Consider the following 58059-nt stretch of genomic DNA (forward strand, 5'->3'; position numbering starts at 1 on the left):
CCTATTAAGCTTCTCTCTAGCTACTCTAGCAATGGCTTCCTTATTGTGGGATATCAGCACAATGTATCTGGGAATTAGCTTGAGAGAAACCTCAAAGGTACTCCAAAGTGCTATTCCCTAAAACGTTTTTTGGAGTGTGTGTGTCTGTGTGTGTGTGTGTGTGTGTGTGTGTGTGTGTGTGTGTGTGTGTGTGCACGCACGTGTGTGTCGTCGCTCTTTCAGATGACACAAGTGGCCCTCATCACCCAAATGTGTTCGGCGATGCCTGACAGAAGGACGGCTCCGGACAAGACGATGTTCGGACGACAGGATACACCAAGGAAGACGTATATGGCCATAAATCTCCTGGATTCCAAGAACAAGTCGGGAGGCTCTGCTCCAGAAATCCGCTAAAACCGGACCCCGATATTTGGGTGTTAGGGTTAGTCTAATGTCTAAAGTACCCGGTCCTCTTATTCCTATGTGGCATCCACTCAATTCTTATATTTGACTTTTGACATGACTCAGATCATTACTTTTTTGTATTTTTTTTTTTTATCAGGGACCTGTAACAATTACAAATTTCCGCCACTTCTGTGTGGCGTTTGGTTGCTGTTCCATGTTGTTCCCGACTGTCCGCCCATCCTAAAGTGGGACCCTAAAGTGAAAGCGAAAGTTTTTTTGTCTCCATATGATTTGTGAATGCAAGAGTAAACGGTTGTTGACTCTCTACGTGGCTCTGGCCACCGTCCTGGGGTGAACCTCGCCTCGTGCACACCGACACCTGCGATACACAACCCTGAGCGCAGAGAAAGCTGGTTTGATGGATGAATACCTTCCTGCTTTGGACACCACACATTGGACGGACACCTTCAGGAGCACAACATGGACACGCTCCAGGATGAACAATGTTCTGGAGGGAGAAGTCGCCAAAGAAAGATAGTGAGCTAGTCGTCCTTCCGTCTACAAGGTTGCCAGTCCACCTCTATATTGATATCAGACATGGTATTATTGTTTATAAAAATCATCTCTCAGCCTCGCCTGGGTATAAACAGCGAGAAGGGGATCTGAAATGTCAGGCGCTCTCAGCCGCCTCCTCCACTGACATTTCGGATACTCGTATCTCTCGGCCGACTCTTCAAATTACACTTCGGATACTTACATCACTTAGCCAACTCTGACATTTAGCTTTCTTGAACCGGCTACATGACACCGGACCCGCGCTGCCCTCCTCTCTTGTTCTTAAACCGACCCCCTCCGTCCCTCTTAAAAACCTACTTGTCGCGGGGCGGCTCGGGGAACAAAACTCGGCACGACGGTTTTAGCGCTCCGCAGGTATGCCGGCTCGCCGTGAGGAGGGCGATACGTAGGGCGAGCGGCGGTCGGGGGCGGCACCGGGGTACCACAACTACCCGGGGATCCAACCTCGCCGAGCCGACGCGCTGGACAAAAGCAGATCCTTGAGGCCGAAGTGCTTTATTCCTCCACTTGTTGAGACGACATTACTTCACACAACAAATCAGGCGTCAAGTGTTAAAAATATAAATGTACCAATGTGTGTGCATACGGGCCTGCTGGAGCTAGCTCTATCTATATATAGATATATATAGATATATAGATATATATAGATAGATAGATATATAGATATATAGATATATAGATATATGGCTGTCTGGATCAACCACAAGAGGGCAACAATAACAATAACAAGCTATTTCAATTGGAATTGAATTGTGAATCAATCAGTCTAGCTGTCTAGTGCCCTACCTATCTCTCTGTGTGTGTGTGTGTGTGTGTGTGTGTGTGTGTGTGTGTGCACTGTGCTCCACACTCGGTTGACGCGGTGCATCGAAAACAAAGCTGTGACAAACAAAGCTGCCTGAATCGCAACACAAGACTTATAGAACAGAGTTGGGAAAAACAGCACAGAGTCTGCAGTGTCTGACCTCACAAACACACACACACACACACACACACACACACACACACACACACATACACACACACACACACACACACACACACACGTGTAAAATATATAATAGCCCGCATTGGTAAGAGCCTCACAGTTGTGTTTTTGTTGGTCAGCAAATGCAGACACACCTTCATCCCTCCAGAGGATGTGATTTCTATGAAAATAGTTAGTTGTTGTGAAAAGGAGCTGCACGCCGGTCCATCAGGTGTGTGATGATGTCATCTATTCTGCATGTTTGCAGAAATGAATATCGGGGCGTCTCAGCGGGAGGAGCGTCGGCCCTGTGATTGGACGGCGTGGGTTTGCGTCCCGCCCGGATGTGCAGGTGGACCCGAACCACACTCTCAACCCTCCGAGGCCCGACGAGCGCCTCTGAATGGCAGCTCTGCCGTCATCAGTGTGTGTGTGTGTGTGTGTGTGTGTGTGTGTGTGTGTGTGTGTGTGTTAAAGCTATCTGTGTACGGCGTGGGGTTAAAGCGCCATACACCGGATTGCATTGGCACGGCCGCGGCGTGCGAGGGGGTCCGGAGCTCCGCGGGGTCACCGGGCAACTCAGGCTGTGCCACTGACAGGGCCTAAGGCGGGCGGCCTCCGTGACCGACCGGTGACCGCTGACCGGTGACCGGTGACCGGTGACCGGTGACCGGTGACCGGTCAGATGATCGCCGGGATGCGGCGCCCACACATGGAGATAATGGACCAATAAATGAACACAATTCCAGCCTTTTGTTTTCACTAAAGCCTCTCGGGTTCGACGCACGCGTGCAGAAAACACTTATCAAATTGAACTGAATCGCCGTTCCTTTCATTTAAATTCACTGAATTTATTCTAAACGTATTTTATTTGATTTGAAATCCTTTAGAATATAATTTCCCAAGCTTGGGATCATTAAAAACCATCTCCTTTGGGCTTTGCATCTCCCGCGCAGCAGCTCCTGCGTCCGGCAGGTAAACAGGAGCCGTGAGGCGCGCACACACACACACACACACACACACACACACACACACACACACACACACACACACACACACACACACACACAGGCAGGCAGAGAGTGAGAAAGGGAGGGAGGTAGAGAGAGAGAGTAGTGGGCCGTCCTTCCTCCCGTGGACCTGTCACACACAATATTTAGCATGAAGTCAGCACCCCACACCCCCTCCCTCCCTCTATACCCTGCGTGGGCACCGAGGCTCGGCCGTCCACAGCCCCCATGTCTGCCGGCGGACGCACACGCACACGGACACGCACGTACACGCCGATGCTCGAGTGACTCTGCGACCGCGGCGGGGAACTTTTTCGTCCATGTCAGCGGCGGCGCGGCGGCCACGACACCCAGCAGCTGCAGCGACGAGCTTTGCCTTTTCCACGGATTTATTTTAGCAGACCGGGATCCGATGTAAGTGCATCCAACCCCACGCACACACACACACACACACGCACACACACACCTCCACCCGCTTTTTTTCCACATGAACTTTCCTGGTGTGCTCCAAGTGCGCAGAGGTCGCGCGTCCAAAGGGTGTCTGTGACGGGCAATCCATCCACACACTAAAGTTAAACGGGCCTCTTCCGAGGCGCGCACCCACGCACGAAACGCCACATCCGTGGAATTCGCCTTTCAGCCGTTTAAGCGGCTCGACACGCGTTTAATACAACCTCGACTGACGTTTGGATTTAAAACTATTCCGTTATTTACGTCCATTTTCATCCTAGATTTCATAGTTTTCCGTCGTCGTGCGGCCGTGTGTGAGCGCGGGCGTGCGTGTGCTCGTGCGTGAGGGACAAGGGGGCCCGGATCCACGCGTTTGTGCGGGGGAAAATATGAGTGGGTTCATCATATTTGTAGATGTGTGTGTGTGTGTGTGTGTGTGTGTGTGTGTGTGTGTGTGTGTGTGTGTGTGATAGGAGGCAGGTGGGACGCGCGGCCCCCCGATGCGCGCGCTCGCCCGCAGGCGCGTGTTCGTGAAATGACAGGATTGTTTGTTTTATTTATTGAAAAAAAATGCTTTTAAAACACTTCCGGTTTCAATGTTGCTTTAGGACTAAATATCGACGACAACAACAAATACAAACAAACAAACAAACAAACAAACCGAGTCTGAGAACGAAATTATGTTAATGTTTAATTTTTAAACCCGGAGTTTGTAATCCGATTTAACCAGTTGCGTTATTTTTTTAGTGTATATGATAAGATTTATATTATATTTGACAACCGAAATTCGATAGAAATGACGTCCGCTACAGACGTCAATACAAATATAGCAAATAAAAACGAAATTAATATTGTTATAATTATTATTACTGTTATTATTGGAATCGTTATTATTATTATGCACCACATTACTATTATTATAATATGGTCATGATTATCATAATAATATTATTTCTGAAAGGATCATAATAAACATAATATTATTCCCGCGATCACGAGGAATATTATTAATAGATTTATTATTATTATCTATATTATTTTACAATAAAAAAAACTGAATTTAACAGTCATCGCGGCGCTGGCAGCGATTCATTGTTTTTCGTGAAAAAGCCGATGCCGATTTTTTTTTTATAGCCACACACACACACACACACACACACACACACACACACACACACACACACACACACACACACACACACACACACACACACACACACAACACACACTTCTCCAATACATATCGTCGGTGGGTTATTTCCACCGGATGGTCGTGCGTGGAGGAAGGCCCGTGCACATTGTTTTCATCCCCTGTGTGTGTGTTTGGCGGCCTGCAGGTTTAATGATAAAAACATCAGATTCGTTCATCTCACACGCACACACACACACACACACACACACACACACACACACACACACAGCTCTGTACTCTGCTCCCTCGCTGGAGAGCAGATACAGCGGATACAACACCTAGTAGTGTCTGCTCCGAGTATCCGAGTATCCGAGTATCCGAGTATTCGCCGTGATGCCTTCAGGCCGCGTTGGCGCGCTCGTCCACGCGCACCGACTCCCATGCAAATGTGCGCGTGTTGGAGGGCGCGAGGGAAGGGGGGGGGGAAATTAGCATCTCCAAACACCGAGCGCGGAATTCCATCTGCCGCCGCGGCCCTTAATAACTCCTCGGCCGGAGAAGTGACACACATCTTAATCAACTCCTAATCCCGGGGAACGGATTCTCCGCACAATTCCCCGCAGGCCGTGAACGCGCGGCCCCGCCAGATGGACCCCAACACACACACACACACACACACACACACACGCACACCTCCGAAAACTCCCCATTAATATGTTTTTATCATCATCCCGGTCCGTGTTTTAATGAGATGCCTCTCATGCAGAGCGCTTTATGCAAACTCTCATCTTTTCTGAGCACCGAGTCCCCCTCCTTCCGCCCCATCCTGCCCCCCAAAGCCCGGGGAAGCAGAGGCGGACACCCAGGCAGGTGCTGCGGGGTGTAGACGGAGCCCAGAACCCCCAGAACCAGCGGCACCATCGGCCAGCAGCAGCTTCACCCCGGCCGCGGGCTTTGCGCTCGGTCGCCCCCCCGTCAGCGCCCCCGCTGCCTTTTTTGTCCACCTTTTTCTTCTATTTTAAAAATTATATTTACCTTTTTTTTTCTTTTTTTTTTTACCCGTTGGAGGTAAATCCACCAGGAAGAAGGAGAAAAAAAAAAAAAAAAAAAAAGCACCGTCGGGGCCGGAAAGGAGCCAGAAATGTCGTTAAAAATGTGCTGGCTTGGTTTACCTTGTTATTTCCGGTGGGAAACAGCAAATACAATTATAAAATGAATATATTCTAAATATATATTTATATTTATATCGATGGAATAAATATCGGGAGGAGGAAAACTAGATGAACGCAACAAATAAACAAACAAAACAAATAAATGTAGGTGGAATGAATAAGAAAACGTCTTTGAAGGGAGAAATGAGCAACATCGACAGATCGTACATCGATAGAAGGTCGGAGAAATTATCTTAAGATCTTATATAAAACAATAAGAATGTAATGATTCTGATTGAGAAATCAAATAAAAGTAGATTATTGTTCCCGCGTGAAATAGCTGAATTTCGTGTCGAGGTAGCGGCGATTTCTTTTAAAGAGACGAAAATAAAAAGTTCTCGTGGGCCGACCGGAAGCGGGCGGGTCGAGCCGAGACGGCGAGGACACTTTGGCTTTTTGGACGGACGACCGACGGCTCCGTCACCCACTGACGGCTTGTTAGCTCGCCATGAGCTTGTTGGCTATATCCAGCGCGCAAGGGAGGGCCGGAGGGGGGGGGGGGGGGGGGCTCGGTTTTGGAAATATTATCATGTGGCGCCCCTGGTGTGTGTGGCGGGGCGGGTGGGGGGGGGGGCGTGTGCACTGACACCTTGTTCTGGACAAAATGACTGGCTCGCATCGGGCCTCGCTGCCAAGCCCGCCGGCCTCTCAGCACCACATTGACACTGCGAGGGGGAGTGAGTGGGGGGGGGACGCCGCCTGTCCATCCATCACACACCCTGGCAGATTTAGAACCGCCCCCCCTTTCGCCCCCCCCCCCCCGTCTCTTCTGACCGAAATACCCCCCCGCCCCCCCTCCGGTGCTGGACCGGCTGAGGCACAGCTGTCGCCGCCGCTGGACCTGCTGGACTCTCTGGACTCTCTGGACTCACAACCTCACGATTGTCTTGCAGAGAAAGAACCCGACACACAAGCAGGAGATATTAGAACTGCAAAAGCAACACAATGTGAGCTTCACATCCTATGAAAGGACTGTGAGGTTGTTGCCACATATATATAAATACATATAAATATATATCAGGACATGAGCGTTTGTTATTTGCTGCGACGCTTGTCGGAGAAACAGGCTCCTTCAAGGAAAACAGAGAAATCCAGGACGCGACCTCATCCCTCCGAGGCCGCCGAGCCGCCGAGCCGCCGAGCCGCCCCGCGCAACAATGGCGGACGGAGGGAAACAATATCGGCGCGGGTTACGAGGCGGGCGAAACCCGGCTTCCTGACCCGAACGTCAACTTTAACCCGCAAATCCGTATCAGAGGCTCATTAATCCGGAGCCACAACACGGAGGCCCGGCGCTTAGCGAGGTAATCTCCCTACTGGGAGACTTGACCTCACGCTCGCTGCGGCGTCTCCTTTCCCAGGGATGCGGCCGTCGCCCCGGGCCGGCGCCGCAATACTGTTTTCCTGTCCTCTAATCCGCGCTCTCATGGACGCCGAACAAAAAGCAGATGCACGTCTGTCTTCAAAGCGAAGGCGAGGGATATTAAAGCGAGCGGCTCGGCTTCGGCCCAGACAAAGGGAGGCGTCCTCCCTCCCTCCCTCGTCCCGACCCGACGTCCGGGACGTTTTTTTAGCCACCGGGTGTTAAACTCCTGGTCTTTGCCGTTCAAGCGAGCGAGGCGACATCACGAGCCACGTCCTCGCAGCTTTACACAACATTTCTAACAGGACAAACTTTTATCATGCCTTATTGCATGATTTGAGACGCCATAAGCAACAATACAGTGTGTGTGTGTGTGTGTGTGTGTGTGTGTGTGTGTGAATATATATATATATATATATATAGCACTACCACAACCCTGAGTGCTTTCGAGACAGTATAGATGATGGAATGATAGATTCTCTTGCTCTCTCCCTATATTTGTATAAACGTAGAAGAAAACTCTTCCTTTTTGGTGTTATTTTCAGCTCGACCTATTTATTATATCTTTTTATCAACCTGAAACTCCATAAACTACTGTATTCAAGAATCGAAGGATTCGAGGAACTTTTCCTGTCATAGCAGAGCTTCTTACAGGATGTGGTACGAAATGTGGAGCCACATCAGCAAATAACAGAGTGAAAAAACAGAAAAACAAGAGCAAAATGTGTACGTGTAAACAAGTGCATATAAATATATATATATGTAGGTGTGTGTGCATGTGTGTGTGTATCCACATATCCATATATTTATATGTACATAGGCTGAGAAAGGCTCTGGTGACCCTGTGACCCTGAATATTGTATGGACGTTATAGATAATCAAGGAATGAATGATAATGATATTTATATGTATGTGTGTGTGTGTGTGTGTGCGCGTGTGTGTGTGTGTGTGTGTGTGTGTGTGCTCTACAGTGTGTGTCGGCTGGGGCGGTTGCGTGCCTCCGCTCAAGTCGCGGCTCCGGCTGCAAAACAGGAAATGGAGGGTTGACATTTAACTTTCAAAATCACTCAACTTTGTGAAATCAGGGATTTCAGTCTTCGGTCAGAGACGTTCGTATCATCACGGCGCGAATTGTTGTTATTCCTGTGTAATAACAAGAGACGGAGGCAGAAGGCGGAGGAGGCCGCACTCCAAACGCACCTCGTAGAGAAAACAAGCGTCCTGACCAAAGGATTAGTGCAGGTTTTTTGTTTCTGTGGTGCGTCTCACTCTGAGGGGTGACGTCCAGCCACAGAAGATCGCTCTGGTTTACCCAAAAACGGCTCCTGTTTTTATTCGGTTAAATACGATCAAAACGCCGACATCCGTCGGATTCGCCGGAAACGACGGGAGGTTCTGTTCATGATGAAGTTCCTACTTGTGGACGTTTGAGCGGAAGGTCTTATCACGTCCAACTAAAATGAGATGGGGGTAAAAGATGGGGTTCAGGCCGGGTCGACTCGCCCTTTTTGACACGTGGATGTTTTTTTTGTGTTGTCGGGCATCGGGGCGGGATTCCCCGGACGCGCACGTGTCGCTTCGAAAGTTCAATCCTGCCGTTTTCGGCAACTTCCTGCGGCGACGAGGAATCCGCGGCGGGTCGAGGCGGGGTCGTTGTTTCCGATGACGCGGCACGTCGGCGTCCTCCTGCTCGACGGCGGAGCCACGTGTAAAAAAAAAAAAAGAAAAGCCCAGCGGATGGGAACTCGCCACGTCTAAGTATAAAAGACGTTGCCACGACGACGGCACCGGGAGCACACGGTGGGGTCCCGACGGCGGCGGCGGCGGGGTTGGAAGGTCGCGGGTTAAATTCTGCCTGCGACTGTTTGGGACACGGATACACTTCGCAAACGCCTGAATAGCGGATTCTCATTGGAGGAATTTAAGAATGAACTAAAAAAGACAAGTTAACGCAGAACGAAAAGTAAAACTGGCCGAAAACCGGCGCCTTTTCCTCCAGGAGGAGCCAAACCCGCCTTTTGCTTTTATTTATATTTTAAAACTTTCTAAGTGACATTTGCCAAAAAAAAAACACGAAAAAGTGACCGGCGTGGTCGTAGATCGCCCCCTCTGCCCCCCCCCCCCCCCAGCCCCCCTCCGCACATATTTCCAGGTGTTAACTGCCCTCAGATAAATAAACCATCAGCTATTTTTGGGGGGGCAGGCGGCGGTCATTGAAGCAGCCGTTCTCACCAGCTTGCGATTTGGACTGGAAACGTGGCCATGTATTTTACAGCGATGACTCTATCCCCCCCCCCTCTCTCTCTCCCCCTCTCTTGCTCGCCGTCTCTCGCTCGGCGCCCAGAAATAGACCCGGGGCCCCCGAGGCCGCTCCTCTTACCTGATTATGTTGGGCTCCCACAAATAAAAAAAAAAGGATAGGGATTACAAGCGCGACCCGGGGGTGGAAAGATGGCAACCGAAGCGCGTGCGATTTTAAACGCATTCGAAGAAAATGTGCGTCGTTACCGCGGAGCCTCACGACCCATCATTCAGATTCCCGATAATCGAGATTTGCGGCGTTATGATGTGAATCCCGGATTCTATCGTTTGGATTATGGCGCTAAAATCACGTCCCTGCGAGATGCATTTACCATGAATAATTAAATATACTATCACGGGGAACAGATTCACTGCACACACACACACACACACACACACACACACACCTGGAAGCCTTCCAATGTGGTCCAGCGAGTGTTGGTGCACGTTGGGCTGCCTTGCTCAAAGGTTCACTAAATGTCGGTAATGAGGTGTCAACTTTTCAGTCCCCACTTGTCAGTGGGTTCCACCGGCGACGTGTTTTATTGATAAACCGCGTCACACGCGTGGTCAAGTTACACGGCTGCCGTGAAACTGTCACATGTGACCGGATGGACGAGAAACATGCGCCCCTAGCGGCGGCACGGTGTACTGCAGCAGGGAGGCGTTTTTTACAAGAAAAGCGGGTTCCAATAATAATAATAATAATAATAATAATAATGATAATAATAATAATAATAATAATAATGATAGTTATAATGATAATGATAATAATAATAATAATAACAATAATAATAATAAGAAGAAGAAGAAGTAGAAGAATGAATATGATGATTTCTACAAGCTGGTTAGATTGTGTAGCAACGCTGGGAATGCTGGCAAGTTTAATTTTCCAGAAAAATAAAAAATAAAATAAAAAAATAAACAGTGAATACACCAAACGATCCGCTGCAAATTGGATGGATTTCAAAATCGAATTAAATGCGTTTGATCTCCGCTCGTTGTATTTTCATTTTTTTTTCAAATTGGCCCCGCTTGCTGTTTTTTTTTTTTACTGCATTAATTAACCGAATAAAAAAGGGACCCATGTGTGTGTGTGTGTTTATAGTTATTTGATTCCCACAGAACAAACAGTGTGTCGCACGTCTGATCCTCCAGCTCTGCTCCAAAGTCATTTTGAAGGGAGAAAAGAGTCGAGGGGAAAGTCTGGGAAGGCCGAGTTTAAGTGTTACACACTCGGTCAGCCTCAGATGCATTTTAGGGTTACTTGATATGAATCTTTGAGAGCGTGCACACGGACGCTGTATGCCGGAGTCAGCTTCACACCCCGGCTGTGTGTGTGTGTTTTGCGTTGCTTTGCGCTGACCTGCGTGTGTCCGTCTGCAGAGCCTGGTTATGGATTTTAACCTCCTGACGGACAGCGAGGCCCGCAGCCCGGCGCTGTCGCTCTCCGACTCCGGGACCCCGCAGCACGACCCGGGATGCAAAGGCCAGGATAACAGCGGTCAGTCCCCCGCCGACACACGCCGTGCACCGACACACCGTGCACGTCCCGCCGCTCCGAACCCTCCTGCCGGGACCGACACTCGGCTTCGACGCTGCAGCTCCGGGTGCAGCGGAGACATTAAAATGCAAATTATTATTATTCATGTCATAATTATTATCGTTATTGTTATTTTTGCATGTATCATCCGCTTAGCACCAGATTGAAATATTCCATAGAGGAGGGCATATTTAAGATATTATTGCTATTATTATTATTATTGTTATTATCAGTGGTGGTGGTAGTTTTAGTATCATAATCAGGATATCACTATTATTATTGTTGTTGTGATTTTTTGCATGTTTCATCCACTTCGCATCAGAATGAAATATTCTACAGAGGAGGGAATGCATTAGTTTTATTGCTATCATTATTATTTGGATCAGGGGGGGTAGTAGTTTTAGGATCATATCAGGATATTATTATTATTATTGCTTTTGTTATTATTATCATCTCTATATTATTATTATAGCTATACTATTATTGTTATTGTTATAATTATTAGTAGTATTATTGTCATTATTATAATTATTAGTAGTATTATTGCCATTATTACTGTTATTATCATTGTTTTTATTATTGTTTTTATTATTATTATAATTACCATCTAAGCGCTCAGTTTTAACTCTTTTCCTCAACTCGTCACTCGTATTTTCCCGTGCGCGTCTGCCGTGAACGAATGCGTGAATAATTACCGTGCGTGTTGCTTCCACTATAAAATATACGCGATGAAACCGCGCATAAATGATTTCTTTTCTAATTGATTCAAATTATAAAGCGTTAATTGTGATTGGTTAAACGAAGCTCGGACACGCGGAAGTAAATCCCAGTCGCTGATTGGTGGAATCTTTAAGCGCATATTGTGGATAAAAATGACCACATCGGGTTTTTGGGAAATAAATGCTTGAATCGTGTAAAAGTACACGGAAAAAAAAGTATAAAGTAGTGCGGTGGGACGCGCGCACTAACCCTTGAGAACACATCTGGAGGGAAATGGGGCGATAAAGTTCAGTCTTATCTAATCTAATCTAAATGCCATTGATTATATTGATAATATTGATTACTCACAGTGTACCTGCACCGCAGGACGTTACCAAAAACACATCCTCCTATAAGGAGACCAAAACTTAAAAAAAAAAAAAAAAAAAAAAGAATTAAAATCTGGATGACTGAAAAAGTAACTGTGAGGAATATGCAGTATTTTTACTTCGAAGTGTGTACTTATCACTCTTGATACGCGTTTCTCCCCAACACAGTATTTATTTCACATGAATACACTATTCACTAGTATATAAACTTACCATAATATACTTTATTATGGATTAACTATTATAAAACACTAATAATACACTATTTATTACTCATCAATGGTGTGTGTGTGCGTGTGGGAGTGTGTGTGTGTGTGTGTGTGTGTGTGTGTGTGTGTGTACATGCAGTTATTGTCCCCCTCATACGTGCACTCTGGCGTGCAAAACACCCATCTCATGCAAGTTTAAAAAATGATTTCATCCTTATTTACTACTTTGAACCGCACTAGCGTGACGTGATGATTTTAATATAACGGTGTCAAATGCGCATGCTAAATTACACAGTAAAAAAACAACAACATCGTTATAATTTTCAGAATTTGGACAGTTTATGTACATTTTTTTTCTCCTGGAAATATACATGTATATATATTATAAACTCTTAAAAGATGAGCACAATTAGAATAGTGGGAAAATGAAGTGACTGTGTGAATAAACCTACTTTTACTGGTATTTTATTTAACGCAGCCATGTTTCCTGGCCTCTGCGGGCCGCGGCCATGGATCACTGCTGCAGGCACTTGAGACGGTTATTACAAGGTTGTCACAAGTGTCTCAGTGTCAGCGGACGTGTTTTCACCTCCCGCTGCCGCAACTTGACGTTCTGCTGGTTTCTATTTTCTGCATCATGTAAAAAAAACATCTAACTCAATAAGTTAATCCACTTTTCTGTGGATTCTACAAATTTGACATCAGGAAAAAGGGAAAAAAATAAATGAAATCATTTTTTTTGACAAAATTATTTGGTTTTTTTTTCCGTGGCTGGTTGACGGCGCCTGGTTGTTTGTGTGCCGATGCCACGGCTGCAATGTTTGGTGACTGGAGGAATTCCAGGCATTCAGGCACCTAATTGTCCCGTATGTGTCCCTTTGGCGTGTGTGTGTGTAATATAATCTAATTGCAAAAGTGTGTGTATGGGTTTGACATCCAGGCCTAACAGACTGTCAAAAGACTAAACCGCTTTGGAGAGAAATGAAGGGTAGAATTATTGGACGGCTCAGCTCTTCTTGGCCGGAAAGCAGAGGGAACTCGCCGAGGCTCCGTTATATTCACAGTTATATTCACTGGTCTTATGGAGTTTATAGAAAAAATCCCTTTTCTTATCATCAAACACGGCCTGCTGGTACAAACAGGAGGAAGAATCGCGGTGTAAGACTTCTATTTTGAAGGTCACAGACTATAACAGAAAGTGTGTGTGTGTGTTTTGGGTGGACCGGGCAGACAGAGCACCTCACAGTACATGTATATACACATATATATATACTGCTCAAAAAAATAAAGGGAACACTTGAACAACACAATGTAACTCCAAGTCAATCCCACTTGTGTGAAATCATAGTGTCCACTCAGGAAGCAACACACATTCATTTGGACTTGTTTTAAGGACATTACATCAAAGTTGGATCAGCCTGGAGTTTGTTTTTACACTTTCATTTGGAGTGTGATTCCTAATCCAGACCTCCATGGGTTGATACAATTGATTTTCATTGATCATTTTGGAGTGATTTTGTTGTCAGCACATTCAACTGTGTAAAGAGCAAAGTATTTCATAAGAATGTTTCATTCATTTAGATCTAGGATGTGTTTTTTAAGTGTTCCCTTTATTTTTTTGAGCAGTGTATATACATGTGTGTGTGTGCGCACGTGTGTGTGTGTGTGTGTGTGAATAGATATATTGCAATATTATGATATTGTGACAATGACTGAAATCAGTAAACGAATACAGTGCATTTTAGCATTTTCACCATTTTTTCATCCTCCATTAATTTGATCGTAATTTGATCCATCAAATCGTTCATTAAATCATAATTGAAATACCCTAAATGTCCCGGATGTGTGAATGGAAGTGTGAAAGGTTGCACGTGATTGGTCCAGCGTGACCCCCGCCTCTCGTGCACCCGACGCCACCCCGCCGGCGCCGTACGGATGACGAAGGAATCGAACCAGACAAACGTTGCCCCGCCTACTTCTACCCTCATCCATCCACTGATCGATGGAATCGGAGGAATCGATAAACGGACGAGCGTCGCGAGAGGAGAGCGTAGGATCGTCCGTTCTCCGCGCCAACATGGCCGCCGTCGCCGTCCCTCGCCACGGCGACGCCCTCCCGTCGTCGGCGGGTCTTTTTTCGTCGGTGGAAAAGTAATTAGCGTAAAAGCCCCCCCGCCCCCTCCGAGGCGGGCGGGCGGGCGGGCGGGCGGGCGGGCGCTCTCTGCGAGCCTGACCTGGAACAGCCCTGTTTTTGTCGGCGCATTATCAGTCAGATTGCTCCCATTGTTGGTCGGCGCGTCGCGCTGCAAAAAAGCCCCTGCCCTTCCCTTTGTGCCGCGTTATGGACTTTGGCCTTAAGTGACGGCTTACCCGGTGTCAGTTTACCGCCAGATAACAGCCTCCGCCTGGCCCTTATTGGTTTTGCCGGCGGCCCCCGCGGAGCCTCTTTTTAAACCCCGCTGATCATTTTGAGCAGCTCCCAGAGAGTTAAACCCTCGCCAAACAGAGCCCAACCTGCCCCAGTCACAAAGGCCTGATCCGGCGGGGGATTAGCCGGCCGGCTAATTTCACTTCTTTCTGTGAGGTCCTCGAATTTTGCGGGAGCCGAATCTGGCAGCGAGGAGCGCCTCGGCAGACATAACATGGATGTGTGGTCCTTTAAACTTCGCGCTCGGGGCCAAATGCAATCACTCAGGGCTCCTGCACATCTTCCAGCGTAATGCGGTGTTTGGACACACACACACACACACACACACACACACACACACACAAGTCATCTCCTCAGCCTGAGGGATGGAGAGATTTCCAAAGATGTTTGATCTGACAATATTATCTGGGACGGGACGGGATGGGATGGGGGCGGAGGGTGTCAGGATGATGAGCTGTTTCTCTGCCGAGAATCACCGGTTGTCACTTAAATCACATATACTAACTGTGTGTGTGTGTGTGTGTGTGTGTGTGTGTGTGTGTGTCAGAAGGGAGTGAAAATTATTTCCGCCCCCGCCCTCTGAATAGGAAGTGACGCAATGGAAATAATTTGAGTTTCCAATTTATGGTGTCACAGACCGTTCATTTGTTCACTCACTCACTCACTCATTCACGCTTCACAGAGACGCAGCCGTTCACTCTGTCATTCACGTGCAACACAGAGGCATTCAGCCATTCATGTGCGTCACAGTGATACATGCAACCACATGCTAACTCCTTTGCACATCATATCCAGACCGCTAACCGCTAACCCTGTCATTCGCAGACATAAACATTAATATGTCACCACAAGGACTGAGCTGATCTGCAAATGCAACTACATTCATTCATTCATTCATTCATTCATTCATTCATTCAACTAAAAATGGAAACATGCTTAACAGAAATATACCAGTGCCTTATTTGTGTGATGTCGAGATGGTTGTTACTGTACATGTTAGTCCAGTGTGGTGAGAGTCCTTTCTTTCTCTGATACTTTTTCATCCGGGTGTTACACTCTGTGACGTCACTGTATTTATCTGGGTGTTTTTCCAGCGTCGGTGTGTCGGCCTCCTCGGCCTCCTCGGCCTCCTCGGCGGCACAAATGACGGGGTGATTTGCAGCGATTATGATAATGTGATCTGCGGCGGATACGCTGATAATTCCGCGCGAGTGTCTAATCTGAAAGGAAAACAGCATGGATTATACAAGATCACCATCTCAGATGGGGGCTGATTAGATGGGTTTTCCGTCGCGTCTCGGCGGACCAAAGTCGGGAACGGGAGGAGGATCCCGATCAATGTGAGGCTGGAGGCTTGGTTAGGAAAGCGGTCCGGTGTTTCACGTCAGGATGAATTATTTCCGGCGTCGCGATGCGTTCGATGTCAGTCAGCGTAAACGGGATAAGACGAAATCGAAACGATTACCGGTGGAAAATATAGCGCTGCGACAGACGCGCGGGGGAAAACGTCGACCCGTCTTTACTCCATTAACCCGTTTTGACCCGTGTCCTCATGCGAGGACGTCCCGAAGACAAATCCCGCTAATGGATGCGCGCCATCCAGAATCGCTCCAAAGTGGATCCGAGCAGCGATCCGGACTTTAAGCCATTTGTTTGTTGGTTCGATCTGATGAACGGTGCGACAAGGACGTGACCACGCTCGCTCAGACGGAGGCCTGGAGAGGCCGGACCTCCAGTCCATCTCAGGGAAAAGGAAATAAAATGCTTTAACAGTTAGTTGATGGTCAAAGAAGATATATATATATGTTTTATGTATACAGGAACAATGAAAGAGTGAATAGTCTGTCAAAATGACGTGCGAGTGAGTGAATCAACGTAGGTTGTTGTGATTCAGAGGCCGACCGGTTGTGTGTGTGTGTGTGTGTGTGTGTGTGTGTGTGTGAGCGTCTGGTTGTATCTCCGAGCGAGCGGCGCTGGGACAGGCTGCGGCGCTCCCGCCACGACCCTGCGTGCTAATAAGCGGTAAAGATAAAGAATAAATGAATGAATGCATGATCCTGGATTACTTCTGAGTACTGCAGAGTTCTCAGGTGTGTGTGTGTGTGTGTGTGTGGAGTCGCTGCTATATTTCCACTACTTTGACACTAAAGATGATGTTTGTGCTCGCGTGTTTGTTTGTGCGGATAATCCCAGTTTAACTCCGACACCCAGGTTTTTTTTTTTGTTTTTTCGGGCAGATTATCAGCGAGGGTCATCAGCTTTTGTGTGACAAATAGTTCTCTTTTTACGATCATCTAATTCCTAACTAGCCTGTCAAGGCTGATTGGACCGCAGTCCATCATTAACCAAAGGCCTTATTCTGACACCTGCGCCGCGCATTCCAGCCCGAGCGACCCGAGCGACCCGTCCGGCGTCCAGAAAACGACTTCTTCATGAGACGAGAGCGACACATGGTTAGTTTATTAGGACGTGATCTCTCACTCATCCCCCGCTTCCTCTTCTCTGAGGTTCTGTCTGGAATTTCATTTCCGCCTCCCTCCCCCTCCCCCTTTGATGAACGTGAGATTAAAACAAGCCGGGTGGACACGCAATCCCCACACACACACACACACACACACACACACACACACACACACACACACACACGTCACGCAGCTTCCTGGCTCCTCCTGTCTGCATGCCAAAGTGTCTTTGGGCAGGACGGTGAAACCCCCAAGATCCCGTGTGTGTCCTCTTTTGCCGTCGCTGTGTTAACGGGTGAATTTTGTATAAAAGCGCTTTGTATAAAAGACTTTACAACGGCGAGCTGTGAAATAAGTGGAGACTGTTTACTTAGAACGGGCGGCGCGGCAGGTTCTCCCTGGAGATCATGGCTGCGTGTCTGTAGATGCCTTGCATGTTTGCGGATGACATTGTGATCTGTACTGAGATCAGACAACAGGTAGAGGAACATCTAGAGAGGTGGAGGTATGCTCTGGAAAGGAGAGGAATGAAAGTTAGTCGCAGAAAGACAGAATATATGTGTGTGAATGAGAGGAACTCGGGTGGAACGGTGAGGCTACAGGGAGTGGAGCCTCACCACTCCCTGTGAATCCTCAAGAAGCTGGAGGATTTCAGGTACTTGGGGTCAACAGTCCAGAGGGTAGGAGAGTGTGGAGAAGAGGTGAAGAGACGGTCCAAGCAGGTTGGAATGGGTGGAGAAAAGTGTCAGGGGTACCAAGAGATAGAAGACTTTCAGCCAGAATAAAAGGAAAGGTGTACAAGACAGTGGTGAGACCAGAGATGATGTTTGGACTAGAAACTGTTCCAATGACCAAAAGAAAGCAGGCAGAACTAGAGGTTGCAGAGATGAAGATGTTGAGGTTCTCTTTGGGAGTGACCAGGATGGAGAGGATCAGGAATGAGTCTATCAGAGGAACGGCACATGTTAGATGTTTTGGAGAGAAGGTCTGAGATGGTTGGGTCATGGACAGAGGAGGGATAGAGAAGATATTGGTAGACGGATGCTGGAATTAAAGCTGCCAGGCAAGAGGTCTGGAGGAAGACCAAAGAGAAGATTTATGGACGTCGTGAGAGAAGATATGAAGGTGGTTGGTGTGAGAGAGGAGGATCCAGAGAATAGGGTGAGATGGAGAAAGTGGACTTGCTGTGGCGACACCTGAAGGGAAAAGCTGAAAGAAGAAGAAGAAGAAGAAGAAGAAGAAGAAGTCTGTAGATGCCTTGCAGATGAGAGGATGGGCGGTTGTGAGTGAGTTTTATATGTTTCTATGTTGGACCTCCAGCTTGAGTACAGCTGTATAGACACTGAATGAACCAGTGAAGGATCCTCACTGATGCCTCCACTGTGAGCTCTGCTGAAATACAGATATTTGAACGTCCAGTAAAATCTACGGTCCTATCAGAGACAAAGCGCTCCTGGTGCGCGGCGTCTGTTCAAATCACAAAATCCCCCGAGTTCTTCCCGAATGACGAACTCCCTCCACGCTGCAGGCCGCAGATACCGGACTCAGCCGGCGCGATTGTGCCTCTCGTCCTGCATAATATATGTTTCCGGTCAGCCGATGTGTTTTTCGCCGATCAGTTTACGCCGTCGCTATTGCTATTCCGTGTCGGTGTCGCCGAAGGATGAATATGTCCGTCTATTTGCTTTGTAAATTCCTCCTCCGCCAAACTCATCCTGGGAAAAATGTATCGATGATTAATTCATGCGGGCGCTTTTCATATTTCTCCTTTTTTATTATTAAATGAAATCTGTGCTTAACAGATAAACACAATGTGCTGAGATGGAAACATGTGGTCAGAGGAGGCTTGTTTTTGCCCCGGGACTTTGTGGCAAATAATCCAGCCTTTTGGAGGAAAAAAAAAAAAAAAAAAAAAAAGATGAAGAAGAGAAAAGAATGTCCGCCACAGCAGCACATTTTCTTTCCTTTTACAATATTTATCCGCACATTATAAACTGTGTATTCAAGTTTTCGGGAAAAAAAGACCGATAAGGGACGCACTTCCCAGCATGAAGCCCAACATTAATATGAGTTCATGAAAACGATATCATAAATGGTCATTGTTGTGAATAAACACGACTATTAAGGTTTAACCCCTGAAATGCATTTAAACCTCCGCGGCTCGTCTTCAACGTAGCATTATTATACTTTTACAAGCCCGTGCTATGGAATTGCATTTCTGAAAGTGGTGGCGGCGCAGCGGTTAGCATCTCCGCCTCGCATCAAGAAGGTCTCTGCTTCAGTTGAGTTCTGCACGTTCTCCTTTGGCCTGCAGGGTTTCACTCTCTGCTTTCCAACCACGGCGGGTCGAGCGCAGACGCTCAGCAGCCCTGCGACTGAACCACTGAATGGTTGTGTGTCTTGATATGTGGCCGCCGGGTGGAACAGCCACGGGTCCGGCGTGAACCCCGACTTTGGGGATAGGCTGCAGCGCCGCCCCCTGCCGCCTGGAGGGCAGGGTGAGCGCTAACGAACCAATCCACCATCAACAAGCCCCAGTTTAATAAACGTGTACCTTACTGTTGAGAACACAGTGGCATTTTCTTGTTAGCACTTTCTATGTAGCCGCTAATAGGGGCTTCCGAGCCCTCACAAGATGCTAATTCCCATTAAGATGTGTATGGCCCCTGTAAAGATGAAAATAATTGGCAGTTTTTACAATCTTGAGAAAAACATCCGAGCATCATTGCTAAAACCTCAGGTGTCAGAGAAACAAGTGTCTCACAAGATCCTCAAAGGGTCACTTTTCTCATTTCCCTCTGGGTGCCGTGATGCTAATCTCCATCAAATATGTTATTTCCCTACTTTGAATCTAACTTTGATTGTGTTGATGCTGTCCTCACCTCCCCCCCGACCCGCCTCCAGACACGGAGAAATCCCACCAGAACCCGCTGGACGAGTCCGGCGCCGACGACGGCTCCCTGAAGAAGAAGCAGCGGCGGCAGAGGACTCACTTCACCAGCCAGCAGCTGCAGGAGCTGGAGGCTACTTTCCAGAGGAACCGCTACCCGGACATGAGCACCAGGGAGGAGATCGCAGTCTGGACCAACCTCACCGAGGCCCGGGTCCGGGTGGGTACAAGCTCCCCATCCCCACATCTGGGGTTGTGGCGTGAATTTGGGTCTGGAGGGGGAGGGCGTATGGAGAAGAGCTAAGTTAGATAGAGTTAGATCGCCCATCCAGGGTGAACTTCGCCTCCAGCCGCGACCCCGAGTGGAAGTTACGCAGAAAAGAAAGCGAATGAAGGAACGAATCCAGGATGGAGTCTTTTCGTTTTCGCGTCCGTCTGCACGCGATCCCTTGGTCGATAACGCATAATCATTCCTCGTACTTCCCACGTACCGAGCGAGGAAAGCGCTCCCGAGCCGGGAGGTAAAAGAAGAGCGACAAAATGTCGACCTTTCCCGGCAGACGCCGGCGCCGCCATGTGATCACCGGCTAATCCCCGCATTGTCTATTGAGCGACTTCACGGGAAGAGGCCGAACTGCAGTTTGATGAGCTGATGTTTCTGCAGTGACGCTTTCAAGGCTGGTTTTCAGCGAAGGCTGAGCGCGTCTCAGTCGGGTCGATGCCGCCTTTACACGATTCGGGTCGTGTCTTCCGCCGCTGCTGTTCCCTCGTTTGTGACCTCGTTTTTATGAATTTTCTAGAGATTTCCACGTCCGACGAAAACCAGGGACCCAGTTCAGTGAATGAAATCTTCACGACGTCATCACATCCGCCGTCGTCGCTTCAGAACCTTTCATGATGCGAAGGTTTTTGTGCGTTGGGCTGGGCTCGGTCTTATAGACTCGGCTGAAACTAAATGTCAGAGGTGGAGCGGCTGGGCGGGAGGGGGGGGGGGGGGGGGGGGGTGCCGCTGGTGGACTATGCCATCGCCTGACAACTAATGGATCAAATTAATGTTGGCTGGATGAAAGGTCACATAGCGAGCACGCTCGGTTATTATTTTGAAAAGACAATAGACGGCGCGACGTCTTTTTTTCCCCTAATGTCCATCGGGCCGTCCGGCCGCCGCGTGCCCAAAATACTCCGCCTGTCAGTTTGATTCATGTGATTTGTCAGCGAGCCGCCGCTAATCATCCCGGACGCGGAGCGATGATGCATTTTGATAACACTCAATTGCAGTGGGAGGATAGAGGCTGTCAACCGTGGATCCGAGAAGCGGAGCGCGACACGAGCCAGGAAGGGGAATCAAGGATTACGGGATTCGGGGCCAGATATTTCCATCACGCGTCTTTTCGCGCTCTTTTACATCGGCGACGACACTTCCGCGTCGAGCGGGTCTGGACCGCGTTCTTTAAAATGATCCGGAGAACTCGGATGGTCCGGCGTGAGCAAGCGCTCGGCGTGGAAACCACCGGCTTTTACGGGCGCAGAAACGGATGGAGGCGGGAAGAGTTAAGGTCAGAGTGATAGAAAGTGTGGCGCAAATGATCCCATACTAATAATAACAGTAGCGCTAACAGCTACATGGCAGTAGCTGAGACGATACAATAATAGCTTAAATAGTCATAAAGAAATAACAGCGGTGGGCGCCAGACCTGAGCGAGCCACGCCCCCCGGGGAACCTGCGAGATGTGAGGTCGCTATCACGCTTCGACGGCTCGATGAGGCGCAGACAGGATAGAGAGCGGCGAGTGCATCATGGGATATCCAATGGCAGCATAACGAGGGGCTAACCTAGCGCTAACTATAAGCGCTCTCAAAAAGAAACACGGGTCATCTGAATGGCGGTCAGCCGTCCGTCAGGATGTACCCGAAGCTAATCTCGGAACTTGGACGTTACCGCTTTCCAATTAGCGCGGAGGGTGCGGCGCGCCCGTCCCGTTCGGCGGGCTCGAATGAACCCTGGCCGGGCGCGGCTTGTCGGGGCAGGCGAGAACACGGCCATCGCGCTCATTCCCGAGCGAGGCGGCGCTGAAAAAGAGCTTTTTCCCGGCTCGGGTCGCGAACACGGTAGGATTTGGGTCCGAGCGATCCGACCGGGATCCACGACGTCGATCCTCTTCGGGTTAAAGCGGGTCCGGGGCGGCTGGTTTGGTTCCTCTTCTTCGTCCCTTAGATAACGTGAACACGCTTCCATGCATTTAACGTATCATTTGACAGGATTCTTTGGCTTGGCATTCGACCTCTCCTCAATGAGGACCGAAATTAGAAGGAGGTGCTCGGTCTGTCGGCCCATTTGGATCGCATGATTGGCCCGGGAGAGAAAGGAAAGTGCCAGATCGGGGATCGGAGAGCTCCCGGGTGATACGATAATGTTTGATTGACATCTATTAACATTATAAACCCTTTCGGATTGAAATGTTCCAAGAACTCCGTTCCAAGAAGTGTCCGGCTCAAATTTCCTTTTAGGAACTACGCTCCCCCAGGGAACTTTTTGGTCTTGCCTTCGCACGGCTGCGAGGGCGGCGACCGGGGTGACGCTGGCGTCTGCGACGTGCACCTCAGAGCGGCAAACTCAAAGACGAGCCACCGAATGGAAGATGGCGTGGACAACACGTAGCACATGGTTGCCACAGCGCACTTGTTCTGCGCGGCGGGAAGAATAACCACGGACGGCTTGGCCTTGTTAAGAACTCCGCCAAAGTGTTCACGATCTGTTGTAATCCCAAGAAGAGCTTCATTTCTCGCCGGCTGGGTCCGTTTTGTCGCAAGAAAACAGCTGCCGCATGGCAAGAAGTATCTGGCGAGAGGATTGGCTCACGTGTTCAACCAATCGCCAAGCGCGTACATCGTATAAGATAAGATAAGAACAACTTTATTCATCCCGAAGGAAATGGATGTGCTAGAATTTCAAGCGAAACATAACAATAATAGATAATAGTAGGAAGGAGGGGGAATAAGAAATACAATGAAATATAAAGTGTTAAAGTTAAAGCTATCAAGTGTTTTAAGGTTTTAAATATGGGTTCCCAGGGAGCTGTGGAGAGATGGTCCATGACTTCCGGTTTTCATGCTGACCAGAAGCACAAAGAAACGGCGTATTCCTGAAAAAGTTCGAAGGTAGTTTCAAAGCTTTTGTTGAGCCACGAACGCCGGATCAACCACCAATCGATGACAAGCAGTTTAGATAGACCGGCGAAACGGCGATATGGAGTGACTGCGATGGGTTAGAGAGGCCATTGGAAAGAAGAGGGTTTGACACGAGCAGAAGTTCTGCCTCCATTGTTCCGCTAGTCCTCACTAGGATTAGGCTTCAAAAAGTTTGACAGTGGAGGTCGGTGACACGGAGCCGGAACGCCCCGCCGACGCAGCGCCGGTTTACCCTCGGCGCATTCACATCTTGTCACGAGGCAAAACAGCCCCGGGGTGTGCTGAATCACCGGCATGGCTCTGCGGCGGGTGTGTTCCTTGAGAGCTTAAGGTTGAGTTCGAAGGTTTGAAAACAATCAAACACTTGTCAAGGAAAAAAAGCCTGGCGCATAGTGAAGGGGTGAAGCTCCCGGATGTGTTTTCCTCTGAGACCAAGCCAATGTAACCAAGTAACCAAGCAAAAGCACGGCTGATGTTTTTGCACGGGCGATTCCACGCACCACTTTCGGCAATATAGCACAACACCGTCCCATACAGTACCGTACGCTACCATACAAGTGGGTCCGCCTCCGACATATGTGTTATTACAGAGCGAGTGTACGACACGTGTTTTGTCTTTTTTGTATAAAAAAAGGAGTGCGTTGGCGACATATCGCTGTTTCCACAACATTACTCAGCCTCTAGATGGGAGCAGAATGAATAGTCCCGACATGTAGCTCCATGTTGATGCGAGTCAGTGACACATTGGAGAGAGAAGGCATGCCGACGTCGACGGCTGCACAAAGAAGTATGTATTCAAGTGTGCTCGTGTGTTTGTGCACGCTCACACACACACACACACACACACACACTTTTTCTGCTAGATGTTTACATTATACATGGTCTGGGTGACCCGGACACCCGTGCCAAGCCCCGTCTGAAAGGACGATTCTGAACCGGGACTCCTCAGTTGATTTGTCACAATTGTAAGAAGCCTTGCATTTAATCTAAGTAATAAAAATATATCCGTTTTAAAGCTATTTTTAATCAAAAGTGGTCTCCCTTAACAACTGAACAACTCCTGGTTTTTGGTAGATATTCTCCTGGACTCAACAACTCCATCTTTGACCTGATCCAGAAGCCCGTGGCGCCAGATGACATGTAGAACAGGAATCTTTGCTATTCAAAGACTTGAGTCGGCCAGACCGACAGCTACTGTGTTTTCAGCGTCATTATTATTTCATTCATTCATTCAAACCTTTATTTATACTTGTAAGACCACTGAGGTCTCCCTCATTTTCAGGGTCGACAAGTTTACAAGCAAAGCAGAGCACAGCACCACAATAAAATGAGATCAAATTAAAAAACAGGAGATAAACTAGGTGAAAATGAGATTAAATTAAAGACGGTACGGAAGCAGTAGATAAAACTCGAAACAAGTAAGAATGAGATCAAATTAAAAACTACAAGTGGGGTGGATAAAACTAAAAACAAGTACAATCGGCAGTACAATTTAAGTAGATAAACTAAAAACAGGTGCAAATGTGATCAGATTAAAGACAGTACGGAAGCAGTAGATAAAACTCGAAAAGTAAAAATGAGATCAGATTAAAAAGTACAAGGGCAGTGGATAAAACTAAAAACAAGTGCAATTGGCAGTACATAGATTTTTAACCAAGTGTTTAAAAACAGCGGCAGAGGGGAGGGCATCTAATTTTAGGGTTTGTTGGGATTTGTAGGGATTTAAAAAGGACATATTTTTCCTTTTTAAATCAAGTATTGTAAATGAATACTAATGATGCTGAAAACATAATCGCCGTCAGTAAAGGCCGGTCGTCTCGTTATATGAAAGATTCCTGTTTTACATTTAATTGTTCTTATATTTTACAAAAAGAGTCATTCGCTGGGGTTGATTCCGGCCGTTCAGGTCGAGCAGCACCTCATTATACACCAGAAGTAAATGGTGTGTTAAGGCACGAGGTGCGACCAAAGAAAAATGTCCTGACATCGGAGGGAGGCGCACCGTGACGCCGTTTGTTTACGCAAACTACCCGAGCGCCGGCCCCTCGCCGCGTGCCAGCCGGCCCTCGTAGCGTCACGTGCGGAACCACATGATCCTTAACCGACGAGAAATTTTATTATTAGGTTGTTATTTTCCTTTGCTTCCACCAGCAGGCGGAATCATGCCTTTTGGTGGATCGTTGGCGATCAGACGGCGGAACGCTCGCGCCTCCTCAGCGGCGGGTATGCTAGCTATTTAGCTGTCGGAGTGCAGCTGCGCTACGACGGCATGAATGCCAGAAAGAGCATTTGGCATCGACGCATGACCTCACTTTGATTGATGTATTTGCAAAGGAAAGCCAAGTCTGTTTACCAAGATGGGTTTTCCAAGACCGATCCATAATTCATCATCAGCATTGGTCTCCTGGATATGTGTGTGTGTGTGTGTGTGTGTGTGTGTGTGTGGGTGGGTGTGTTTGCTTTACTGTTTACACGAGCGACGGCCCTCAAAATAACACGATGAACTTTGAACTTTAAACCGGCTCCGGCCCTGGTCTGAGGCAGAAGCAGATTTAGTCTTAAAGTAACTGTCCAGGAGTTTGCCTGACCAGCGGCCTTTTGTCCCGCCGACGTGTCCAGACTAGCGGGGTGGATTTGTCGCCACGGTGACCGCGGTTGTAAACGAGCCATACCGACCGAGACTAGCTCGGGGCCGTTTGCGCCGCCTTTCATGGAAGACAAAAAGTCGAATCTGCGACGAAGCGTCCTCACACGAGGACGCGCCGTGAAAGACTTTGTGAAAAGTGACCCGGGATGGCAAACCCTTGATCTCCGGCGCAGGTTTCTGAAATGGATATTTTGATGTCTCTATCGCGGCGGCCTCTCTGGACTCAGAAGCGTATCGCTGACCCGCCGAGAAAGAAATAACCTTGACATTCAGTCTTTTTACGAACTCGCGGCCAGCCGGCATTGCCTCCGAGTCACGGTGAGATTGGGTAGCTCCCGACCCCCGCCGGCCCGGGGGTTTCCCCCGCTGTTACTGAGCGCCACGGAAAACTCCGAGTCATGCGCTTTATGCTCGTATTAATGGCCGGCGGTATTCTGATACTGTAATAACACAGGATTGGATGATGCGGGGCGTGAGTGCCAGGGCGGCGGGGAGAGAGACGGCTCGGTGTCAACACAGGAAGGGCCTTCAAATACTGTACGCCGAGAGAAGACACCAAACAATACTTTCATTCAAAAAACCATTCATTCTCCGTGCTACGTGCGGCGGCGTCAGGGTCGCGAGGATTCGCCGACACGACGATCCGCAGAGAGACGTACAACTATTCACCGTCGTACGGAGACGTACGACTTCAGCCCCCGTTTATACGTCATATAAGCTTTCACTCTCATTCGCACGTCATGCAGACATACGACCTTTCGCTCTCATTTCGCACATCGTACGCAAGCGCTAACCCCCTCGTTCGCACACGCTACAGAGGGATTTCGGAGAAGTCGCTCTCGTTCACACGTTCGGGAAATGTTTTGTAGGTCTGGGAGAGACCGGAAGGCGTGGAGGAAACCCACGGAGAACACGGAGACTCCACACCGTCCGGACGGCGCTAGCGCTAGCGCTAGCTGCTGCACAACATTGCTGCTGCTATAAAATAACGGGATGCAACAAACATCGCATTGAGCTACTTGGTACTTCTCAACTAACAAAAGTATTTGAGCTGCTCCGGGAAAAAAAAATGTAACACCAATTCACCAGAGATCTAATTTCTTCCAAAAAAAAAAAAAAAAAAACATAAAATTTCCACTCAGGCTTTAATCCAGTTCATATCTGCCAAATATAGGACTGTGAAATGACAAATGCCAAGATTGGCTCTTCTGTGACATTTCTCCCATCGGGATGTCACTCTTCAAATAAGTCAGTAATTAGTTTTAATAAGCCCGGCCTCTGACGACTGTTTGACGATACACTTCGACTAACTCGACGAGATCGTCGCCGCCTCGGGAAAGTTCTCGACTCTCCCGGAGGGGCGTTTGACGGGAGTCGCAGCGATTCGCTGGAAGCGAGATGAAATAATGATTAGTGATGGAAGGTGGAATATATGAGCAGGGTAGGTATTAACGACCGTCTCTCACATTAACGGCCGAGAAGATATTCATCAAACTTGACTAAATGTAGGATCAAAAATTAAATGAGGGGATCTGAGGTCTAATAAATTTGATTTTATTTCTGCGAGTTCAAAGATACAGTCGAGCGATTCACCGTGATTTAGTCTTTAATTCCGGGGATCCCGTAAGCTCTAGTAATAATACCAATAATGATACAAATAATAACTAGTTTTATTGTCATTTTTGTGGTCCATCAATAGAAAGACACACTCCCGCACAAATGTGCACAACTTGCATTTGGACGATAAGAATAAGAACAACTTTATTTATCCCGAAGGAAATTGTTGTGCCAGAGTTTCAAGTAAAACATAACAATAATAGATAATAGTAGGAAGGAGGGGGAATAAGAAATACAGTAAAATATAAAGTGTCAAAGTTAAGGCTATCAAGTGTTTTAAGGTCTTGATCCAGAGCGGATGTTTTAACATTTCTCTCTCCATATAATTAGATTTAAAGCGGAAGACGTTCTGACTGCATGAAGGTCCACGTGTGCATCACTGTTTGTGAGCAGCTCATAAGAGATAAGATAAGATAAGAACAACTTTATTAATCCCGAAGGAAATTGTTGTGCCAGAGTTACAGAAAATATAACAGTAATAAATAATAAAAAGAAAAAGGCAGAATTAGAAATAAAAATAAACGATAAACGATAAAGTGTCTCAGTGAAACTATAAAGTGTCTTAGTAAGCAAGTGATAAAACTATAAGTGTCTTAGTAACAAGTGAGGTAAGGAGTGCACAATCGTATGATAAAAGGAAAAATTGTAGTGTCGCTGTTATGAAATGAAATATTGCACAGTTCTGAATATTGCACAGAACTTTACGCCCGTCACTGTGTGACCGCTTCTTTTTTCTGTTCCGACTTTTCCTTGATTAAATGACGCATCGAAAGATTCGAGCTCTGCCAAAAACTCTCGGGCCGATTCAGAACTTGTTCGAACTGTCGGGTCCACGTTTGCGAGGCCTCTGAGAAGAAGCCCGGGGTCGCAGGAGGGTTCGTCAGGGCACCGTCTCCGTGAATTTTCCACGGACTCTGACGAAGCAAGGTTTTTGAAAAAGGACGACGGGTCGCAAACGCCGCGAACAGACTCCGACGCCGCGTGAGAGGTTACGACGTCCGAGTCCGGGTGCAATTCCCCATGTCCTCGTCTACATGTGCACAGGATCCGGTATTGGTGATTGACCTCTTCTTCTTCTTCTTCTTCTTCTGCACCCCTACTCGTCCCCCAGGTGTGGTTCAAAAACAGGCGTGCCAAGTGGAGGAAGCGCGAGAGGAACCAGCAGGCCGAGTTGTGCAAAAACGGCTTCGGCGCCCAGTTTAACGGACTCATGCAACCCTACGACGACATGTACACGGGCTACTCCTACAACAACTGGGCCACCAAAAGCCTGGCGAGCAGCCCGCTGTCGGCCAAGAGCTTTCCATTCTTTAACTCCATGAATGTAAGCCCCCTGTCGTCCCAGCCCATGTTCTCCCCCCCGAGCTCCATCCCCTCCATGAACATGGCCTCCAGCATGGTGCCCTCGGCGGTGGCCGGAGTTCCCGCCGCGGGCCTCAACAACCTGGGCAACCTCAACAACCTAAACAGCCCCACGGCGCTCAACTCGGTGGCCGTGACGGCGGCCACTTGCCCGTACGCCACCACGGCCAGCCCCTACATGTACAGAGACACCTGCAACTCCAGCCTGGCCAGCCTGCGGCTCAAGGCCAAACAGCACACCAACTTCACATACCCGGCGGTGCAGAACCCCGTGTCCAACCTGAGCCCCTGCCAGTACGCCGTGGACCGGCCAGTATGAAGGACAAGGCCCGCGACCTCTGACCCCAACTGACCAGCTCTAAGTCCACGATCGCCCCACTTCATATCTCTTCAGTTCCATCGCCCGGCAGCTCGGCGACCCGGCGGCCCGGATTTGATGGCAGTGGCTCCAGAAAAAGTCCGGGCGGACCGCCGGGCTCCGAAGGATTTCTCTCCGGTATATTAGACTGAACTGACCAACCGCTTCAAAGGATTTCTAAAGATTATTATCGTTATCATTTTTTTTTTTTTTTTTTTTTTTTCTTCTCCTTCTTTTGAACTGCATGATTAGAGTAAAACTTAGAAACCGAGGATAAACGCGAATGCTCCGACTGGACTGGTGGTCGACATCTTGGTCCAAACACATCCAGCGATCCGTTGCAGGAAAGAGACCTGTGCTTGTAATGTGGGTGAAATGGAGGGTGTACATAATGGACTTTTTTTTTCTGTTTTGTATGTGACAAAAATATATGAAAACGTAGTACTTTAAAAAAGATGAGAAAAGCCTGTTCTTCATAAGCAAAGACCCATCGGCACATCGTTTTGGGAACTTTTGCTGTGAATTCCTTTTGGCCCCGGAGGGTCGCGGGTCAGAGGGCCGACACGGACGAGCAAGAGGAGGACGGTATGCTGCAGAGAAACTCATTTGTCTAATTTCCAGCACAAATAAAAGCCTTGCACGCAATATAAGACAGAATCGCCAGACAAGTCGCACCTGGGTCAGACGGTCCTCCCGACTCCTCAAAGTCTAACCCGCCGTTCGGGTCCGGGAGGATTCCCCCGGTGGCCGAACGGCGACGTTGCACGCGCGGTACCTAGCGTCCTCGCCAATCGACGCGAAATAGCGTTAGCTGTCGTTTCCGGGGAGACCCGATTCCGTGCGATTGGTCCAAAAACATCTGCCGCGAGTCCAGAAGAATCGGGTACCGACTCAGTTGTTTCAACCCGCCGTTAACGGTGGAGGTCTCTTGACGGGGGATCCTTGGCGGCTCGGACCGAACCTGGATCTCCAAATATCTTTGGGCATCATGTGACGCTGACATGGTCGCGGGAAATCCTCCGCCGCGTGTAACCCTTCACGGATCAACCATCAGCATCATCGCCTTCCTGGGCAACGCCCGTTGCCGGGACGACCGCTCCAACCTCCTGAGATGGCTTTAGCGCTTTGTCAGGACGGTCGGTCCTGTCGGGGCGTTTGAACGACTAAAAGAAACGACAGCTTTATTCACCCGCCGCCAAACGGCTTTAAATACGACACGACAGGCAAAACAGATGAAACCCTTGGTGCCTCCCTGCAGGAGATCTGCCAACACGACCTTCATATTATTATTCTTCAGCCCGCCTCCACATTCAGGTTATGATCCAGCAGAGGGAGCGAGGTTTCCCTATATCGGGGTCACTCCTCGCAGCTCGGCTCACATCGGGAAGCCTGAAGGTCCCGACCAAAAAGGGTCGGCGCGAGGATAGTTTCAAAATAAGCGGCTTTTTGTTTCCATATCCAAGATTAGTGAGAAGTCCATGGCGATGCAGCAGCGCGAAGGTCTGCGGTCCGATTCCAGCAGGGAGCCTTTCTGTTTGGAGCGACCGGCCGTTTATCTCAATACGCCGCCTGAGCGAAAGAGTCGCCATTTGTACGTCTCTATACGACGGGAATGAGAAAGTTAATGTTTGGATGTGTTTGGTGAGTCGGCGAACCCCGGCTTTGGCTCCGGCGGTGCGGAGAATGAGCGAACGGATGAATAAGAACAAGTACGCGTCGCTTTTTGCAATGCCGGGTTCATTTCACTGATGTTACCGACATCAAAAAAAAAAGATCAAATCAGTCTCAAAATAAAATGTGTTTGCCGCTGATGGATGGAACGAGCAAGCAAGGAAAGCCTCCTTAAAATCTTCTGTCTTCCCGCCTGTGACGCTGATTCTGTCTTATATTCCGTCAAGTCAACCGCAACCATTTCTTTTTTATGCTTAGAATTAGACAAAGATTCGCCGTGAGTGTTTTTTTGCAGTATATTGTAGAAAAAGGAAACAACTCCACCCCACACACACACACACACACACACATATACACACACACACAGTACGGTTTCACCCAGATTACCCCAAAACACAACCATCAGCGAACCTTTTTCAAGTCAAACTCTAAAAAGCCATTGAGTATATAGATTTGTGTGGTGTTATACAAAGGGAGTCCATGACTGTAAAAAAAACCATATATGTAAGAGTGCAGTTGTTATAACAAAAAAAAAAAAACAAGCTTTTTTTCCTGGTGTAGCCTGCTTTGTCTCATTAAAGAACCCATTAAAGGACCCGTTTTTATGAACCCGCACCTGGATTTTGACATTGAAGCGCACACGTGGCGCCACCGCTCTCATCTGGTCGCCGGTGAGCGGCGAGCAAAACACCATGTTCTCACAACAGCGGGTCGCGCGCCATGGAAACGGGCTCCCACGTCCATAGCAACACTTACGCAACGGTAAAAAGAGAGCGGTCGGTAGAGGAGAGCGAGAGCGGCGGGGAGATGGAGATGTTCCCGATTACCGCTGTGTGATATGTTTGACCTACACTCGGGGCGGTAACCGCAGGCTATCCGGTAACAAAGCCGGAATTCGCGGAGGCCCCCGAGTCGAAGCCGCGGCGGCGTCGCGCCAAGGCCTCCAGGAGCGAGGCGTCCCGGCCCGGCGACGAACCGGGGTTTAGCGGCCCATCGATCCCCGTCATCTCCCAGAGACTGTTTATTACGGCGACGGTCGAGCGCGTGTCGTTTAGTTGGTAAATCGGACGGTTGTACGCGGGAGCCGCTCGAGGCGTTAACCTCGCGAACGGCGGAAGGTCAGAGCCGTCCGGGCGGCGGACCTTCTCGTCCGTTCAGGTCTTCCAGGTATCCTCACTGAGCCGACGGCAACCGAGAAGAAATAGCCGGGCGGTTGGCGCTTCGGCCCCGCAGCCAGAAGGTCCTTGTGGTGTGGAGTCTCCACGCTCTCTCAGCGTCCAAAGACGTGCCGGAGGTCGGTTGGAGACCCTGAATCCACTGAAGGAGAGAGCGAACGGTTGTACGTCTCTGTTTTCCAATGATAGCCGAGCGACCCCGAGTGAAGTCTGGATCATGAACGGATGAAGGAATGAATGAACGAGGGGATTTGAAACAGAGGACGTCCGTGGAGGTTCTCAGTCATCAGGGTGACGGTCAGTCGTCGGCTACCGTTCATTTCAGTCATGTTTAAAAGCGAATACTTCAAAACACAATTTATACTTGGCCGGTTGTGACTCAATTAGCTGTAATTAGCATGAAACGGTTGATGTTTTGAGTGTGTGAACACGGCCTTCTGGATTGAGCTCCAAGAAAGACCTGGGGCGAGTCTCGGGGTCCCGCAGGATTCCGCAACATGTAAATCAAACAGTCGCAGAAGAGGCGCATCGATTAATGTTGCCTCGGCGACGCTAACTAATCAGCGCATCCTGTTCGAAAGGTCCGATACATTTCGGAAACGACTTTGACGATCTATGAAATTCTCGACATTCTCGATTTCGAACTGTTGTCGCGGCGGCCGGACTCGAAGGTCTCCCCTCGTCCCAGAGGCTTCTTCGGCTCCGCGGGTCTCCGTCGCGCTGCGGCGCTACGATATTTAAAGGACGGCAACTTGAGAACACGGCTGGGAAAGGACCGGCCATGTGAATTCACCATGGGCTGGAAGGGATTCTGACTCTGTGGGAAGTGAGTAGGACAAATGAAATGTGGCTAAATTCCCATTGCTTGGCGGACAGGAAGGAATTATTGGGCTTATATTATTCATTAGAGCCTTAAGCCCAAACCTTATTTGCCCTGCAAATGGTATCAGCCCCCATCGGGACCCTCAGCCTTGAGCATTTCTAATTTTGGACTTCCCAAATTTGATCTTCAAAGAGTGAATTTCATTTAGCAAATAAAGCGCTTGGAAATAGGTAGAAAGCATTTTGGAGGGGAAAAGGACGACATCGTTTAAAGTTAGACCGGGCTAAAACTTGAGGGTATCTAATGAGGTGTCTTCGTGATAGCTTCTCTGTCACCACTGGTTACTGTCCTTCCAGGTGACCACGAACATTGTACACCTACCCACTACTACTACTACCACCACCACGACTACTACTACTACTACTACTACTACTACTACTACTACTACTACTACTCCCGATAGTAACGACAATAGTGGAATGTCAGCGGAGTGGCTAGCGAATCCACCGAGGGTCCTCCTGCGTGGACTTTCCATGTTCTCCCCATATCTGCTTGGACATCCTGTTTCCTCCTGCAATCCAAGATCAAGCGGTAGCTTGACGGGAGGAAGAAGCTCCAACACGCGCCGCCACCCCGAGTGCAGGATACGGCCGTGCAGATAAAGAATGGGTGAATAAATGTAGACTAGTAATAAAGGCACCAAAAGTAATATTAATAATCATAATATCGTTGACGTTCCTGGTTTCGCCGGCAGTCGGGGTCGTGTCGGCGCGGTTCCCTTCGTGTTGATGCTGCCACGCCGGTGATGTCGAGAGCATCTTTCCCCTTTACCTCCGTCGCACCTTTACAAAGAGTCTGTTAACAGACGGTGGATCTTCACGGCCGACCTGCCGCAGCAGAGCCTCCTTCCTGCGTCCCGGCTCTCTCTCCTGGCGGAGAAGTTTTCTCGAAGTTGTCCGGGTTTCATTTCGACGGCGCCGTCGGGACGACCAATGAGGACGGCGCGAGGATACGTAGTATCCTGCGGTCAGGGGCTCCGGGCACATGACCACCTCTTGCGGCTCTTCGCCACGGCCGAAACTTCGGTTTCTGGGCAACGGGTGGGAGTTTTCCAAACCTGACGGAGCCGATGAGCTTGAAAGAGCCATCGGGACGTTCATCTCCGGACCTTTGCTGATGTCTGGGACGATGACAGATACACGCCTGATGACGGTGCCAGTGATAGATAACATGCCATTATGGCACCTTCTGCTGACCTTTGCACTAAACCAAACCTAAAAACCCTCTGCTGCTGCTGCTGCTGCTCTCTCATGCCGTCAAGTATCACCGGATCCACGTGCACTCTGTACGTCAAACCTCATAGTTTAATGTCTACTGTTTAACGTAATAGTTCACAATACAGCTAATTCGCACTCATAAATAACAATAATTATAATTTTGTCTGTTTCACGTCATCGCGGGCTTGTGAGAAGCCTCTTCGATTCCTGTGTTGACAAGAAGTCTGACTTTGACTTTGACAGTCGCTCGCAGCGCCAGTCATACGTTTGGATGTCGTGCATCCCGAGGCCGAATCCGTGCCTCGTCATGCCGAGAGCGCCGGGAGTTTGTACGTCTTTCATTGGCGCTTCCATCCGCACCCGCCGTGGGGGAGGTGAAGATCCCAGTCATGCCGGTCGCCGTATGATTCAGCTTCCTGGACCTTCTCGCGCTCGCTTCTCATTTTCCACCGCCGTCTTAATACTGGCGTCGGCGGCGTCTTTCGGTACCGAAGCGCTACTCCGCTCCACAAAATTAGAACGCCGACTTCCAAGGATGTGAATAGAAGCCGGGGCTTTTGACTCTTTCCTACAGAGTGCCATGTTTTTTTAAGGACTTTGGCAGCTTGAACCACCTTCAAAGGTGCCAGCTTGCTTTTCTTTCACATGCTTTTACTGCTGACACAAGCGCTTCATACAGCAGCCGAGGCCAACGGAGCCCCGGTAGGATTGCTTGCCGGTGTACTCAAGATCTGAACGTTCCAAGATTTGAACACAAGCCTGATCCATCTTCTGATTTCAGCCTCTGGCACCCTGGAAATTCCTTTCAAATCCTCTTCTCAGGGCACATGTATCAACTTATTCTGCTCGCTACGACTTAAATCGGTTTGACATTATGGCGAAGAAAGAATCTCCCGCGCGTTTCCCTGTAGCTTCTTCTGCAAAGGCAGCAACGGACGTTTTTTAGGAAGCACCGCACGGATATGGACAAGAGTCTTCTGCAAGGCCGGGTCTTGCTTTGGAAGCCACATCCTTCACCTCTCCCGGTATCAGCTGAGACGTGTGGAAATGCTCGAACGGCTGTTTGGCTGCTGAGGTCGGTGTTCAATTCTTCTTCAAAGCGACGTGGCTCGCCACCAGTTCCTTTTCTTTCCGAAGGGTTCTCTTAGAAGTGGAGGGGTTTGGTCCCGAAACAAGTGCTCTTTCTTTGCTCACCTGGCAAACGGCCCCCATCTAAGCCCCAAAATGAGTGCTGGACGTGAACAAGTCCATCTCGCGGTGGTGGCCGTTCACGCCGGTGTCACAAGGACTCCATCTCCTCCCTGATCCTGGGGGTTTCTCATGCCGACTGTCCTCTTTTTTTTTTTATTTCCCTCTTTGAATCGGAGCCACGAGGCTGACGTCGGGCGATATCTTTGCCCGTTGTTTCTCCACTGCTGTTGCCATCGGCTCCAGGGTCTGACCACCTCCATCAGACGGGTTCTGCTCAGAGGAAGGTTCTGAATGAGAGTCAACGAGTCTCTCCGAGGAGATACCGCATGGTGGTCCACTGACATGTTTCTGCACCGTGGCTTTGGGCTCCAGCTCCCCCAGGCTTTGACCCCGAGCACTACGGGACCTTCACCGCACACTGGTAGTTTGGACCATATTACCGATACTGACATTTTCATAAGATCCGTATTCACTCATTCATTATCTGCACAGGGATCCCGGCTGGAGCTCATCAGAAAATAGGATGGGCCCTCGCTCCACGATGGGAGGGCCACAAATTATGACATACAACCATTCACGCTCCGGTCTGGGCCACTTAGGGTGCTCACCAAACCTACGGCATGTAGCTACGATGGGTTTTCGGTGAGTGTGAGGAAACCAGAGAACCTTTCTCCACATAGAAATCAAACCCGGACCCACTCCCTGTGAGGCGGGAGTGCAGCGCTACCCGCAAGCTCTAAGGCAGGGGCGTCAAACTGACAAGCTGCCGGCCGGCCGGACCGCATTCGCCAACGAGCTTAATCTGCCCCATCATTTTTTTTCGCCATAAATAAAACGAGCTGCGATTGTTCGGTGAAAGAATCTGTTGTTTCGGTGCCACGGTTTTAGCCGTCCGGCCCGTTTGAGAGGAGATTCTCCCCCGTGTGGCCCCTGAACCCAATGGGTTTGACATCCCGGCTCCAAAGGAACATTACCAGTTCCAGCCACCATAGAAGATTCTGCACAGAATAGTCGACCCACAGGTGCGGTTCTTCTTCTTGCACTTATTCATAACCCTTAACTGCTCCCCTGGCGCTGGTGGACGGCAGCTTCTGCTCATAGTTCCTCCATGATGGCTTAATTGCAGAGATTTCCCCACGAGGGATTAATAAGATATAAAAATCACAACTAGACTCGACTCCGCGTGTTAATATTCACAAAGCCGAACGACCGGGTGTGACGTACCGCTCCGATGAATAGCCGATAAATTGCCGGGCCAAAGTTTGTACGGAAAGCGGCGCGTTCGGGATTCTTTAATTCGAGCTGTGCTCGGTCCCCGCGGCCCACACACACCGACCTGTTTTAGTGGAGTGGGGTGGAATGGTCACACCACATGCACTTCAATGCCACACCACACTTACAGAATCAATATTTCACTGGAGGGAAGCGTGTGTGCCGGTCCCCGATGTTTACTCAAACTGGCAAACTACAGGGAGAGACGGGAAAGGCAGACGGCTGTCTGGAACATAATGAACTCGTGGAAGTGGTAACGATTACCTTGGAGGAAAGAATGGAGGCGGGAGGGGGAGAAGACAAAATATGAGGACGGATTTGGGGGGACGGATGGATGGCTTCGGAGTTAGAAATATTGTGAAATATTTGAAGGAACATACAGAGTGCGCATGAAGTACTTCCATCATTCTGGATTATAAAACACACTTACCCTAATTTCTGGACTATCGAGCGCACCTCCATATAAGCCGCACCGGCCAGACCAGGGGTCGGCAACCCGTGACACCCAAAGAGCCATTTGGACCCGGTTTCCTCGCAAAAGAAAACACTGGGAGCCGCGATTACTTTCTGGCGTCTAAAATAAAGGTACCACTGTATATATTGCTTTTTATTACCTTTACTCTTTGTATAGACAAGTGTGTCGTGTGTTGCTTCTGAAATTCACAAAGTATTACAGAGAAAATTAAATTTTATTGATGTAATGAACTCATTTTGAGCTTTGGGCTTTCAGAGCGTGTAGCGGAGCCTTGACCTGAATTTTAAAAATAAATCGGGAAAAAAATCGCTGTGTCAGTAAACAATAAAAAATATATATTTGCAAAATATCTTCATAGATATTTATTTTAACTGGTTTATGAGACTTCTGCTCCTGAACTTCTGCGCGCAGCATCTGCAAATCGGGACTTTACCGGCTGGCGGGTATACCGGCTTCCGCCAGTGTGATGCTATTTTGAGCGGCGAAAAATAATAAATATAATTTTATTTAATATTTCAAGATCACAAGGATCTTCCAACTTAGAACTAAAAGTTAAAAAAAGGAATGAACACAAATGAAATACACTTCAATTTAATATTTATCATTTATTTTCCCAAGCCGCTCGGAGCCGCGGTGTAAAGATGGAAGGGCCGCGGGTTGCCGACCCCTGGGCTAGCCGCTCGCTATCTCGGTCTTCCTGCTGCGCGCTAAAACCGTCAAAATCGTCCTCTTCGGTGTCGCAGTTGAACGGACTCAGAATTTCCCGGTCATTTCATCGGTCCGATGTGACGAGGATAAACGTTTTAGCGGCGTGAAGCTCGTTAGCGTCCCCCACCCAAAGTCCATGTATTAGCCGCATCGTTGTTTACGTGAAAAAAGGCGCAGCTTATCGTCCGGAAATTACGGTATTCATCTTACATTTTATGATTTTCACAGACTTCAAACTGAAAGTCGGAGTGAAATCTTAAGGCGTACAGGAGTCTTATCCGAGTCTTGCCCGAGTCATCTCGATCCTTCAGTGTTGGGTGGTAATCTTGCACTCTAAGCTCAGTCATAGCTCAGTCTTTTCCAAGTCTTGCGTTTACAACCGGTCAATCGTGTTGGATCGCAAGTCTTTCAGTCTTTACGGTGATGTAAGATAATCAACAGCCGATAAATGAGCGCGACAAAACAGTAAAAGGAAACCCGGGAGACGAAGGATCGCCAGAAGGAGTGTTGGCGGCAGAGTTGGTATTTCTTTGCGGTGCGGATGAACGGGAAGGCAAAGGATGGCCGGATCAATATGGAGCCTCCAGAAAGAGGAGCGAATGGCGACGCCGTGGGCGGAGCGGGCCGGCTCGGACGTTGTCGACTCTCCAATGTGAAACGGCCGAGTGGAGGAGGACGAGCGACGGACAGAAATAGAAGAGGTTGTAAATACCCGGTAAAAACATTGCAAAACACTGCAGATAGAATCTAGTTGTGGATTTCCACCCAAAGTCTGTAGATCCACAGTCTCTGAGACTTAAAACTCTCCAAACTAGTGTTTACACATGAGCTGGGATGAAATGATAGTTTTCCAGGAGCCTTTTCCAAATCTCTTACAAGTCTTTAGACTCGGCCTCTCAGCACGTTGGACTCCTTGGTTTGGGCGACGGCTTGAAGTCGACGACTCGGAGAAGAATCGAGAGCGTGTCGGTCGCGGGCCGATAAAATGATTCACGGACGAGTGCCCTTTCGGCCGCTCTTGGCCGGCTCTTTCGGGCTAACGAGCCTCACGAACCTGCGGCAGCGCGGACGCAGAGCCCAAACAACAACAAGGAATAAAATGCCGCATATATTTGTCGTCCGGAACCCGATACAGACGGATGTATGTCAGCGCCGAGCGGAGAGCTCATAACTGACGAGCCTCGCCGCAATCGGATCCGCCAACAATCTACCGCTGCAACTTCCCCGAGACCGATCCGCCGCACAAACATCTCCATCTGCTTCCAGAGCCTGATATTCATCCCCGCTGACATTCGGACGGGTGGAACACGGAGTAAAACTTAAGATTAGATGGAAACTCAATAGGGAGCTATTTTAATGCTCTCCGAATACTGAGACGCTGCTCTGTTGTACTCGGAGGCGTCGAGCCGCCTCTCGTCTCAGCTCCCACGAATCATGAAGACGGACGGATTCCGCGTACAAAATCCTCCGACCGTCCGTTCATTTCTCTAAACTCCTCGCCCCGCGCTGCACTTTCGGGGTCCCGGCCGTGGTCGGGCGAGAGGTGGGTTCGGCCTGCACCGATTTCTGGGCAATTTTACAGCGTCCAACGAGTCTCCTGCGTGTTTTCAACTGTTTCTCGGACACTTCCGACGCCACGCAGAAAAGCCTCCTAAACCGTGGACCTTCTGGGAGGCGGTGACGCTCAGCGCTGCGCCGCCACGCCGTCCACGATCCAAAGAGACTCTCTGAAAGACCGGCGACGACGCATGAACTTGAAATGGACACGGCGTCTTGCGAGCGAAAGGCAACTGGTGGGCGTCTCCTCTCCCCTGGACCTGCATCTGCAAGTCTTTGAGCTGCACAAGATGATCATTTTGGGGGGCGACGGGAATCCGCTCTATTTGCATTCAATTCTTCTGCGCTGATACGGTGGATTAGCGTCTCGGAGGAGGTTGCCCGGATGAAAGCGGGGGAATGTTCGAAAAAATATAATTGGGACTCGAGCAGAAAACACCGTCATGGTTATTTTTCAGACCGGCGGAGTAATTTGGCAGACTCCTGCCGCTGTTTGTTCACGGGGATTTGCAAAAATTAAAACCGGACGATTTGCTCTTTTCGAGGTTATTAACCAAACAGTGACTTCTGATAATACTTTTTTTAATGAGCTCTTTGCTCAAACCATTTTTTGGTTCGGATAAATTCTCAGAGGCTTTTGCGATTCTCGGAGGGAAACTAGCTTTGGGTTTGGACAAGACTCGCTACCGAAGCATGCACACGGCAAGGTTATTGTCGACGGAACGCCCGAACCCGACGTTTCATTTGGAAATGACCGATACGGACGACGTGGCCCATTTTCGTGGCCCATTTTCCCGAATTAAGATTTCAACACGAATCCTTTACTCAAACGCTCGGTGTGTTCATTTGACAGCGGTGGAACAGCTCCGGCTTTGTCATCCTATAACGTCCAAATGAAGCTTGGAGAGCAACTTCTCCTCCCTCTTTGGGCTGCTCCACGCCATCTTCTAACGCCGCATCCTCCGACACGCCGCCTGACATTCCCCCCTCGGGCACTCGGGCCGTCCTCCGCTCCTCCCGCTCGGTATTTCCAACCTCGGCGTCCGTCTACCCAGATCTCAGCATCGGTCCACGTCCGAACCATCTCTGTCTGACTTTATCTCCTGAACATCTACCACCCGCCGGCCTCCCGCTGGACTCATTCCTCATCCTGTTTGTTCTCCATCCATCCCAAAGACTGGTCGCTCCCAAATTCCCAGACTCCAGTGTGCGAAACCGTAGACGGACTTTGTACCGACTTCAAATCTAAGTATCAAAGTAATCTCAGTAACACACCAGTGACACCTCGTCCGAAAATTCTTCAAATCCAGCGGTGACTTTGTACCCGTCGCCCAACAATGTTCCCGTCCCAGGTCCGCTGTTATTCCCACGCCGTGAAACAGTTTTCGGGTGAATATTGACCACACCTGCGTGTCTGGCCTGTTCCTGGGTCGGACTGCTCGATTTCACTTTAATAAACAATGTATTTGATTCAGGTGGGCATCATTCAGCGCCGCCGCCGCACAGCAAGAAGGTTCCTGGTTCGGTTTCTATGTGTCCAATGTCTCCTTGTGTCCGTGTCTGTTTTTCTGCCACCATCCAAACTCTTTAAAATGACAGAAACCCAACATCGGACGACAGCGGCGAGGAAACGTCGCCTCTCACCGCTGCCGAAACGTCAAGATGGGCGGCCGTTTTGTTGAAAGTAAGAGTGTGATTGAGACAGAGGGGGAGGAGGACACAAATGATCACATGCTCATAACTACGCTAGCGCCAACGCCTACATGGTATTTGCTGACGTGAAGCAATAATGGCTGATATATTCATAAAATGAATAATGCTAGATGGATCCAGCGACGCCCCCTGGGAAGCTGCCGACTGAGAGACCAGAGATTTGGACAAAGAGAGGAGGTTACCGTCATGGATGGGACGAGTGGGGGAACGAGAGCGTCATGGGAGATCCCTCAGGAGAGTGAGCCAATGGCAGCAGGACCAGGGGTTAGCATCGTGCTAACAAAACTTTCTTCGAGGGTTCTTTTTTGGGTCGCTGTGATATGGCAGTGAGGATAAGGGAGACACAATGCTGGAAGTCTCTGACTAGTTGAAGCTAAAATAGCGTGCGTGACTATCTAGGTCACTCATGTAAGCTAGCATGCTAACACAGAGGTAAAATCCCAGAGCCTACAGAAGGGGCTGGAGATCCTAAGGCACCAGAGTCTGGAGAAGCGAACGGATGGTCCTGTGACCATCGAGTTCTGTGTGAAATTAGGTTTAACGTCGTAAAAGCCCTGTATTCGGGATGACGGAAAAAGACTTTCTCAATAAATGTATGGGACACGGTGACATAACCGCCTAAAGCGGGCCTGGCTGTACTTTTATTGATTACCAAACAGATGCGGGCAATCAGAGTTGACAGGTTCGAGCTAAGTCCATGTAACGGGGTAATGTGATCGCAGGAGAGCGTCGGCAGGGTTACCGACCGGTGACCGGCGAACTGGACACCTTGCGAGACGGGCGAGCGAGGGGGGGGTTCTGAAACGCCGTGTTCCTTTCGGTCAAACGCTCACCGAAGAACGGATGGCGGCACTTTTGAACAAAGGCCTCCTGATGACATTTAGATGTTTATGCCGTCCAACAAGACAGGAAGTACTTGTTCTGGTGCGAACAGCAGGAATCAACACACACAAGCTTCACAGCACGTGAAGCAAACGGCTCAATAAAATCTTGCGTAAAGCGACTAACTTCACCGGTAGAGCGTCCGTATCTCCAATCTGAAGGTCGGAGGCTCCATTTCCAGCTCCTACTTTGGCCATATTTGCTCACGCTAGCCTTGTTAGCACCTTGCGTGGCAGCCGTGAGCGCGTGCATGACCGGGCCAAAGCAGTTTGGTATAAAGAGCTCTACATGCACTCTATCTAAAATGGTGGATCCCGGGTCACATGTGTGGTTACTGCGTCCTCCGGACGGCGTGCCGAGGTGTCCTCGCTCGCTGCACGCAAGCTTTACCCGCGCACTGCATCGACCCCCTGCATGTGGAGGGCGCCGGTGTCAAAATTGGAAATAAAATACACAAAAGTAGACAAAAGAGCGTCCTCGTCTCTCACGATCACAGAGAGACTTTTAATTTAACCTCCTGAGTCAGAGCAGCTGAAGTTGTTGAATAGGTTTGCAGAATCTAATTGCTTTTACTTAAGTGCTGCAGGCCAGGTGTCACCCCACACACACACACACACACACACACACACACACACGGATGGGAGTTGCCCTCTTCTCCAGCTCACCTTTTCAGCTTTGTCCTCCTCCTCCTCCTCCTGGTGCCCTGCAGGCCCTGGTTCAGCCTGTGGTCCTTGCTCATCCTCCAACTGTAATACATTAGGAGGATTAACATTCCTACAGTAAGCCTGGGCGCCCCCCAACCCCCCGACCCCCCACCGCCCCCACCGCTCCTCCAGCTTGTGCTGTCTTGCATGTAATTTCCCGTTTGCCTTAAAACTCCCCCGCCGTCCTAATAATGGAGTCCGCCGTGAACGCCACGCACACAAAAGGGGAAGCCGTGCGAGCGCATACGCACAGCTTCGCTTTCAACTTTTCAAACTAACTCGCAGATTCATTTTTTTTCATTTGAAATTATAAAGAAAAAAAAGCTCTTTCCCTACGTACGAGTTTCGCCGTTTATTTACAGTAACGGGCGCTCGGCTCAGAAGGCCCTCCGTGACAAATCTTATCCGAGTTGCTTTTAAAAATCAAACCCCAGCACATCCACCTCAGAAGAACTTGTGGTTTGTTCTTCTGTGACAAATTCTTTATCATTTTTTTGTACTTTTGCAGAGGAACGCTATTTCTTTTATCCCCCCCCCTTTTTTTTTATTAAAACAAGTTCCCTGGATGTTGTTGTTGGTGGTTTTTTTTTGTTTTTTTTTTAGATAAGTGAATTGCTAAATGAATGGTAGAGATAATTATACCTATCAAGAACATTGTATAATGTGTATCTTGTCATGAGGTAGTGTAAGATGTGTGTGAGTCTGTCAAGGAACTTGTTTTAATAAATGTTCAAAAAAAATAAAAGGGGAAAAAAAAAAAAGAAATAGTGTTCCTTTGCAAAAGTACAAAAATTGATAGTCACACAGAGTCACACACATTCTTACAATACTGCATGACAAGATACACATTATACAATATTTTTTATATGTATAATTATTTCTACCATTCATTTAGCAATTCACTTATTTAGAAAAAAAAAAAGAACCAACAACATCCAGTTCAGTCAAATAGAGATAATATCCTAAACTCTCCAAATATTTTTAGATGGGTGCCCATTTGTCAAGATATAGGTCTATTTCAATGCTCTGTATGTGTGAACGTATGGTAGTATTGGTAATAAAGTTGACTAAAGTTGACCCTTTTATATCATTACAATAGTCAAAACAAGTGATGTGATAACTAGTGTTTATAAACCGAGTTAAATGACCAGATAATAACCCAACCGACCGGGTCTTTGACTCTCCTTTCTTATATAGGAGAGTCAATATATCGCTATTAGCGGTTAGCGCCTTAGCTCCAGACACAGCAGCCATTTTGGTGCTGCGATCCGTGGATTCATTTTGCTCCCTCCATTGTTAATGATTTTAAATCCAATAACCCCCCCCCAAAAAAATAAAAAAAGTCGCAATTAACCAACGTGACCACACATGAATGACATAACTGATAGGCAATTGAATTTCAAGATATTTGTTGCGACCGAGGATGTGAGTAGCGGGCGGCCATGTTGGTTCTTTGAGGTTTTGTGGCGCCCCCTGCAGCGTTTAGCATGACACGGTTTATGACCCGACAGCTGCTTGTCATTCTGTGCCTGTTAGCGCACATTAAGTGATATTCAAGAAAGAGCTAAATCAAACTGTGCCGGCTAATAAAAAATTGATTTAACGTGAACGCAGAGTTCAGGGTTCCAGATGAATGTTGTCACCCAAGGTCAAAAAAAGCGCACCTACGTGATGATATTCTTGTGGTTTTGGTTTCCTGTGTTTAACATCTGCTGCCCAGAAAGAGGATAAATCCGGAATTAGGCCGCGTCTCAAATACCCGCCGGCTTCTATCCCGCCCGGCAACAGTCGCTAGTCAACAGGGTTGATCCGTCGACCGACCGATTATTTTTAAACAATCCTAAGGTGTTCGTCTTTTCACGGGTTCGGAAAAAAAAAAAAGAGCGGCTCACGTGCACACACGTGAGGATGCACGCTTTGAGGTGCTGCTAAAGAAAATTACAAAATCACTCAGCGGACCGTTTCTTTTTTTCAATAAATAACGAAGTGATGCGTCACAAGAGCGGCATCGAATTTGTATGTTTTGATAAATGCATTCATTTTACAATAATAACAAACACAACAATAAAAATAACAAGAACAAAAACGAGAAAAACAAATATAAATGATGATAACCACAATAATATTAATAATAATAACATTATTTTCTAGGATTATAAGAATAAACAATATTAAAAGCAATGATAATAATAATGGAAATTATCATAATCATAGTGCAACAACAACAACATTAATAATAAACCATGCATTTATTTATTTTCTATATCGTTTATCCTACACTCAGGGTCGGAAGAAATAAAGGTAACAATACTAGTACTACTATTACAACTACTACTACTATAATAATATAGTATAGTATTAGTACAAATAATAATGCTAAGATTCATAAAGCAGTTTTGCACAATCTGGAAGCGATTAGCAGCACACTTGATGTGTTTATTCCACCCAGAGGGCCGCGATGGGGGTTGGAGGCCTTTAACCTCCTGCATGTTTTTGGACTGTGGGAGGAAGCCCACGCAGAAAGATGTGGAAGTCTACTTCCGACGAAAATCTACCTTTTCATTTCATTTCATTAGATAATAGGTCTTTTTCAATGCAGTCTTTAACATACAAAGAGCCGGCGGTTCCGAAACAAAACAAGAAGTCCCGGCTCAGCGAGTCCTCCGTGACAGTTGGATCTGCACTCCGTCCACGTGAGATCGCTCGGCCTGCGAGGAAATCACAGCTCCAGCCGTACATCGGGTTATTAATGCTGATATTAGTTCTTCAAAAATATTCCACCTGCAGAGGCCGTGATGATCTGAACACGCCAGCAGGTTAAAAAAAAAAAAAAACAACACGATGGCACCATTAAAAGTGGATAATGTCTTTTTAGCCCCGGAGAAATTCATCACTTCTCTTTATTTGCCATAATGATAGCTATTTATGTTAATGATTGTTTTTCTTCCCCCCCCCCCAGGTGTTTTCCCTCTGGAAGCCATTGTGCGTCTCGGTCGTGCATTTCTATCCAATCAGCAGCCTTCTTACTGGCAGGCACTATCTCTTTATTTCCTCCCAACAATAAACTTAAAGTAGCTCAATTCCTGGTTCGTCGTGGACACCTCAGCAAGGTTGTTGCACGGTCGCCGGTTTGAAACTCTCAGGGCCGACCAGAATTCACACACACACACACACACACACCTAATTGGTGGATCTTTATCCAGGAGCCGGGGAGGAGGAGGCCGGTTGCACGCAGGGGCTGTTTTCACATGGGATTAAGCCCGTTCACACACACACACACACACACACACACACACACACACACACACACACACACACACACACACACACACACACACACACACACACACACACACACACACACACACACACACAGCGCATCATCTGGCAAAGATTGGCCCCTGCCGGCCTGTTTACTCCGTCTGCCGGCTCTGATTAACTCAGTGTTCCAGGCCTACATGTGTTGTAGATTTACAGTTTGGAAAGCAGACAGTAGCTGGAGAGTGACGACCCTCTAGTGGCACGCCATTTTATACAACATTATTGGTTGTCCAACGTCAGCTTGTTTTCCACGTCAATTTAATTTACCAGACAAAGACAAAGCGTTGGGGGGGGGAGGGGGGGGCACAAAGAAATGATCTAGTGGTCTGTGAACATTTTTATATATGTATATATAAATGCATAAATATATGACAACCCTTAGTAGGATAAACGACAGCTGATGGATGGATAAACAACAACATTGTATATGGAATATATGTGTGTGTATGTACATAAACAGACACATGGAAATATATAAACACAATAATAACATTGTATAGAATATATGTGCAAATAGAAAACACAGAAGAGTATGCTTGTGTATCTCTCTCTGTATCTATATATTTATATATCAATTCAAACCCTAATGAAATTGTGAGATAGATAGATAGATGTTTGCAGAGCGTCTGGAGATGCGCTACTGTTTTACTTGCTCTCAAATGCCATCTATTGGGCAGAAGAAGAATTTTCCAAAAAAAATCCAGAAAGTCACGTGTCTTTCCTCCAGCAAACCTCAGGTTCGGAACCTTCAGTGGTGAAGATGGATTTTGGACCAGCTGAAGACGAAAAGGCTGCTTTTCTGGCTGAAAATCCCGGCTTTTCTTCCAGTTGTAAATGCAAAACCTGTCCTGGATGTTTGGATCGTCTTCTCCTCGCTTGCAGTCCTTGCAGTCCCTCAGGTAGCGTCCGCCTGTTGCCCTGACGGTTCATCCTTCAGTTGGTGTCACTTCCTACTACCTGATATTTTGGAGTTTATTTTCCACACATCGAGCCTTTCCCCCCCCTTTTGAGAGACGTTTCTTTTGGGCTTTATTAAATCCCGGAGAGTTTTGGGTTCTGTCACTCTTGTCCGATAGAGACCTGATATCTTGAGTTCAGCGGAAAGAGTCCGGCTGACTTGCAAAGGATGACAATGAAATACGGCAACTTGGATTTGTGAGTTTAGCAACTGATGAGCGAACGGTCATCTGGGCTCAAACGTGAAACTGTTTTGAACACAAAATCGCAATCGTACGTCTTTCGGTCAGTCGCTTTTCAAGCCTTACAGTGAAGAACCCAGACATAAAAACTATTGTATGCAAAAAAAAAAAAAAAGACCAACAATAAATTCTTCCACTTTCCAGACATAGATTTATTCCCCTGATTTTTCTGAAACGCTCTGGAGGTGCGCGGAGTCCTGTTTTATGACCCTCCCGTAACCTGGCCCATCAATAGTGATTATTTTAGCATAAAAAATAATGAAAATTAAAAAAGGAGGAGGAGGTTCGAAGAGATGGAAGAAAATACTGGTTAAACACTCACTTTGGGGCGGCTGTGGTTCATCTGGAAGGCCGGTCGCTTCCTGTCTGGATGTCAAAGTGTCTTCGGACGAGACACCAAACCCCGAGCTGCTCCCGATGGCCCGGTTCGCACCTGGTTGCTGAATATCTGCAGTCCGGTACAAAAACCGCAAGGCGTGATGGAACACCTGTATAAGTTGAGCTCATTTACTTCTGAAAGATAATTCCAGCTCCCACAGGAGCAAGTACAAAAAAATATAGTTGATTTAAAGCAGAGGACAGCAAGCTTCACTGAGCGTTAAAATGAACCCGTTTGACTTTTGGTTTCTACCAAAATGATGGTGCTGCCTGAGACTCGACCGTTGGAATCAGGTGTTCCAATCACTTCCACGGCCACAGGTGTGTAAAATCAAGCACTTATGCAAGCAGACTGCTTCGAGAAACATTTGCGAAAGAATGGGTGGCTCTCAGGAGCTCAGTGAAGTCCAGCGAGGAGCTGTGATAGGTGGAGAAACAAATCAAGCCCTGAAATTTCCTGTCCTCTAAATTTCCCCCAGGCAAGTGTCAGCTGGATTAGAAGAACATGGAAGTGTTTGGGAACGACAGCAAATCAGCCAATGAGTGTCAGGCCACCTAAAGCAGGTCAGATGCTGAGGCGTCGAGCGCCAAGAGTCTGCAGGGTCAACGGCTACAGACCTCCGGTCTCCATGTTTGTGGATGAACTTGACTGTCCTGCGCAGAGTCCTGACCTCAACCCTGGAGAACACCTTTGGAGGCCGAGAGCCGGGTCTCCTCGGCCGACGTCACTCATGCGCTTCGGGATGAATGATCAAAAATTCGTAGAAAGGTTTTGTGAACCTTGTGGACCCTTGTGGACAGCCTTCCCTGGAGGGTAGAAGCTGCTCTCCAAAGGTTGGACCCACGTCATATTGAACCCTACGGGTTGGGAATGGGGTGGCATTCAACCTCACCTGTGAGTCAAGGCATACTTTTGGCCAAATAGCGTTTGTCGTTTAGTGGACCGGTTGAATTTGGCATATTCTTTGAGCAGCGACGGGCGCGGTAGCCTTGAGTGTAGAAGAGCCAATCGCAACCAATGAATACTCTGATGTTCCAAAAGAAACTCTAGGTAGGCGTAGTGACAGTATTGCTACTTGATGTACCTAAGCCTGGCATCCATCCAACGCTGGAACACGAGTTCTTATATCATGTGTCCAGGTACGCACGGTGATTGCATGTTCTGAGGTACGTTGGCGAGAGCAGGTGTCGTCTTATCCGCTCCGTGTGTCAACCTCTCCGATAAATATGTTGTCCGTGCGAGGAAACTTTGCTGAGCAAAGGCGTTATATAACGGCGAGCGCCGCCTCACAAGCTACCGCTAGATAACTGTAATGGAATCGGGAACATGTGTGCAGTCTGACAGACCCGCCTGGTGCCACCGACTGGCCCGACATCTGCCAGGGTTCCCACTGGTTGCTGTGCAAACAGAGCATCCGGACGCAGTATTTAAAGCCGACCTCGAGCGAAAGCCTCTATCGCCACTTGTCTCGCCAAGGTAAGAACAGTTCATGCGCCGGATTGGGTCTAATTTCTTCATTGGGGAGAAAAGGCTGACGTTGTAACCCTTCGCAGATGTCACCGACGTGGACCCTGAGCGTGATCTGTGTCCTCTTTGGCGCATCTTACGGTAAGCGTCCGACTCTGATGATTTTGATGGAAGTCGAAGGTATCGTGACTCCGAGGGGCCATCGGTCGCGTCCCGAGGCGGTTCCACTAAACGGCTGAACAGAGTAGGACGTCCTAAGTGCTCTCCTCTGCCCTCATCGGACGTAAAATACAGATGTTTTTCCACAATCGGCTAAACTCCGATTAGCTATTTTATATTCAAACTCCGCCAAAATCCATCACTGATCCGTTGGTCCTGCATTGGAGATTGAAAGTTGACCGATCCGAATGCGATCAATCGCAAAGCTATTTTCACCGGAGGTCCAAATAGTTCGGTGCAGCTAAGCTGCCTCAAGACCGTTGGTAGATTCATTCAAGCGAAGACACGAACCGCCCGGTTTCTCGTCTCGTGTAAACGTTGCGTTCGGACCGAATAACCAACCGTCGCGTCGCATCCGTCCGCAGCGGCCGAGGTCTGCTTCACCGACCTCGGCTGCTTCAGCGACCTCCCTCCCTGGGGCGGCACCCCGCAAAGACCCGCCACCGTCCTGCCCTGGGACCCCGAGGAGCTCGGCACCCGCTTCCTCCTCTTCACGCAAAAGAACCGTTACTACCAGGCAAGAAGGAGCTCGTCGTCACGGCCGCCGTTCAACGCGTCTATCCCGCTCACGTGAATCCTCGTGTGCTGGAACTTTTAGGAGATCAAGATGGACAACACCATCCAGGCGTCCAACTACTATGGAGGGAGAAAGACTCGCTTCGTTATTCCCGGTCTTCTGGAAAAGGACGATGAAGACTGGCCTCAAGAGATGTGCAAGGTAACCGTCTAAAAAACTGTACTGAATTGGACATTAAACCTCGACAGATCCGTATCAAGACACGGCATCACATGCATCCGTTCACACGCCGACGGCGGCGGAGTTGCCGTGCAAGATGCTAACAGGGGTTTGCCGTCCAAGGACACTTTTGGGGTGCAGACGAGAAGACCTTCACCGGCTGAGCACCGGCCGCCACCGGGAATACATGGGATCAATAAGTTGGGCGGTCTAAGTTTGACTCTTCTTGGTGTATATTTACGTACACTTTGCAATTTTTCAATTTGAGCATTTGTATTTTCAAAGTATTTCACATCATTTCAAGCGAGAGAGAAACTTTCTGAAAACATTTGGCCGTCAACGTTGAGCCCACATCTACCGTCATCAACACGTCGCGGCCCAAACCTTCGCGGTTGACGGGCGGCCGGCGTCGCTGTTTCTTCTGCAATCCAGGTCATGCTGACGTGGGAGAACGTGAACTGCATCGCCGTGGAGTGGAAGAAAGGCGTGCGAAGCCCGTTCGCCCAGGCGGTCAACAACGCCAGGGTCCTCGGCGCCCAGGTGGCAGCCATGACCACCTTCCTCATGGTGAGTACGGCGCCGGCAGCCGGGGGTGTTTATAATTTGTGTGAGGAGATACAGAATCCAGCCGACCACGAGAGGATCTGGAGAACCAGAGATACGACCGTTCTATCGTTTGGGACGTTTCTCCGAAATGTGCTGCAGATGGTGACCGGCTGAGTGACTTTAGGTGACCAGACAGAATCCTTCAAATGTCGGACATCAAGCGGTGTCTTTGCAAAACTCTCGAGTCCACACATCCCATAATAATCAAACGTGCGGGTTTGACATGCGTCCGTTCGTTGGAGAGGCAGACGGTTCCCTTCAGCAGCTCAACACTTTCCCGTTGCAGCTTCAAAACAAAAACAGCCACTTTACTTCCTTGTTACCGACCGCATGTCTGTGAACTGACCAATCAGAAGCAGCTGCTGAAAATACAGCATATTCATGAAAATGAGCATCATTCCCGCGCACGTGGTAAACTAAAGTACTCACAGAGTAAACTGCTTTTCAACCACATTGATTTAAAATGCGATGAATGAATGAATGCAGTGAAATTACTGGTACATTTTGCAATCAAGTAATAAGCCAGATTTGTTACTGGCGCCTCTTGAACTCTACGAACGGATCCTAAACAGAGCAGCCGCCCATGTTGGCTTGTCTCAGAATTAAAAAAACCTTCGAGCGACAAAGTGTTGAGGGTTTTTTTTATTGTTTTTTCTCCCCATATTGCCGCTTCTGTAAACGCAGACGGTTAAAATAAATCCCAAATCGCGCGGCAGAGGCTTCCGGTGGCAGGAGGCCGAAAGGGAAATTCACGCGTGCTCGGAAAAACGGCGATAAAACGCGAGTGACGCGAGGAGTTGTAATTGAATTCTAATGCCGGCGGCTTCCAGGGGAGATACAAGCAGAAGGCCGAGCGCTTCCATCTCATCGGGCACGGACTCGGGGCGCACGTGGCCGGGGACGTCGGCAGCAGGATCGGCGGCATCGCCCGCATCACAGGTAGACGCGCCGACGCTTTATCGCTTTATCTGATAAAGCGTTATATAATGATTATATTATGTATCTTAAATTCATGATCAAGGGAATTTAAAAGGAATTATTTGGAGTGGCGTGAGTTTTATTTCGAATTTTATAGAAAAGTGTCTTAGCTAATGGATTAATTCACACAAATTACAAATCAATCTAATGACTTATTTAGCCTATATTTGCTTTAGAAAAAGCGAACGTAGAAAAGCACGTCAACATGGATTTTGAGCGACATGGATTTTCTTGTTTTCCACAGTGTGCTTAAATAAGATAAATGACTTTTTAAAACGTATCCCATCTGTTTTTCAAATTGTCTTTCAAAAAATAATTGGGTATTGAATATGGAATGAAATTCCATCGTTTTATAAACGTTGTATGCGGAAATTATATTTTACGGTATCAGTCTAAATCAGTGGTTCTTAACCTTGTCGGAGGCACCGAACCCCACCAGTTTCATATGCTCGTTCACCGCGCCCTTCTTTAGTAAAAAATAAAATGTGATTTTTTTAACTGGTGCACGAAATGAATTGTGCATTAATATCACCTTGTTCGAATGACAAAACCAACACAGTGCATGAACTCAAAACAACTTACCTCAGTGTGACTTCTGCGGTTGCCTTTGAGAACCTCGGAGCAGGACGCTTTCGATGACTGTGCCCACTAACTGCAGACGAGCGCGAGGGGTGGACCTCTGCGGCGGAGGCTCCACCGAACCCCTGAGACCGGCTCGCCGAACCCCTAGGGTTCGATCGAACCCGGGTTAAGAACCGCTGCTTTATCGGCTTGAGAAGCGGGTCAGTCGAGGCCTGCGCTCGCCCGGCCGGGTTTGTTCGCAGAGGATCGGCTAGAAACGCCGCTGGTTGGTACGTTTGGGTGAAAGCATGTGTTTCCCACAAAGGGCTGGACCCCATCGAACCCTATTTCCAGGAGACCAACGCCTCGGTGCGCTTGGACACCACGGACGCCGTCTACGTGGATGTGATTCACACCGACGGGCTGCCGTTCTTCTCCAAGCTCGGTGAGCGTCGCCGTCCGAGCGCTAGATCGGGAACATGGAAGCGATGGAACGAAAGCTACAATCGCACGTTTGATTTTTTTCTTTTCGGGACGATGATCGACGGGTCGTGTCGCCGCGGCTTCAGGTCTGGGAATGTCAGAGCGCATCGGACACATCGACTTCTACCCCAACGGAGGAGAGCTGATGCCGGGGTGTCAGGCCAACAGAGGAGATCCCGCCGACCTGGACGACATCTGGCAGGGTGAGATCCGCTTCCGCACCCAAGCTTACGGACGTAAAACGGGCGGTTTCAAACCCGTAAGTCGGGTTTCGGTGGAATCGGGTTTTTAATTTCGCGCCGGACCCGGATTTTTTTTCCGTCGCGTCGGAAATCCCTCCGTCGGTGCCGATCTGGCGGAGCTTCCGATTGCGTTTGGTGTTGGAAAAATAATCTTGGAAGGAGGAGTTTGGTGAAAGGTGAGGAGAACAAATCAAAGGGATTCCTTCCATGGAAATCCTAAATGGGAGATGATTGATGTTCTCCTCTATCACGGCACGCTCCAGGTCCAGACCGCAGACTTCTCCTATACATAACACAATGACGCACACATCCTATTTTCTCATCCGTGAACCCCCACAATGCCCCCGGGGGGAACGTTGGAGTCGTCCCAATGGAAAAATTGTAAAGAAACACCAGCCGGAGTTATTCCCACCGGACCTATCTGAGCAAATATTTTCTAAAACGGACGACAACTGCCTTCTTTTGAAATGTGCCGCCGAGCAGCGAGGCTCAAGTGGCAGCATTGGTGCCGTGCCGGGTCCGGCGGGGGGGCGGAGGCTCGCTGGCACAGCTGAATCTGCCACTTTTGATCCTATAGATAAGAGAGGGAGAGTGGGAGCCAGGGCTGCATAGCTGGAGGTCCTGGAGCGCCTGGTGTTTGCTCTGCGCTGGAAAAGAAAACAACAGAAGCCGTGACCTCTTACTATGTCTGTCCCCGCGGACGCTGTTTGTCTTTCTTTCTGTCATCCTCCAGCCGACATCTGAGCTCGACCGCCGCTCGCCAGAAGCCGTTTTTCAATTCCGACCGACTCCCGTCCCGTCTCTATAATCCTCCCCAAATGGACGATTACCGCGTTTCTAACCGCCCTCTGTGTATCGTATAACGAAGAAAATGCGTATGAAAGCGTGTAAAAAGGTGGCGCGCAAAAACTATGCATTTATGGTAAAGTCGTGTCAAGCGGCATTAGTACTCATAGTAGTTATTGTACCGCCGGCGTATTCGCATCAAGACAAGTCATTCAAAGAGAATGATGTCCGAGCTATCGGTGTCTCCGTCATACTTGGCTTTCGTCGACGTCTCGTCAGTCGTCCGTCAAGTGTTCTTCCCGCTCGATGAAGAAAAGGTCAGCGGTTGAAATCCGAAATCCGACCCCCGGTTCCGCATTCCCGTCCCTTCTCTTCGTCCTCGTTACCTTGTCCCTCCATTAGCGATGATCCCTGACACGTCTTCTCCCCTCCATCTCATCCTATCTTTGGACAGGCACCGCCAAGTTCCATGGATGCAACCACAGACGGGCCTACGAGTACTACATGGAGAGCATGGTGAAGCCCCAGGGCTTCGTGGGATACCGCTGCGCCGACGCCCAGAGTTTCGCGGCCGTAAGTTTCTGCTGTTTAAGCAAACCGGACGCTGTTGAAGCCGCTGATTTTTCTAGCTCTCGCTTTTCTCAACATAGCTTTTTTAATTTGCATCTTTGGAAGCAAAGATGGATCCGAGAACCGGATAGGTTTCGTGCGGCTCGGCTAAAATCGTGAGATCCTCCCGAGTCTAAAGTCCTTAGCCTTCCCTTTATCTGGCAAGAGATGCTAAGTGGACCTCCCTGGGCTACAGACAAAGGTGAAGATGGTGATGTTCTCTTTGGGAGTGAGGAGGATCAGGAACGAGGCCCTCAGAGGGGGAGGGGAAGGTTGACGTCCTCGCGTCGATGTTGCCGAATCTACACCGGCAGGACAACTCGCCATCGAGCGACGAGAGCCAGATCCGGCTCGGTCGGCCTCCGGTCCGGATCCGTCTCGGGTCGGTGACGCCACGACCCGCCGGTGATGTCCGATCTCGCAGAGGTTCAACCGAAGTTGGGTGACCTTTAAATGGTCTCAACTCAGAGCGCTTTCATGGCCTTGTGGTTTCAAAGCTCTTCGCACCCGTTTGTGCCGTACAAGGTGCTGACCAGACCACATGGAGCAACCGGGCAGCCAAAAGCCCGGCTCCGGTGCCAACTGGGACCGGATCTCCGATGGGTGCTTTTAATGTCCCCTCAAGAATCAGAACCACCAACCTGCACAGGCGTAGAGTCGTAATCTACACCTGGTCACCTCCTGACAGAAAGGGTAGCAGTACCCAACTTCCACATGGTGGCATTGTTATCCCCAATGACCTGAATCCTGCTTCTACAAACCTGCGCTGCCATAGCAACAGCAGCAGATGTGCTGCCGTATGATTTCTTTTGTCCTTATGCGTGATTGCGGGTCGACTTTCTAAAGGGGTGAAACTCGACAGGAGGTTATTGGATAGATTAAACAGACGCTGACTTGTATGCCCTCGTCAAGACACGACGCTCGAGGTCTTCGGCTCAGAGGCGAAACTCAGTCCGCCGATGTGAGACACAACAGGGGTTTGGAAGCCATGAATTAACCCGTGTCTTTGTAAACATGCGTTCATCTGTACGTTTGGATTGATGTGACCCGCCTGATTGGCCGCTTTGTTTCGGGGGGAGGTGGCGGGTAGGTGGTTACGTATTTGATTCCTCAGTTGGAACGGGTTAGCGCAGACACGGTTAGCTTCCAAACCTGTACCCTCGTCTGACCGGGTAAACTCGAGGGGACGAAAACAGCAGCAACGGACGTTTGGGAACGTTTGGGAACGTCCAATTAGAATATCTTTTTCTTGCTCCGCATTACAGTCGAGAAATGTTACCGTACGTGAAAATAGCCGTCGAGATATAAACCGCAGACAAAAGATCTGGGACATATCTTATGTCCCTCTTTAAAAGTGACTCAGGGCTATCAGATGGAAGACAAGGGAAGGGGCTCATATCTCCCCCTCACGTTTATGGGGCCGCCACCTGTTGCTGCTGTGTGACACTGATACGGCTGTGAACAATTTCTTTTGGTTTTAGAAGTCGATTCGGCGAGATTGGATTTTTGTCGCCGCGAAGGGTGGATGTAAATGGGCTTCCCTCATGTCCTCGGCGGGGGAGACTTGTATCTGCAGCTGTTGGCGTTAATGACAGTTTATCCCCGCTTTGGTCACATGTCCCCATCAAAGAAGGCGCCGGCGGCGTCGCGTACGACCTCCAGCGACTGTTGAGCGATTACAGCGCCTCCTTGTCGTCCTCGTTGTAAACGCGGTACGTCGCTGCCGTCCTCCGCGTTGATGCTTTCGAGGTGGCGAGCTGCCGCGGGCGTCCGGAGGGAACGTATCTGACGCCGTTAGCCGGAGACGACGCGAGAATGCGTGAGCTCACTCGTCACGGCGCTTTCCTTCGCAGGGGGTGTGCTTCCCGTGCCCGGACGACAAATGTCCTCAGATGGGGCTTAACGTTGACCGGTTCGGTGCGACCGATGACGCCTCCAAGTTCTTCTTCAGCACCGGCAGTTCAAAGCCCTTCGGCCGTAAGTAAACCCGTCCTTCCAACGGATCGCTGGTCGATGCGGTACTTGCGCACTCCTTTCAGATGAGAAGCCCGACCTCGGCCTCGGATACCAAAGGAACAGGGTTCAAACATGCAGCCGCCGACTTCTGGTTGCCCGTCGGTCCCCGAAGTTGTAGCTCAAGTGACACGGCACATGAAAAAGGTCTACCGAGGTTCTGTCATCCAGGTCAAGGTTGATCTTGAAGCTTCTTCGGTTCTACAAGACCACCGGAAGTTTTGCCGTTTAATGACGGTTAGGGTTGAGCTGCTTCGTTATGTTAATAGAGGAGTGGTTTTGCAGAGATCAGGTCTCAGCAGAGCCTCCATGAAACCCTGTGCTGAGATCCATCTCCGGACAGATCGTACCAGATCTGCACCCAGCAAACCCCCCAAAGAGATCCCGACCCCGAGCGGGCCCTGGTGACTGTCGCCCGAACCTCAGCGGGACGAACTTACGGGCGTCTTCTTGTTGGACACGATCCCTGCATCGGCCTCCCGATGACCTTTTCAGAGTCCACCTGGAGTGAACCGGTACCTTTTGTTCCCCGAAAGACGTGCGCGCCAAGCAAAGCGCACACAAACACAACAACTCCATTCAAGCTAATTTCTGCGAAACAACTCCCTCATTTCTATAAACCGATCTGAATTCGGACTGGCAGCCACTCCGCGGCGGTTACAGGCCGGACACCCTCTTGGCACCTCGGCTCGCGGCAGCAGCGGCCCAGTGTTATTACTTCTGTGAATATCAAAGCTATTATTGTCACATATCTGCTATTACCATGTAACTGTCAGCGCCGCTATTAGCATCCTGAGGTGCTAATAATACCCCCTCACTCTCTAGCGCACTCTTGCTGCCCTCCTCTCTGGGTCACGGGGGAACGTTGGGTTTCTGGAAATGATTTTAAAGAGCGTCTCTATGTGGAAAGCGTCATGAGACCCCCGGGTTGTGATTTGGCGCCATAAAGAATAAAATCTGATCTGACTCCACTTGAATCTCCGGGCTTCTGGGACGGGAGGCGAAACGTCGTCAAGCGGAAATAAATCCGGTCAAGGCGCCAAGACGAGATCTGACGACTCGCGATCACGAGAGAGAATGAATCCTAAGTTTAGTTTGTTTCTCCTCCAGGCTACACCTACAGGGTGAGGCTGACTCTGGACGGCCCCAGCTGGCCAAACCCCGGCTTCATGTACGTGGCTCTGGCCGGAGACAGCGACACCACGGGGGAACATCAGCTGCACAGGTAAGAGCTGCCAAATGACAATAATGTGTTTTATTGTAATATAATTTGGACCCTCTTGCCCTGGAAGATGCCTGTTAAATCTAATAATGTTCGCTTCATAGTGTCTTAACAAATTAATGAACCCCCTGTGAAGATAAACGTTATCTTATCCGCATTTAAATTCACATTACATCGCTGCCACGGGACGTGGATGAGAATAAGATCTTGGCGTTTTATAACGGCATCTTGCTAACATGTGCATAGTGAATAATTGTGATGAAAAGCTGCAAAATTAAAAAAAAATAGTGTGTATTGACAAGAATTGAGTTATAATTATACTAATAATAATCCCTATATTGTTCATAACACTGCTCTGGAGCACTAAATAAGATTTGAAAAGGATATTTTTACACATTTTTAGTATCTTACAATCTATCAATACACAATCTATATAATTCTATTTCAAGCGAATGATTCAGATCCATCGGCATAACGGAGTGGGTTGATGGTTTGGCTTCTCATGGGCGAACACAGCGGGACGGTTTTGCATAAATTAAGAGCGTTCTTGACACAAGGAGCCGTTTGACGAGTCCGGGTTCTCCGCGGTCCCTCAGAGGCACC

At 48.7% G+C, this 58059-nt stretch overlaps 2 protein-coding genes across 2 annotated transcripts in view; both read left to right on the forward strand.

Annotated features, from left to right (window-relative positions):
* The first annotated feature begins 3102 nt into the window (after positions 1 to 3102).
* pitx3 (paired-like homeodomain 3) lies at positions 3103 to 31467 on the forward strand. The gene is made up of 4 exons (XM_086163562.1): positions 3103 to 3351; positions 10781 to 10898; positions 20029 to 20234; positions 28579 to 31467. Exons 2-4 carry the CDS (start codon positions 10790 to 10792, stop codon positions 29146 to 29148), a joined length of 885 nt encoding a protein of 294 aa, XP_086019688.1. The 5' UTR covers positions 3103 to 3351; positions 10781 to 10789; the 3' UTR covers positions 29149 to 31467.
* A 17620-nt stretch (positions 31468 to 49087) lies between these two features.
* LOC147236069 (inactive pancreatic lipase-related protein 1-like) overlaps positions 49088 to 58059 on the forward strand; it is a 10406-nt gene continuing 1434 nt past the window's right edge. Inside the window, exons 1-11 of the mRNA XM_086160849.1 lie at positions 49088 to 49142; positions 49586 to 49737; positions 49819 to 49938; positions 50389 to 50523; positions 51393 to 51501; positions 52427 to 52546; positions 52671 to 52787; positions 54067 to 54185; positions 56075 to 56198; positions 57345 to 57459; positions 58053 to 58059. The exon at positions 58053 to 58059 is cut by the window's right edge and continues 161 nt beyond it. Of these exons, the coding sequence (XP_086016975.1) occupies positions 49088 to 49142; positions 49586 to 49737; positions 49819 to 49938; positions 50389 to 50523; positions 51393 to 51501; positions 52427 to 52546; positions 52671 to 52787; positions 54067 to 54185; positions 56075 to 56198; positions 57345 to 57459; positions 58053 to 58059 (1173 nt within the window). The remainder of the gene's footprint in view (positions 49143 to 49585; positions 49738 to 49818; positions 49939 to 50388; positions 50524 to 51392; positions 51502 to 52426; positions 52547 to 52670; positions 52788 to 54066; positions 54186 to 56074; positions 56199 to 57344; positions 57460 to 58052) is intronic.

This window comes from Fistularia commersonii, chromosome 2 (genome assembly GCF_037954325.1).
Source record: "Fistularia commersonii isolate RoL2024-O1a breed Wild chromosome 2, RoL_Fcom_v1.0, whole genome shotgun sequence".
Lineage (NCBI taxonomy): Eukaryota > Metazoa > Chordata > Actinopteri > Syngnathiformes > Fistulariidae > Fistularia > Fistularia commersonii.

What these genes read in the sequence shown, in the direction of transcription:
- pitx3 (XM_086163562.1), top strand. Translation starts at nt 10,790, where the DNA reads ATGGATTTTAACCTCCTGACGGACAGCGAGGCCCGCAGCCCGGCGCTG. An exon ending in CAAAGGCCAGGATAACAGCG is followed by an intron (nt 10,899 to 20,028) that starts GTCAGTCCCCCG and finishes ACCCGCCTCCAG; the next exon opens with ACACGGAGAAATCCCACCAG. An exon ending in TCACCGAGGCCCGGGTCCGG is followed by an intron (nt 20,235 to 28,578) that starts GTGGGTACAAGC and finishes CTCGTCCCCCAG; the next exon opens with GTGTGGTTCAAAAACAGGCG.